The 71,926-nt window shown below is 43.6% G+C and overlaps 5 protein-coding genes across 5 annotated transcripts in view; 4 read left to right on the top strand and 1 right to left on the bottom strand.

Annotated features, from left to right (window-relative positions):
• The first annotated feature begins 1,102 nt into the window (after positions 1-1,102).
• Positions 1,103-33,143, top strand: LOC101549413 (putative adhesion G protein-coupled receptor E4P). Its single transcript, XM_004619465.2, has 17 exons — positions 1,103-1,133; positions 3,371-3,394; positions 5,692-5,751; positions 6,575-6,673; positions 8,566-8,606; positions 9,446-9,581; positions 10,406-10,513; positions 11,490-11,671; positions 14,349-14,516; positions 15,903-16,097; positions 17,351-17,586; positions 19,603-19,669; positions 20,681-20,772; positions 23,277-23,457; positions 24,179-24,274; positions 29,651-29,712; positions 33,122-33,143. The coding sequence occupies exons 1-17, from the start codon at positions 1,103-1,105 to the stop codon at positions 33,141-33,143; spliced, it is 1,800 nt and encodes a 599-aa protein (XP_004619522.2).
• A 2,649-nt stretch (positions 33,144-35,792) lies between these two features.
• Positions 35,793-36,740, top strand: LOC101549140 (olfactory receptor 7A17-like). The gene has a single exon (XM_004619464.1). The coding sequence runs from the start codon at positions 35,793-35,795 to the stop codon at positions 36,738-36,740; it is 948 nt and encodes a 315-aa protein (XP_004619521.1).
• An 11,199-nt stretch (positions 36,741-47,939) lies between these two features.
• On the top strand, positions 47,940-48,896 carry LOC101548876 (olfactory receptor 19-like). The gene has a single exon (XM_004619463.1). The coding sequence runs from the start codon at positions 47,940-47,942 to the stop codon at positions 48,894-48,896; it is 957 nt and encodes a 318-aa protein (XP_004619520.1).
• Positions 48,897-55,703: 6,807 nt separating this feature from the next.
• On the bottom strand, positions 55,704-56,633 carry LOC101548619 (olfactory receptor 7A10-like). Its single transcript, XM_004619462.1, has one exon. It carries the CDS (start codon positions 56,631-56,633, stop codon positions 55,704-55,706), a length of 930 nt encoding a protein of 309 aa, XP_004619519.1.
• Positions 56,634-71,749: 15,116 nt separating this feature from the next.
• Positions 71,750-71,926, top strand: part of LOC101548350 (olfactory receptor 7A10-like) — a 951-nt gene continuing 774 nt past the window's right edge. The window contains exon 1 of the mRNA XM_004619461.1: positions 71,750-71,926. This exon is cut by the window's right edge and continues 774 nt beyond it. Coding sequence (XP_004619518.1) covers positions 71,750-71,926 — 177 coding nt within the window.

Consider the following 71,926-nt stretch of genomic DNA (forward strand, 5'->3'; position numbering starts at 1 on the left):
GAGAGCTTTGTCTTAGGTAGTTTAAGGTTAACTAACAAAGGATAGTTTAATACATTGAGTCTGAAAAAAATGTGAAAAGCTAATTTCTTGTGAAAGTAAACATGATCTAAAATGATTAGTAGTTTATTTAGCACCCTTAATAATTTCATAAATCTTGTCCTAGGGCTGGAGTGATAGTACAGCAGGTAGGGCATTTTCCTTGCACATGGCCAACATGTGTTCAATCCCTGGCATCCCATATGGTCCCCTAAGCACCACCAGGAGTAATTCCTAAGTGCAGAGACAGGAGTAACCCCTGCGTATTGCTGGGTGTGACCCAAAAGGCAAAATAAAGTCATAAGTCATGTTCTAATGAAAGAAATTTTAAACTTTTTAGACCAGAGAGATAGTTCAGTGGGGAAGGTAACCTGCCTTGCATGCAGCCGACCTACGTTCAATCCCCGGCATCCCATTAGGTCCTCAAAACCCACCAGGAGTGATCCTTGAGTGTAGAGCTAGGAGTAAGCCCTTTACACCACTTGGTGTGCCTTCACCCCAAAATTCCTGAGTTTAGATGTAGAGTGTCTTTAAATACATGTGACATGTGTGTGCATGATCCATCATAGAAATTTTACAGAGGTTTTCTGGAAGGGTTACTAAAAGAGATAAGAGAAGTATTCCACAGCAACATTTGGTTTACATGCAAAATGCCCAAAAATTAATAAATAAATAAAAGTGAAGGAGAGAGGGACAAATACTGAATGAGAATACTTATCTGTGGAATACAGAAAGACAGAAAAGAATGATGACACACCCTTAACTTTTAATTGCAAAACCTAGATTAAGAAGCACTGGAAAAGTGTTAGGGGAGTGAAGGTGGGACTAGAAGCGATATTGAAACAGTGTTGGAGGTTCTTGGGCATTTTGGTGGTGGCAAGGTGCAGTAACTTTGATATTACTACATAAACCTTAATAGTATTGTAACCATGTAACCATGTTTCTTAATCTACATTAAAAAGTTTGAAAGAAAGAAATGAATATTCATGAGGCTTATTCATTCCAGGAACCTGAGCCATATCAGTGAGAGAGTTTCTCAGATTGTTGCTTCTGGTGTCTTAGGAAAATGGGGAGCTGGTGCCTGTCCTGGCTCTCAGGTATGTAGAGCAAAGAATCCCCCTACCCTTGTCCCTGGATTACTGGGAATCCTATCTTTGTCTGTTGACCCAGTTTTGTCTTTCTTTCTCTCGAAATGACTGTGTGTATACGTGTCCTATTAGAAGCCTTCACAGTGAATTTTTTTGTTCTCCCTAAAGCACGACTGAGACCAAAATTTGGATAAATTGGTTTGTTTAGGTAGGAGGCACTGTAGGGAGAAGGTAATGTCATCAATGGAAGTGTGAAAGAGGTCTTCCCACAGTGGATGACTGGGATTCTAGCTAATATGAACCAGAACGACAAGGAGGCGAGTCTTCATTTTCTGGTATTTATAGGTTTTTCACTCCAAACTCACTCTTTGCAAGAAGATTTATCCTTTTGCAAATCCAATTCACTCTTTTGCCAATCAAATTCACCCATCTGCAAATCAGATTCCTTGTGGGCAATAGAGTGAAGTAACTCAATAGTGTCATTTTGGAGGGCCATTTTTTTAATGCTACTCCTAGGCTGCAAGGTATGGTAAGGTAAATCTTACCTTGCACACAGCCGACCCGGGTTCGATTCCTCCGTCCCTCTCAGAGAGCCCGGCAAGCTACCGAAAGTATCCCGCCTGCACAGCAGAGCTTAGCAAGCTACCCATGGTGTATTTGATATGCCAAAAACAGTAACAACAAGTCTCACAATGGAGATGTTACTGGTGCCCGCTCGAGCAAATTGATGAACAACGGGAAGACAGTGCTACAGTGCTACTCCTGTGGTCAGGTGATCTGTACTGACTAACACTAAGGAGACAATCATTTGATACACATATACATTAATTTTATAGATATATCATAAAAAGATTGCTGTCAATTGATGAACTACCATAACTCTAAACCAATAAAAAATTTTACCTTCATGCACTTTGTTCAAATTCTAGATGAGCTATATGGAACATTCTAGAGATGCTCTCGAGAGTATCTATTAAGGAAGAAGTGTCGAATTGCTCCAATTTTACTGCACACTTTGTTACTGCATCTACATTCGACACATAAAGAGAAAATTACTGCATCACATCAGCATATGTATTTTCTTTTTTTTTTTTTGGCTTTTTGGGTCACACCCGGCGATGCACAGGGGTCACTCCTGGCTCATGCACTGAGAAATCACCCCTGGTGGTGCTCAGGGGACCATATGGGATGCTGGGATTCGAACCCGGGTCGGCCGCGTGCAAGGCAAATGCCCTACCCACTGTGCTATCACTCCAGCCCCAGCATATGTATTTTCATTCCATCCCGATTCTAATGCAACCTTGTCCTTAACAGTAAGCATTTTACACATTTTGATCCCATTGAGATATTTTCAAGCCAGTGAGGTCCTGAAAATGGATACCTATTATAAAGCTTAAGAAAACAATATTGTAGTAACAGAATGCGAGACTTACACCCAAGAATAGCAGAGATGTGTACCAGGAGGATTGCTCCACAGCTTGGAAGCCAGCCTCATATGCAGGGGGAAAAGGCAGCTCAGATAGAGAAGGGACCACCAAGTAAAAGGTGTTTGGAGGGCCTGCTCGGGATGGGAGATGCGAGCTGAAAGTAGACTATAGAACGAACATGATGGCCACTCAATACTATATCACAAACCACAACACCCAAAAGGAGAGAGAGAACAAAAGGGAATGCCCTGTCACAGAAGTGGTTGGGGTGGGGGGAAGGGGAGGGGGTGGTGGGAAAGATACTGGGATCATTGGTGGTAGAGAATGGGCATTGGTGGAGGGATGGGTACTCAGTCATTGTATGACTTAAACATAAGCACAAAAGTTTCTGAGTGTAACTGTACCTCATGGTGTTTCATGTAAAAATATTTTTTTTAAAAAAGAACAACAACAAAAAACCCAATGTTGTGTGCATGTGGGGGGTGGTGCTGGAGAGATAGTGCAGTTGGAGAGGCAAGTAGGAAGGATGGGGAGGGGCATGTATCTCAGCATAGGGAGGTATGAAGGACAGTGTCATGGCTGGACCCTCAAAGGAGTATGGACATGGGTGTTAAACTCTCACTTGTGAGATTGGAAGGCCAATCTGGGAATTCCTTTGCCAGGAATTAATGTATGTGATACCATTGAACTGCTCATGGCTGTAGTTTGGCACACACCTAACAGGGGTTGGCTGTGCCACATGGCTCGATGGGAAGCAGAATGCTGCAAAAATCTTTCCTCTGTCTCTACCAGGTCTCAGTACCCTGTTGATTCTCTTAGGATCCAAAGTGGAGAATTCGGAAGGTGAGTCTACTTGATGCTAAAGTCCAAGGGAGAGAAAGTTGGGATCAAGACCTGGCTCCAGGAGAGGGAAGGGCTCCCTTCCTCAAGAGCTTCCCCTTCATCATTCTCATAGCCACCTGGATCTGTTTTGCTCTTGCATTGCCCCATGGCTCGGTGCCGAGAAAATTGCACACCCCATCATCTCCCTTAGTGCTGAGAATATTGTTCAGAGAAGGATTCAGACTTATCTGATAGGACCAATGGGTCTTGGGAGAGGCAGCCAGCTCAAGGTCACCCAGAGTAACTCTGCTCTTACTTTTGCAAACTTTGGTGTCTTGTCCCAAGTCGTATAGGAGATATGCTTTTTTGATTTTGTTTGATTTTTGGACCACACAGGGCTTACTCCTGGTTCTACACTCATAGGGTCTACAAGCCCCACTTCTAGTGGGGCTTGGGGACCCTATGGGGTGCCGGGGATTAAACCCAGGTTGGATGTGTGCAAGGCAAGTGTAAATGTCCTACCTGCTGTACTCCCACTCCAGCTTTCCTACCTTCCTCTTGCTTTTTTTCTTGCATTTTTTTGGGTTACACCTGGTGATGCACAGGGGTTACTCCTGGATTTACACTCAGGAATTATACCTGGTGGTGCTAGGGGTACCATATTGGATGCTGGGAATCAAACCCCAGTTGGCCTCGCGCAAGGCAAATGCTCTACCCACTGTACTATCGCTCCAGCCCCTTCCTTTTACTTTTTTTTAAAATAAAATGTTTTTAATTGAATCACCCTGAGATACAGAGTTACAAAGCTGTTCATAGTCAGGTTTCTGTCAAACAATGTTCCATCACCCGTCCAGTGTACATTTTCCACCACCAATAATAGCAGTTTTCCTTCCACCATACCTCCCCCCAGCCTGTTTCTATGGCAGGCACTTTCCTTCTCTCTCTCTTTCTCTCTCTCTCTCTCACTCTCTCTTTCTCTTTCTCTCTCCCCTCCCCTCTCTCCTTTTGGGGATTGTGGTTTCCAATACAGATACTGAGAAGTTATCATATTTGTTCCTTTATCTATTTTCATCACGCAGTTCTTATCCAGAGCCTTTTTGGAAAACAATATGGACATTCCTCAAAAAGCTAGAAATTTTTTAATATTTTCTTTTTTTAAAATTTTTATTGAATCACCGTGAGATAGTTACAAGCTTTCATGTTTGGGTTACAATTTCACAATGATCAAACACCCATCCTTCCACCAGTGCACATTCCCCACCACCATTATCCCGGGTAGAAATTGAGCTTCCACACAACCCAGTAATGCCACTTCTGGCAAGATAGCCCGGAAGTCCCAAAACACACAGCAGAAAATGCTATCTGCACTTCTATGTTCATTGCAGCTTTATTCACAACAGCCAGAATCCAGAAACTACCCGAGTACCTGAGAACAGATGACTGGGTAAAGAAACTATGGCACATCTACACGATGGAATACTATGCAACAGTTAGGGAAAATGAGGTTATGAAATTCGCTTATAAATGGATGGGCATGGAGAGTATCATGCTGAGTAAAATGAGTCAGAAGGAGAGGAACAGACATATAATGATTGGAATCATTTGTAGAATATAAAAAAATGTACTTTCCTTTTTAAAAGATAAATATAGTTGCTCTTAAAGCCTGTGTTCTCCCTCAAACATGTATCTTGCTGACTTATATCTGTCTCCTTGTTTGCTATTCCATTCTGGAGAGACCTGTGTTCTCTCATGAACAATATGTATCTCTTTCTGTCCTCTCACATCTTTATGAGTAAGTTTTCTTTCAAAAAAAGAAGCTTGCTTCACTAAAAAGAAAAAGAAGATGATGAATATATGTTTGACGGCAAGTTCTTTTTATATGCTCTGTGTATCCATTCATCCATCAACGGATGCTTGTGCTGAATCTAGCCTGTCACTGATTACCTGTTCCTGGGTTGGGAGAAGACATTGATCCCTTGTTATATGGTGACTCAGGGGTCCCTGTTGGCGACCCGAGAAAGCCCTCAGGCAAAGAAACACAAGTGCTGAGAGTTGCAAGTTCTACTCGCATATAAAATGGGTACTGGCCGGATGACTAGGGCCCTTTGTTCAGAGGTGGGAGAGGCTGCCAAAAACAAAATGTGCCAATATCACTCATCTCAGTGAGCTCCTTCCTGTGGTATACTGTAGATGCTCCATGAATATTTTTGTGATGAATGGCTGAGTAATTGAATGAAAACTTATGTGCCCTGCAGCCTCCAAACTTTCATGTCCAAGATATGCTGAAATTGTCAACACCGCCTGTGCTTGTCTGCCAGGATTTTGGTCGTCTATGACTAGGAAGACAGTCATCACCATGGAGAAGGAGAAATGCGAAGGTAATGACATAATCTACACTCAGACTGGATTTTTGGAAGGGTGTGGGCTCATTTTGTTGGGGCTGCTAGGGTTGCCACTGGATTTTGGAGGGGGTGCTAGGATTGCCAAACTACAGTGATATTACAAGAAAGAGTGTTTATGGTATCAATCCTTTAAGAGGCTCCTACTCCCTCTCCCTTCCCCACTGTCCTATCACTCCAGCCCAGTATTATTTTATCTCACTTTATGACTTACATGTAGATATTTTATTTGGATTGTATTATAATTATTAAAAGGTTAATTTGTCAGGGCTGGAGAAATAGTATCATAGGCATAGGGTGTTTTCCTTGTATGTGGCCCACATGGGCATCTCATATGATCCCCTGAGGATTTCCAGGAATAAGTCCTGAGTGCAGAGCCCTGAATATCTCCGGGTATGCCCCTTCCCCCAAATCATCAAGGTTAATATATCAATTAATTTTAGGAGACTATCATCCTTAGATTATTGAGTTTCTCTTATCTAAGAATAAGAGATATTGTTTTGGGTACATATATGAATGATGTGTAGTAGCAATTCTGTGGGATAAAGGAAAATGAGAATAAAATTCTCATGAGAATAAAAACCAACACATACACACATATCTGTTTGGAGACCACACCGACGGTGCTCAGGGCTTACTCCTGGCTCTACACTCAGAAATCACACCTAGAAGGGCTCAAGATACCCTATGGCATGCCAAGGATCAAACCCAGGTTGGCCACATGCAAGGCAAACACCCTATTTGGTATTCTATCTCTCCAACCCTCATCCCCACCAACCACTACTTTTGTCTTTATTTATAGATATTGATGAGTGCCAGACTGGGAAGGCAAAGTGCAAAGAGAAATCATATTGCAGAAACAAAATCGGAAGCTACTACTGCAGCTGTTTTCCCCAAAATCGTTTTTTAAACGTTTTGGCTCCTTTTTTTAAGTGGGATTTTCCAGAATGTTATGGTAGGAAGCTCCAAATACTCTTTTCTCCATGCAAAGGGAAGAGGGCAGTAAGCGGAAGTAAGCAATTAGAGATAATAGTCTGTTTGGCTATTATTCTTATCCTAGTATTGTTCTGGGCAAGCTTTCCCCAGATTTCATTCCTCTTTGTCAATGGCTTACTAATTTTAGTCTCCTGTCTTCCTTTATTTCAGCGCTTCCCAAATAATTGTAAGAAATCTTACAATTTCTCACACTTTAGGAATAGAATTTGCTTTCATAGTATATTTGTCCATGTCTGTTATTCTATGAAGAAAATGATAAGCATAAACATAACAAGACTTATTTTCAACAGAGCTTCTTTGTTTATCCTTCACTGTAATGTACTTTTTAGTTTCTTATAAAATTTATTTTTAAAAATTAAAACACCATGATTTACAAAGCTGTTCATAATAGAGTTGCCAATACCAGTCACACCACCAGTGTGGCCTTGCCTCCATCAATGTCCCCAGTTTCCTTCCCACCATCTTACTCACTTTAAATTTAATATTTCTATCAATCCGCCTGCCTATATATTGTCAGGTGATACTTAATGGACTATTAGTCAATGGTGGACTGCATGCCAAATGTGGTTCTAACAGGTTATGCCGTGTAACTAAATGTGCAGTAGTCTCTACATAGCCCTTTGTAATTGAGCAATCACATTCTATGGCTTTCACACAATGCTGAAATTACCCAGTGACTCGTTTCTCACCACATAGCTTTGTCATTAAGCAATGCTGAACTGTACTAAACTTTGGAGGTCATACAGGAGCCTCTGATTCTAATCTAACATCAAATTATGTTCTGGTCTTTGCCTCTTGCTTTGCTTTTCCTTCCCTTCCCTCCCCTCCCCTCCCCTCCCTTCTCCTCTCCTTTCCTTTCCTTTCCTTTTCTTTTTTTTCTTTTTCTGAAAAAAAAAATACAGTGATTTTATTGCTCTTTCCTTTTTTCCTTCTTATTTTTTTTATTAAAGCACCATGGTTTGCAGAGTCATTCATTGTTGAACTTTAGACATACAATATTGCAGCACCTCTCTGGCCACCAGCATCAACTTCCCTCCACCAATGTTTCCAGGTTCCCTCCCTTATTGCCCCCTCCATTCCTCCAAGTGTGAAATAAAGCAATCGCTAGATGAGAAATTCAATCACCTCAATGAAGAACTATTACTCGTCTCCTCCCCTCTCCTCCCCTCTCCTCCCCTCCCCTCCCCTCCCCTCCCCTCCCCTCCCCTCCCCTCTCCTCCCCTCCCCTCCCCTCTCCTCCCCTCCCCTCCTGGGTTTCTCCTGACTCTGCACTGTCTCCCCAGTCCCTTATTTTTCATGGCTGCTTGATGATGGCAAATCACAGAATGATTGTCATGCAACTGGAATCCCCATCCTAATTCACTGTTATTATCTATTGCTTTCTTTTAGTAGCGCTAGGATGGAACCCAGGGCCTCATGCAAGACCATTGCTATACCATTGATTTACATCTCTAGCTCTCAACAGTAGTTGCTCCCCAACCCCACACTCCACCTTCACTTCTGGGAATCACATTCTTTTCTCTGTGCAACGAATACATTTTACCACTAAGTTACTTTCTTGGAGCCTTTTTTTTTTGCAGTGCAAGAGATGAAACCTGAGACTTTACACATGAAAGGCAAGCACTATACTACTGAGCCACATCCCCTCCCTTTGAAAATTATAGCCTAGAAAGAATTCGGGGGAATAAGATAGACTGGGGGAAGCTAAACAAGAAACTGAGGGTGATTCTGAAAAAGGGACGTGAGCCAGAGGGAATAATGAACCCTGTTCCCTTAATGACTACCTTTCTTTCCTAGAGAACTTTAACGAGAAGGTGCACTCATCACAGAACTTTTGGGTGAGTCAGGTGAAACTTGTTTTGGGGAAACGAAGGTCTTTCTGCCATGCTGTTTTCTTGTTCATGGGTTCCCATATTAGTTTCTTGCTCAGATCTTTATAGGCTACAACAGTTCTCTCCCTGAAGTGATTTAGACTGTTGTATAAGTCTGGAAATGGCTGAAGACGATGTTGGTGTCAGAATTGGGACTAGTGGTATCGAAATGGCAAATAACAGAGATGCTGATAAACATTCATTCTACAATGCCTAGAATAGCTTACCACAACCAAATATTATCTGGTCTCAAGTACTAATGAAGATGGATACATTCAGGGGAAAGGACTTAATTTTTTTTTTTTGCTTTTTGGGTCACAACGGCGATGCAAAGAGGTTACTCCTGGCTCTGCACTCAGAAATTACTCCTGGCGGAGCTTGAGGGCCATATGGGATGCTGGGAATCAAACCCGGGTTGGCCACCTGCAAGGCAAACGCCCTACCCTCTGTGCTATCACTTTAGCCCCGGGAAAAGGACTTTAATGCTTCATCTAACTCCAAGAAAGATTGGATCAAGCATTGGGTGTCTCAATTGTGCCATCAATTCCTAGTTATTAACATTTTGCACAGGGCACTTTGTAGATTCTGCATATCTTATTCCTTAAGCCATAAGAGGCTCTAGCTACATGGGGGTTTGTGAGAGACCTTTCACAGAGCTGAGTGATAACAAAAAAATACAAAGGGATGATAACACAAAATTCGGTAGCTCTGACTCAGACTTAGTGCTCATCTAACCACACATAGGCAGAATTCTGCCATCCTAAGTATAAGTATCCTAATCCCAATTGCCTTTATCTGTTTGAAAGGATGAGCTGAAGAACAATAGCAGCAAAAAGGACGTTGCTTTAAAGGCAACTGAATACCTTCAGAACATAGAAATGATCATATGGAACAACAGCGTTGCTTCTCCGGGAAAAGGGAAAATTGCTGACTTCAATGTAGGTAAGAAATAGTGAACATTTTTCTAATGACCCAAAAGTCTTATGTGAGTCACATCTGGCCAGATCTTGTACATATATGTATATATATATTTACAATTGTATCAAGAAACGCACCGCAAATATAGGGTATCTATTCTTAGGAGAGTTAATTTCTTAAGTCCATGTTTGAATGCTTAGCTTAAAAATTTCAATTCCAGGGTTGGAGTGATAGCACAGTGGATAGGTCATTTGCCTCGCACGTGGCAGACCCAGGTTCGATCCCCGGCATTCCATATGGTCCCCCAGCACTGCCAGGAGTAATTCCTGAGTGCAGAGCTAGGAGTAACCCCTGAGCATCGCTGGGTGTGACAAAAAAAGCAAAAAAAAAAAATTCAATTCCAGGGGCCAGAGCAATAGTGCAGAAGGTAGGGTGCTTGTCTTGCACGTGACTGACCTGAGTTTGATCTCCAGCATCCCATCTGGACCCCTGTGTCCACTAGAATGATTCCTGGATGCAGAACCAGAAGTAATCCCTGAGAACAGCCAGGTGTAGTGCCCACCCCCCAAAAATAAATTCAATTCCAAGGGGCCAGGAGATAGGGTTGGTCTAATAGAAATTAGGGCTAACAGACCCTAACTTGGAAAGCACCTGACCCCAGCCACAAGGAAGCACTACTTAATTCATTTTGACCATTTCATTTCTTAAGTCAGAGAGATGTGAAAAGGGGAGCTCTCTGGTCTACCTTGCACATATAATTCATGAATGGTGGGGAATGTCTTTCAAAGAAGGGGATTCTCTAGCAAGTTTCTTAGGCATAAGAAGTCTCGCTTTCTTAATGTTTCCAGTCTATGAAACCAAGAAGTGCAATAAAGCACAGGAAAGGACTCTTGTAGAAGCTGGAAATAATACCATGAGTATCAACTGTAGCGACGTTTTCCAAGGAACCGAAAGAGGTACTATGTGTATGATGGATTCTCTTGGCTTCCAAACACTCTAGGCATGGCTGTCTCATTTCTAGGTAATGAGTAAAAAAATTGGGGACTCGCAAAATTTTCTGCATAACAAGTCTCTAGATACCAAACTCCAAATTCCAAAAGATTTCAAATTCCACATGAAATTTAGAGATCCTACAGAGAAAGTACTGGCTTCAGGTTTATCTTGAATTCTACTCTGAGTTTTGGAATAGAGCTGAGGGATACAGAAGACAGCAACATGAGTCTATGTTTAGAGTCAAGTAAATAATAATAGTGGAGGTAGTAAATAGATTTCCTTAAAAGTAATTGGTGGTACATACACAAATGATGCTTAAAAAATATGATCATGCGAGGGATCATTATATGCACCTATCTTCTGGGAGGTAGATTGTCCTTGCATGAGAAAGGGAGGAAAGGGAAGGGAGAGAAAGGGAGAAAGAGAGGAAGGGGGAATGAGGGAAAGAGAGGGAGAAAGAGAGAGGGACAGAGAAAATAGGGAAAAGGAGAGGGAGTGGGGAAAAAGAGAGGGAAAGAGGAGGGGAGAGGCAGAGCAAAGAAGATGAAGGAAGGGAAGATTGGGGAATGAGAGCATGAATTAAATAGAACTGGTCATCCTGCACACTTTCCACTAATCAGACAATCAAAACTGAAGATAAATGAAGACAACTTGTCTTATGACTCAAATTGTGATGTCTAAGGGTGCGTTATATCTTTATAACACATTTAAGGAATATTTTGCATATAGATCCCTTCTATGGTTTGGTGTACTCTGACATGTATTCCTATACCAAACATGGCCCTTTAAACACAAGGAATATATTGGTTGGGTGATTTAAGGGATTTCTGAGTGCGGTTCTGATGACACCTGATGTTTGCTTCTCAGTTCACACTGCAAGATGCTTATGAGCTGATTCCCCAAGAACCAGGCACTCTAGAAAACAATTTCTCTTGATAGGTATCCATGCTGTGTCACTGATCACTTATGGATCTTTTGAGAAGATTCTGGATGGATCCTTTTTCCATAACAGAAGAGGAATCCCAGAAGTGAGATTAAATTCCCGAGTCGTGAGTGGTACTGTTGGTGTGAAGAAAAAAGTTCTGTCGGACCCTGTGTTCCTGACCTTCCAAAATACTCAGGTGAGTCAAGCCCAGGGCTGGATATCTTTGAGGGATGTGTTATCAAAGTTCCTAGGAGGGGACTGAATTCAAATTTGAGTTACAGAACCAATAATAAATGTGTAGGCACCCAGAGCCTGCTGCTACGGAAGAGCTGTGGTTATGATTAAGCTCAATAAAGCAAAAAGGGGTGAGAAATTTTTCTTTGCTTTGGGGTCACACCTATCAATGCTCAAGGATTATTCCTGACTCTGAGCTGAGGAGTCACTCTTTGTGGGCTCAGGGGATCCTATGGAGTGCCAGGTATCAAACTCAGGTTGGCCACGTGCAAGGCAAGCACCTTGCCTGCTGTACTATCTCTCCAGCCCCATGGAGTGAGCATTTTTGAGTGCAGAGAGGACTGGAGGACTGGAGGTGTGGAAGACAGATTACTCTGCTGGAAATGGAGACTGTGTATTTTGGTTTTGAAGTTTTTGTTTTGTTTTGCTTTTTGGTCACACCTGGAGATGCCAGGGGTTCCTCCTGGCTCTGTACTCAGGAATTACTCCTGGTGGTGATCAGGGAACCATTATGGGATGCCAGGGATTGAACCCGGGTTGGCTGCATGCAAGACGAGTGCCATACCCACTATACTATCACCCCACCCTATGTATTTGGTTTTGTTTTCTTCCCCCCCCCATTTGTTATTATTTTTTATTAGTGAATCACCATGAGGATACAGTTACAGATTTACACATTTTCGTGCTTCTGTCATCCAATGCTTGAGTACCCATCCCTCCACCAGTGCCCATTCTCTACACCGATGATCCCAGTATCCCTCCCACACTCCCACTCCACACCCTCACTTCCCCTGCCCCTGCCTCTGTGACAGGGCATTCCCTTTTGTTCTCTCTCTCCTTTTGGAGTGGCCATTGTGTTCAATCTATCGTCTACTTTCAGCATGCATCTCCCATTCCAAGAGGGTCCTCTAACCACACTTTACTTGGTGTTCCCTTCTCTACCTGAGCTGCCTTTCCCACCAGCATATGAGGCCGGATTCCAAGCCGTGGAGCAAACTTCTTGGTACTTATTTCTACTATTCTTTGGTGTTAGTCTCCCATTCTGTTATATTATATTCCACAGATGAGTGCAATTTTTCCATGTATCTCTCTTTCTGTCTCATTTCACTTAGCATGATACTTTCCATGTTGATCCACTTATATGCAAAGTTCATGACTTCATCTTTTCTAACAGCTGCATAGTATTCCATTGTGTAGATATGCCAAAGTTTCTTTAACCAGTCATCTGTTTTCAGGCACTCATTTTTGTCCCCAGATTCTGGCTATTGTAAACAGTGCTGCGATGAACATACAAGTGCAGATGTCATTTAGACTATCCTTTTTTGCCTCTGCGGGATATATTCCCAAAAGTGGTATTGCTGGGTCAAATGGGAGCTCAATTTCTAATTTTTTTTCTTTTTGGATCATACCTGGTGACGCACAGGGGTTACTCCTGGCTCAAGCACTCAGGAATTACTCCTGGCTGTGCTTGGGGGGCCCTATGGGATGCTGGGAATCGAACCTGGGTTGGCTGCGTGCAAGGCAAACGCCCTACCCGCTGTGCTATCACTCCAGCCCCATCAATTTCTAATTTTTTGAGAAGCGTCCATATCGTTTTCCAAAAGGGCTGAACCAGTCGGCATTCCCACCAGCAGTGTAGGAGGGTCCCTTTCTCCCCACATCCACGCCAACAGTGGTTGCTTTTGTTCTTTTGTATGTGTGCCAGTCTCTGTGGTGTGAGGTGGTATCTCATAGTGTTTTCATCTGCCTTTTGGTCATTAGTATTTCTTCCTTGAGAAAGTTTCTGTTCATTTCATCATCCCATTTTCTGGTGGGGTTGGATGTTTTCTTCTTGTAGAGTTCAACCAGTGCCTTATATACCCTTGATATCAACCCCTTATCAGATGGGTATTGGGTGAATATCCTTTCCCATTCTGTAGATTGTCTTTGTATTCTGGTCACTGTATCTTTTGGTGTGCAGAAGCTTCTTAGTTTAATCTAGTCCTCTTTGATTATCTCTGTTTCCACTTGGTTGGTCAGTTGCATGTCATCTTTGAAGATACCTTTAGCTGAAGCTAAATATTGTGGAGGGTTTTGCCGACCTTGTCTTCAATGTTCCTTATGGATTGTGGTCTGATGTTGAGGTCTTTAGTCCATTTTGATCTGACTTTTGTGCATGATGTTAGGCCAAGGTTTGTTTTCTGAGCCACACCCAGCGGTGCTCAGAGTTTACTTCTGGCCCTGCAGTCAGGAATCACTCCCGGTGGGGTTCAGGATGCCATATATGGTGCTGGGGATTGAAGCGGGATCAGTTGCACAAAAATGTATGCACCCTACCTGCTATATTACCTCTCCCGCCTGAAAGAATCTGGATGGAATTGTGACCTCTCTTCCCTCTGTCCAATGACCTCACCCAAATTGTTCTTCCTGGTTCTCTCCATCTCAGGGAGCCTGGTTGGAGCAGTGCATTAGGGCCAATCTTCAGCCTCTGAGACGACCAGAAACATGCATAATAAATGAACACGTTCCATTGTGAACATGGCGTTGTAAATGAATTTTCCCATTCTGCTTTTTACCCGGGTGAAGTTTCTGTGACTAACTGAAAATCAGTTAAATAATCGTACAAAGGGAGACCTAATTTCTTGCTTTTTCCCTTTCAGCCTGGTGGTGCCAGAGCCAAGTATTTATGTGTGTACTGGGATGACTCGGAAAAAGACGCAGGCTGGTCGACAGAGGGCTGCTTTCATGTGAACAGCAATGATTCTTACACCACCTGCAAGTGCTTGCATCTTTCCAGCTTTGCTGTCCTCCTGGCTCTTACTCCTCAGGTATCCTAAATCCAATGACATTCAGGAGAATGTGAGGCCAACCCCTGCATCCTACTTAGAAAAGGCCTCTAAGTAGGATAAGACAAGGTAGAATAAGATAGGATAAGATCAGATAGGATAAGATAAGAAGTCAAGGGGCTGGAGCAATAGCACAGCGGGTAGGGTGTTTGCCTTGCACGTGGCAGACCCGGGTTCAACTCCCAGCATCCCATATGGTCCCCTGAACACCGGCAGGGGTAATTCCTGAGTGCAGAACCAGGAGTGATCCCTGTGCATCGCTAGGTGTGACCCAAAAGGAAAAAAAAAAGATAAGAAGTCAAGTGTTTGGAGCTCACCGAACCAGAAGCACACGAGGGGAAGTCCAGAAGCACCAGGAAGGGAAGTTAATGGGGACAGAACGGAAATCAATGCAGAGCATTTTTGTGATGGTGCAGATGATGGTGGTGGTGGTGGTGGGGTGTCTACAGGGTTTACTCCTGTAGAATTGAGGTCTACAGCCAGGAGTATTTGGTGGTGTAGGATCTCAAAGTTTCTTATACATGCAAAACACACTTGTATCCTATGGAGCCCCCATCCCTTTGGTTCCACAAGGATGTTATTAAACCAGTTATCAGTGCCTGCATGTGAAAATTTATTCCTTCTGAGTGACTCCGGCCATTGGGTTAGAAGGTGTACCAATTGAATCACCCCAATTGAACAACGGAGAACAGAATTATTGATCTACCAACTCCACTTGTTGAAAAATCCACCCAGGGATTATTAGGTTGCTGTCACAGCTGTGGCTATGGATGCAGTGAATAGCATTTGGCAAAGACTATCTCTAGCTGAGGGAAATTGGGTTATCAGCTCTCAGTGAAAAATCATTTAGTGAAAATCAGATAGTGAAAAATTTTGAGGACCAAAACCATCTGTGACTCTGCAGAAACAAGTAACAGTTTAATTTCCTTGGTCAGACCAGAAAAAAAAGCGACCATTTCCCATGAAAAAGAAGCGTCCCCTTAACTATGAGCACCACTAGGAGTGATTCCTGAGTACAGATCCAGAAGTAAGCCCTGAACGTCACCAGATGTGAACAAAAAACTATAATAAGAATAAGAATAATTGCTAATTTGGGCCAGAAGAATAGTACAGCAGGTAGTGCACTCGCTTTGCACACAGACAACCTGGGTTTGTTCCCCAGCGTCCTATAAAGCCCCTGAACACCACCAGAAATGACCCCTGAGTGCAGATCCAGGAGTAAACCCTGTAGACAGCTGAGAATGTTTACAAAACAAAACAAAAAATTCCACTTATTTGGAGAATTAAAGTGGGAAGACAGGTGACTTTATTTACGGATTGTAACTGCAGGTTTGGAAACTCATGAATTCCTCCTTTGGTGGTTCCCAGGTAGACCGTGTTCTGGTTGTGATCACCTACGTGGGAATGAGCCTGTCCCTGTTCTGCCTCTTCCTGGCAGCTCTCACCTTCTTCCTGTGCCAGTCTATCCAAAACACGGGCACCACCCTCCATCTGCAGCTCTCCATCTGCCTCTTCCTGGCCCACCTCCTCTTCCTCGTAGGAATGGATCAAACTGAGCCTGAGGTAAGTGACTGCACACAGTTGTCAGCACCACCAACGCCATCACATGAAGAAAAATGGGGAGAAAAGAAGTTCATGACCCATAACAGCAATTGCGGTGACGGTGAGGGGGGAAATCAAAGGCTTCCATTTGGATTCTCTTACTGTACAGCTTTGAAGAGGGGCAGGATTGCCTCCCTCCATCCCTCTCTCCCTCCCTTCTTTTTCTCCTTCCTTCCTTCTTTCCTTTTCTCTTTATCTCCTTTCTTTCTTTCTTTCTCTCTTTTCTTCCTTTCTCTTTCTCTTTATTTCTTTATCTCTACCTTTCTGTTTCTTTCTCTTTATCTGATTCCATTTCTCTTTGTCTCTTCTTTCTTTCTCTTTTTTCTGCTTCTCTCTCTTTTTTCCTCTTTCCTTTCTCTCTTTTTATTTCTCTCTTCCTTTCTCTGTTTCTTTCTCTTTATCCCTTCCCTTTCCCTCTTTGTTTCTTCTTTCCTTCTTTCTTTCTCTTTTACTTTTCTGCTTCTCACTCTCTCCCTTTTTCCCTGGCAGGGTTTACTCTTGTTCTGTGTTCAGGAGACTGAATCTGGGTCATCCATATGCAAGGCAAGCACTTTTTGCACTCTGCTATTTTGCTACAGCCCCCAAACTGTGTCGCGCGCCGCTTCGTCCAGCGAAGAAACACGCAACTCGGAGATCCTTTTGGCTGCGATTTATTTAGGAACTTTCTCATGCGTTAGAGAAGAAATCAGGAAAGGGGACGTGGAGTAAGGCGGAAAAAGGGACGCATGAGGGAGAACCGACTAGCTAGGTGACCTCCTCCCTTATATACCTCTCGCTGCCTGCTTACGCCCATGTGTCTGTATCTGATAGGTTAGTTACACCTTGTGGGCGTGACAGGACATCCTGTTTTCTTACACCTTGTGGGCGCGACAGGACATCCTGTTTTTCAAAGCACGGTGAAATTAACAAGAACAGGTGTTGTTTATGAAGCACGTCCTGTGGAGGCTCTCCACAAAACTGTAACAAAATAAAGAAACTCTCATGGAATTAGTTCCTCAGTATTTCTGGTTAGACCCAGGCATGGGCCAAGTAGTCTTTAATGGCCAGTGAAAATCTCTGATTAAAAAATAAACAAATCCTGTTTCATTGGGTCCCGAGGTTCAATGCCACAAATGTAGAACTAGAAATCCTAGGTTGGTATTCAGGCCATGGTTAGAGTGCCAGCTACAGGCCACTTGGCTTCCACGTTGCCGATTCTTTTTTTTCTCCCCCAGGTCTTATGCTCCATCATTGCAGGAGCATTGCATTACCTGTACCTGGCTGCCTTCCTATGGATGTTTCTCGAAGGCCTGCATCTCTTCCTCACTGTGAGAAACCTCAAAGTGGCCAACTACACCAGCGCAGGCCAATTCAAGAAGAGGTTCATGTACCCTTTGGGATATGGTGTTCCTGCTGTGATTGTGGGTGTGTCTGCGGCAGTAGGACACAAAAATTATGGAACCTATACTCAGTAAGCATGACGCACGTATTGTTGAGGGATGTGGAATTCATGATCCCAAAACAAAAATTGTATTGTAGGGACAGAGCGATAGTACAGCTGGTAGGGCATTTGACTTTCATGTGGCTGACCCAGGTTTGATTCCCAGCACCCCATATGGTTTCCCCAAGCACTTCCAGGAATATTTCATGAGCCAGAGCCATGAGTAATATTTGAGCACTACCAGGTATGACCCCAAAACAAAGAACCAAACAATGATGTTGGGAACAAGACTCTTTAATCACCAGGGTTCTTTACTTTCCACTTGGAAGCATTTAGTTCAGAGTATTAGTATAAAAGCTTATTACTTGGGGAGGGGGGTGATACCAGATCATGTTTGGGAGTTACTCCTGGCTCTGTGCTCAATGGTTGCACCTGCAAGTGATTGGGGGACCATGCTATGCCAGGGAGTGGATTGGGGTCAGCCACCTGCAAGGCTGAACATACAAACTTGTGTTAGATAAAGACTCACAACCAATGCCATTTGATAACTTATATTTGAAGTGGATCATGAAGATGTGGTATATATACACAATGGAATGCTACACAGCTGTATGTAATGATGGAATTACACAATTCATGGCATATACACAATAAAAAACCACAGCTGTTAGGAATGATGAAATTTTGTAACTCATGACATATACACAATGGAATACTGCACAGCTGTTAGGAATGATGAAATTTCAATAATTCATGCATATACACAATGGAATACTACACAGCTGTTAGGAATGATGAAACCATGCAATTAATGTCAACAAGGATGGAACTGGAAGACATCATGTTAAATAAAGTAAGCCAGAAGAAGAATGAATGAACACAGGATGATACCACTTATATGTGGTATTTAGAATAACTGGATGAGGGAATGTAATGTTTTAAGGGGGGATTCCAAGATCAACCTTGGTCCCAGAGTATAGGGAGGAGAAGGAAAGAAAGAGTGGGGGGGGGGGCAGAAAAGAGACAGAGGAGAAGCAATAGGGGCCAGGACAGGGGACTCAAGGTACAAAGGTGGTGTTAAGGAGTGATAGGTCCAAGCATCCTAACCACAGCGTCTACAACACTGAATTAAAAAGACCCAACTTTAACAATCAAACTTAGAAAGGTGCCTGTTAAGAGGGCAGGTTGGCCATAGTTGTAAGACTGTCTCATAATCTGGAGGAGAAGGCTTCTGGAATAGAGAAAGGATCATGATGTCACTGATGGTTGGAGGAATCATTAGGGATAGGAAATGTGTGCTGAAAGTAGATAAAGGACCAAACGTGATAGCCTCCGAGTATCTATATTGCAAACCACAATGTCCAAAAGTAGAGAGAGAGTATGGGTAAAATTGTCTGCCATAGAGGCAGGGGGAGGGTTGGAAAGGGGTTGGGTATACTGGGGACATTGGTGGTGGAGAGTGTGCACTGGTGGAGTGGAGAGATGGGTGTTCGATCATTGTATGACTGAAACTCAAACACGAAAGTTTTGTAACTTTATCTCACGGTGATTCAATAAAAAAAAAAAAGAGAGGACAGGCTGGGCGGGGAGGTGGCAGGGCAGGCATCAAATATGGGACGGAAACTGGGAACATTGATGGAAGGAAGTTGCCGCCAGTGGTGGGATCCGTGCTGCAATATTGTATGTCTAAAACTCAACAATAAATAACTTTGTGAGTCACAGTGCTTTAATTAAAAATATGGAAAGATGGGGCCGGAGCGATAGCACAGCGGGTAGGGCATTTGCCTTGCACGCGGCCGACCCGGGTTCGATCCCCGGCATCCCATATGGTCCCCCAAGCACTGCCAGGAGTAATTCCTGAGTGCAAAGCCAGGAGTAACCCCTGAGCATCGCTGGGTGTGACCCAAAAAGCAAAAAAAAAAAAATATGGAAAGAAAAAATCTTATTTTTGAAACATGCAGCTCCTGGCACTGTCAAATCTTGCTTCAGGTGCTTAGATTCAAATCCTTAGAACAGGAAGCTAAGGCTTATTCTTTCTCTCAATAGCTGCTGGCTCAAGTTTGATAAAGGCTTCATCTGGAGTTTTATGGGGCCAGTGGCAGTCATTGTCATGGTAAGTCAACAGTGATGGTTATTATTGTGTGTTCCACCCTCATGGGCTGGTTAGTTTCTTATCTGTCAAAGTGGAAATGAGGGATTGGAGAGATAGTACAGTGGGTAGGGAGCTTGCCTTGCACGCAGCCCCCAGATTTTATCCCTAGCATCCCATGTAGTCCCTGGAGTCCACCAGGAGTGATTCCTAAGTGCAAAGCTAGACGTAAACTGGGCTGGAGTGATAGCACAGTTGGGTAGGGCATTTGCTTTGCACGTGGCCAACCCAGGTTCGATTCCCAGCATGCCACATGGTCCCCCAGCACCGCCAGAAGTAATTTCTGATTGTATGAGCCAAGAGTAACCCTGTGCATCGCCGGGTGTGACCCAAAAAAGCAAAAATAAATAAGTAAATAAAAGCTAGATGTAACCCACCGTGGGGTGTGGCCCCAACATACATACACACAAAGAACAAAATGAAAATAAAATCAAGATAAGAAATATAATCTAATGTCATCAACTTCTACTAGAAATATAGTCTTTCTATTTATTTCCTTATTTTTCCCTTACCTTCTTGTTTACTTTGATAAGATAGTCTCCTTTGGACATAATTTTTAAAAATATATATATTCATTCAACAAATATTTATTGAGTATCTGCATGCATGATAGAGTACTGTGGATGTGCATGTGGGTGTTTATCAGGAGTTTCCTGATCACATTCATTTTCTTAGTATAGATATTAGAAGTTATTGAAAGGTGCCTGTTGTCTGTATTTCCTTACAGACATGGAAGCACACTTCCAATGTGCTCTGGTATGAATTATAACATTTGAATGATTATATACTAGCCCTATTCAAGTGCCAACTGTCACATGTGGCATAGCCATGCTACCTAAAAACACAAAACATTTGACTACACTGGCTTTAGGAAACTGGTATCTTTTGGAAAAAATGTTCAGGTTCAGCTCAAGTTTGATTCTTTGGCAAGTTTCAGAGAAAATTCCAAGTTAATCTTCCATGCTGTCTCCATAGATAAACTTGCTGTTCTACTTTCAAATTCTGTGGATTTTGAGAAGCAAAATTTCTTCCCTCAATAAAGAAGTTTCCACCATTCAAAACACCAGGTAAGAAGGAGCTAGAATCACTGGTGACCACTGTTTCTACTTTTGGGGATCCATGTCCAAATGTGCTAAAGGCTGACTCCAGGCTCTATACTCAAGGTTCATGTCTGGAGGGCTCCAGCGACCTTCTGGGCTGCCATGAATTGAACCTGGGTCTGCTGTATGCAAGGCACATGTCCTCCCTGCTGTACTCTCTGGCTGCCTTGTCATAGAGATTCTTTTTAAGTCTACTCCATACAATGTGAGAAAAACATTTATAAAATATGATATAAAGTATTCTGTTACCAGATAACAAGTTTCTGCATATTTGTAAATACTCAGAGAGTATTTGAGAATTTGCATGCCCAACTATATCTTTCTTAAATTTAAAAAATTTTTAAATTTAAACAGTATTATTTACAAAGTTGTTCACAAAACAGTTGTTATGGGGTTTTCAATGTTCTAACAACCACCCTCCCAGAAGAGTGAACTTCCCTCCCCATTAAAGTATATCTCAACGAGACCCTAACACCCAAGAGTAGTAGAGATTAGAACTAGGAGGTCTGCCCCACAGATTGGAAACTGGCCTCACATGCTGGGGGAAAAGGCAGCAGAGACAGAGAAGGGAAGACCTATAGAGAATATTGGGAAGACCCACTCGGGTTGAAAGCCACGTACCAAAAGTGGACTATAGACCGAACATTATGGCCACTCAATACCTCTATTGCAAACTACAACATCCAACAGGAGAGAAAACAAAAGGGAATGCCCTGCCACAGAGGCAGGGTGGGGTGGTGGGGGTTTGGGCGGGGGTGGTGGGAGGGATACTGGGAAAATTGATAGAGGAGAATGGGCATTGGTGGAGGGATGTAAACCAAATACAAACATGAAAGCTTATAAGATTGTAACTGTACCCCAAGTTATTAACTAATAAAATTAAAAAAAAGTTTAACACAGGCCATATGCAGATAACTTGAAAAAATATCTCAACAATGCAAAATATCATTTTTATTTAACAATTCACATCTTCATTTAAGATCATTAAAATGCCAGGAAGTATAAGGTGCATTATAAAACTAAGCAACTCGTGTCCCTGAAAACTCTTGGTTTTATTTATTTATTTATTTTCGGCTTTTTGTGTCACACCTGGTGATGCTCAGGGGTTATTCCTGGCTTTGCACTCAGGCATTATTCCTGGTGGTGCTCAGGGGACACTATGGGATGCCGGAGATCGAACCCGGGTTGACCATGTGCAAGGAGGGAGATTTGCAAAAACCTTATTATCTGTACTATTACTCTGGCCCCTCCAGTAGTTTAAAAAGTTGATGGTATTTATGTATAAAGTTATTGCACCCACCAGAGAAAAGAACTTGTGGGAGAATGATTTTTTCTGTCTATAATATTCAGAATGGGCTTTGGATAGAGTTAAAGGTGGGTAAAGTCTTTGTAAGTCAGATAATGGGGCAAATAGAGTTGAGAAAATGATTGCGTATGTACACACACAACCTGGGTTATCTTTATGCTATATAGTGGACTCTAATATTGTGAGATCAAGATTGTACATCGAATTACTTTACACTGTTCCTTAAAAAGAGAAAAAAATGGGAAGGGAAAAAATAAAACAAAACAAAAAAAGAGAAAAAATGTGCGATTATGTATTAAAATGATAAAAAACTGTTGTTATTAACTAGGAGCTTGAGAGATGATAGAAATAGACCACTGCTATTTAATTTGTTGCCCATATTTTACCTTGATGGGATTACTAGTTATCAATTAAAATGAACCATTAATATGCCATTGGTAAGATAACACAGAGTTCTGTAATAGGTAAGAAAAATAGGTAAGAATAGAATAGGTAAGAATTCTGTACTGGTGACTTCTCTGGAATTTCTGTCCTACTTCACAATCCTGGCTTTGATCAGACCTACCTAACATCTCTTAGACTCATTTTCTACAATCCTGATGGGTGCAAGGTCACTCGGGTGCAAGGTCACTGCTTGGTGTTTCTCTGTTTCTCTTCGATTATGTACATGAATGTAAGCTCACATGTATACCTGTGCACGCAAATATGCACACACACGCAAAATCACATTCAACAAGTCTCCCAGTCTGTTGCCTTCCCAAACCCTTCTCCTCTCTCCCAGACACACTTTTGTTTGAGGAAACTCAGCATTGCCAGGTTCCAAAGTCATAGAGCATCATCACATCATCATCATCATCATCATCATCCATGAGTTTCTCTGCAAATTTTTAAGAAGACACTTTTCACACATCTTACAATAAGTCCAGGCAAGAAACTCTATGAATCTTGCAAAAATAATTACCCCCCAAAAAACCAAAACCATTATTCTCAGAAACAGTGACTGAAGGGGTTCTGCCTCCTCCTTTACCTGCAATACCGTGTAACTGTGAGGTTGTCAGAAAGTTCCATGGGGGGCCTGAAAAGTGTTTCACAGAGTGTACCCCATGTGGAGTACGCCCTGTGAAACTCCAGGCTGATATTCATGATGACTTATTTTCTTTTTCAGGATCATAACATTGAAAGCTATTGCTCAACTGTTCATCTTGGGCTGTTCTTGGGGTCTTGGTTTTTTTATGGTTGAAGCGGTGGGAAAGACAGTAGGGCTGGTTTTCGCCTATATCTTCACCATCATCAATGTCCTGCAAGGGGTCGTGCTCTTCGTGGTACATTGCCTCCTTAATCGCCAGGTGAGGCTACCTCCTTTGTATCTTACCAGTTGAATTCCAAAGGATAATGGACTAATTTTCAGATTCTTTTGTCAAAGAAGGAGGGTTGGGCCACACTCAGTGCTACAAGGGGTGATTGCTCCTGACTCCAGCAGCATCTAAGCCTTCTTCACACAATCGAGGCCATCCCAAAATACCAGGGAAGGGATCAGAGAAGGAATTTGGAAACCATGCTGGAGACATAGCACAGGGGTGGAGATATTTGCTTTGCATGATGCCGGCTTTGATTCCCCAGACATCACACATGGTCCCCCGAGCACCACCAGGTGGATCTCTGAGCACAAAGCCATTATTCTCATCATTACTGTCAGGGCTATCATCATTTCATTGATCGCTACTATCATTTATATCACTGTTGGCATTCTCGCCCCACAACGTTCTCATTTTCATGTCCACCATCTCCTTCATCAGCATCATGACATTACCTTTGTCTGCATCATCAGTATGTTCACCTTACATAGACTCCTTATGTCATCTGACATGGGTCAATCAATGCCCTTTCTGCAACAGAGGCAGCAGAATGCAAATACAATGCACCATTGTGAGTGCAACCAAGGTCATAGAGAAAACCAGATAAAGCACAGTAAAGAAGGGTGCGGGTCCAATGATTGGGAGCCTTCTATTTTAGACTCCTCTCTCCCCAACTAATCCCGGGGTGTCACACAAATGTCTTGTTTCTCAGGTGCGCATGGAATATAAGAAATGGTTGAGTGGTGTGAGGAAAGGGTCGAAGATGGAAAGTACTGACATCTCGAGGTCTACTATTCACACCAAGATGGTAAGATGAGATCTGCTTGCTGCATAAATACTTATTGGAACCCACTTCCGGTGCTCCTAGAAACTTCTTAGTTCCCTGACCAAGATCAAATAGATTTAAAAAAATATTTTTTTAAGGGCTGGAGTGATAGTACACTGGGTAAGGCCTTGCAAGCCACTTGCAAGGTAAACACCATACCTGCTGTACTATTGCTCTGGCTCCTATTTATTTTTTAAGTCTTTTTGAAAAAAAAAAACTTTGATTGTTGAGTTACACCTAGTAGTGCTCCATTTGTGGGCTCATTTGTGGTGATACTGGGGAACCACATAGAATGCCAGGGAGTTGAACCCAGGGCAGCCACATGCAAATCAAACACCCTACCTGCTTAGTATCTCCCAACACCCCCCCAACTTTTTTTGAGGAAGATGCTTATTATTTATTATAGCATGCACAGCTTTCTAAGGGTCTATCTCACAATAAAAAATCTATTAAAAAACAAACCAAAGGGCCAGAGCGATAGTACAATGGGTAGGGCATTTGCCTTGTAACCGGCCGACCTGGATTCGATTCTCAGCATCCTATATGGTCCTCCAAGCACCATCAGGAGTGATGCCTGAGTGCAGAGCCAGGAATAACCACTGAGCATCACTGGGTGTAACCCAAAAAGCCAAAAAAGAAAGCTTAAAAAAAAAGCCCAAAAGCTGGGGCTGGAACGATAGCACAGCAGGTAGGGCATTTGCCTTGCATGCGACCGACCTGGGTTCGATTCCCAGCATCCCATATGGTCCCCTGAGCACCGTCAGGAGTGGTTCCTGAGTACAGAGCCAAGAGTAACCCCTGTATACCGCCAGGTGTCACCCAAAAAGCAAAAAAAAAAGCATATAAAACCCCAAAATGCTGGGGCTGGAGCGATAGCACAGCGGGTAGGGTGTTTGCCTTGCACACAGCTGAACTGGGTTCGATTCCCAGCATTCTATATGGTCCCCTGAGCACCGCCAATAGTGGTTCCTGAGTGCAGAGCCAGGAGTAACCCCTGTACATCGCCAGGTGCGACCCAAAAAGAAAAGAAAAAAAACCCAAAAGCAATTAAAAATCAGTTCCTACAGAAAAATTTCTAACCCCTTTAAAATACTTTTTCTCGGGGGCTGGAGCAATAATCCAAAGGGCAGGGCATTTGCGACGGACCTGGGTTCGATTCCCAGCATCCCATATGGTCCCCCGAGCACCGCCAGGAGTAATTCCTGAGTGCAGAACCAGGAGTAACCCCTGTGCATCACTGGTTGTGACCCAAAAAGAAAAAAAACCCTTTTTCTCTAGCCCTTTCAAAATTTCTTTCAAAAATTTTAAATTTATTTTATTCTAAAAATTATTGTTGTATATTGTGATATGTTTATAATCACTTGATCACTTGTCTTCCCATGATCTTTGATTTGCTTCAGTGGGCACCAGTAATGTCTCCATTTATCCCTGTCATGTGCTAGTGTAGCCCAATAATATCTGCTTGCTCCAGGAACAGGAAGAGCCTCAAACCGTTCATTCAGGGTTTTGATGAAGAAGTCTGACCATCTCATTGGTGGGCAGCCATGCGGTCTTTTGACATCCCGTGGATCCAGTCAGTAACAGCTCTAGTCCAGTGGTCATCTCTGAATTGCATTGCATGTCCGGCCCATCTGATTTTTGATATCTTGGCAAATGAGACAGTGTCCCTGATTCTTGACCGTCGATGGAGGTCGAAACTCCGGATTCCTTCTCTCACTTGAGTGAGACTATCTACTCCTAGCATGGCTCTTTTGATTCCTCTTTGGGATACCTGAATAGCATTCTCATCCTATTTGCAAAGGGCCCAGGTCTCTGAGGCGTACGTTAGTGCAGGAAGAATGGTGGAATCGAAAAGATGTGCCTGGAATCGGAGGTCTGTTATCCTCTTAACCACTTCTTTGACACTCTTGAAGGCATTCCATGCTGCTCTCTTCCTCCTGTGAAGTTCTGGCACCAAGTCATTCCTCGTGTTGAGTTCTTGACCCAGCTGCTGCATTCGGATATGTTTGTTCCATTGAGAGCAAATGAAGCATCAGGGACTAGTTCATTTTTCATGAGCATCGTCTTATTGAGGTTCAGCTGCAGTCTGACCTTTCCACACTCACAGTTGAAGTTGGCCAGCATTTGTGCCACTTGGCTAATGTTTGGCATTATGAGAACGATGTCATCAGCGAAGCAGAGGTGATGTAATTGCCGACCGTCTATCTTCACTCCCATTCCTTCCCATTCCAGTCATCACATGATGTTCTTGAGGGTGGCACTGAAGAGTTTCGGTGAAATGGTATCACCCTGCTGCACCCCTCTCTTTACATCAATGATCACTTCCTTGTAGAATGGTGAGATCCTGGTGGTGAATCCATAATACAGCTATGGAGAATCTTGATGTACTGAGTTTGAACACCCTGTTTGGCTAGGGCTTCAAGGACCACTTCAGTCTCAACAGAATCGAAGGCCTTCTTTAAGTTGATGAACATTAGACAGAGCGCCATCTTGAACTCTCGTGAAACTTCAATGAGTTTGGTCACTGTGTGGATATGGTCAATCGTGCTGAATCCTTTTCAGAACCTGGCTTGCTTGCATGGTTGTCCTTCATCTAGTGTTCTGCCTATTCTATTCAGTATGACATGAGTGAACAACTTGTAGATGACAGACAGCAGGCAGATTGGGCAATAGTTGCCAATATCGTGGATGTCTCCTTTCTTGTACAAAGGAACGGTCCTGCTGGTTTTCCACTGGGATGGAAACTTGCATTCAGACAGGTAGCATGTGAAGAGCCAAGCCAATGTATTGATGAGTACCGGCGGCAGATTCTTCAGGTGTTCTTCAGGTGCTCTGAACTTGTCTGGACCAGGTACTGTACGCATCTTTACTGACAAAATGGCATGTCAGATTTCAGAAGGGAGGACATTGGGAACAACATATCCATCCTGAGGAATTTGGTATGTGGGCAGGTGTACATGGCTGTCGAAGAGATCCGAGTAGAAGTCATGAATAATCCTCTCCATTGCTTTTCTGGAAGATGTGATATATCCACCAGGATGTCGGAGAGCAGCCAACTTGGTCTAAGTTGGTGAAGGACAGGCGAGCATTGCGAATACTTTTCCCAGCTTCTGCTACATCGACCAACACTGCCGCTCTTCTCTCTTTGAGGTCTTCCTTTATCACTTCTCTGCACAGCTTTGCGAGCTTGGACGTTAGCTTGTGGTTGCCTGAGGCTTGCGCCAAACCACGTTGATGAATGAGCTCGAGAGTTCCCAAGGACAGGCATCTGTTTGTGACTTTCTCACTCTCGGAATTCTTTGTACAGTCATGGAAGTGCTGGACCAGTTGATTGTATTCCTCGTCGATGTTGTCAAGGATGGCATCTTCCCATGTTGCCGCAATAGTGCCAAAGAGCTCCCAGTTGGTGGTCATTCTGGGAGTTGCCTTCTTAAACTTAAACTTTACAGACCTTTCTCCCCTCTCTGTGAAGTAGAATTTTGCACGAAGGAGACTGTGGTCTGATCCTGTTTGGAATTTTGGGTCAACAGCGACATCGGTCAGGCAAAACCTTCGATTGAATATAATGTGGTCAATTTCATTGTGGAACTGTCCACCGGGAGACTCCCATGTTCAGCGTTTAGATTCGGCCTTCTGGAACTGTGAGTTACCATGGATGGTCTTGGTCAACATGATGAACTCAGACAGTCTCTCACCATGATTGTTCCATTCTAGGCCATGGGTCCTGATATGGAGTTCTTTGGGCAACCTCCTTGGTCATATCTTGGCATTGAAATCACCAACAATGATCTTGTAGAAGGTGTGGTCTTCTTTGTAGAACCTCTCCAGTTCCATGTAGAACTTCTCAATTTCTTCTTCATCGTAGTTGGATATTGGCACACAGACGACGAAGATAGAAACTGCCGGCAGTGAGCCCCATCTATTCAAGCATAATTGTCTGATTCAAGCTGTTAGGCGTTCGAATGAATCAATGCTCACGGCTAAGTTCATGTTGACAAGGACACCAACGCCACTGACACCTCTGTTGTCGAAAGTTCCAAGGAACAATTCTTCTCTAGTGTCAAAAATGGCGTGATGTGATCGATGACCTCCACTACCCAGCCACCACCATGCTCCAGGCCACTCTCTGGTCAGTTGGGCCGAACCTCACACACGAGTGAAGCCCCACAAAACCAGGTAAGCAGAACTTTGCAACCTTGGACTCTAGGCTCAACGAGACCTGGAAACAAGATCCTTTGTTTGCTTCCTCTAATCTCCAGCACTTAGGGAGGGGGTCAAACCCAGACGCCCCACCCTACCCAAGCCAGATAAATACCTCACCTGCCAACCCCCACTACCTCCACTACCCAGCCACCGCCACGCTCCAGGCCACTCTCCGGACCGTGTGGCCACTTTGCCACTGAGCGACACACCATAACACACTTAATACCCACTTTCCATAATTTCCGCACCATATTTGATAGGGGTCAAATATGGTGTGAACTATGGGAACACCTCTAAGGGTGGTTGGAGGCTGCCCTAAATGAGAGCCTGGCAAGCTACCGAGAGTACCTCGCCCGCACGACAGAGCCTGGCAAGCTACCCTTGGAGTATTGAATATGCCAAAAACAGTAACAACAATGGGCCTTATTCACCTGACCGAAAGAGCCCCCAGTATGGCATTGTTAAGAAAGATGAGCAAGGAGAGGCTGAAAAAATTTCACAGATGAACTAGACTGCCAAAACAAAGAAAGACTAAAATCACTGTCTGTACTTTCAAGGCATGTACGCTGGCATCGGAAGCATCCATTGAGGACCTGATGGTTCAAGTGCAGAAGATCAAGTATGATGTCATTGGTCTGATTGAAAATGTTTACAATAGCATTAATATTCATGGGCTTGATGTAGTAATTTCTCCATACTGTCATGAGAAGACCCAGTATCCTCAAATCCCTCATCTTATACCTAATCCAAGGAATTTATTTCTTATTTTTTCCCTTTGTTCAGTATTTCATTTTTGTTTATTTATTTTAATTGAATCATCATGAGCTACACAGTTACAAAGTTGTTCAAGATTTTCAGTCATAAAATGTCCCAACACCTGTTCCTCCATCAGTGCACATTTCCTGCCACCTATGTTCCCAGTAAGAGGTTCATTTTGGGGGGAGGGGGGGTCGCACCTGGCATTGCACAGGGGTTACTCTTGGCTCATGAACTCAGGAATTACTCCTGGCGGTGCTCAGGAGACTATATGGGATGCTGGGAATTGAACCCAGGTCGGCCACGTGCAAGGCAAACGCCCTACCCGCTGTGTTATGGCTCCAGCCCCAAGAGATTCATTTCTTTTCAACTTTTCTTCCTCTTCTCTCCCCCAATCAGGAGGAAGTGGGGAAATCATCAGAAATGATTCAACAATCACACATCGTGTCGGCCCAAAAACAGTCCCAGACTTGCACTACTGTCTCTGTTCCCTGGCAAGCAACAAAAAATTGATCAACTGACAGCATGCCTCTGTGACTAAGTGTGAAACAGACAAATGTCACCGTCCACATTTCCTGTGACAACTAATTATGACATACCCACATGCCCCCACATTTTAGCTTCTATATACAATGGAAAGACTGTGTGGGAAATGCCAAGACCCAGAAATCGGTAGAATATTTCCTGATGAAATGTTCAATGCTCCAATACTTTGATTTATTTTTTGGTCTATACCCACAGTAATTGGGTGACCAGGTGATGAAACCCATGACCCCTTCATTCAAAGCCTGAGCTTCAAACCTTTGAGTCCCCCTCCCCATTCCAAATAAAACATTTTTATGGTCATGGAAAGGGGATTTTTTTTTCTTTCAGCCACGATCAACCATGCCCAAGACTTATTGGCTGACAATGAGATTAAACATATGCTCTTTCCATCCTTCCTGCTACAACTTAAGCTTCTGAAGATTTACTTCACTGTCTGCATCATACAATGCCTCCCTGAATAATAAATGTTTCTTAAAAGTTGGTTGCATTTTTTTATGTCAATATGCATCACCATTCTCACATAGAGAATGTCATTGGGAAGCATTTGGGGTCAGATTTTGAGCATTTTACTCCCAGATTTTGTTGTTGTTGTTCTGGTGTCATGTGCAGCAATGCTCAGGGGTAACTCCTGGTGGTGTCTGGGAGACCATATGGGATGCTGGGATCAAACCAAGGCAAATTCCCTACCAACTGAACTATCACTCTGGCCCTGTTTTTCTCCTAAGATTTTTTTAATCACCTGATGAATTTTTAAAAGCTATTCTTTGCCCAGAGTAGCACTATAGCCCTGTCGTCCCGTTGTTCACTGATTTGCTCAAGCAGGCACTAGTAACGTCTCCATTGTGAGACTTGTTGCTACTGTTTTTGGCATATTGAATATGCCATGGCTAGCTTGCCAGGCTCTGCCGTGTGGGCGGGATACTCTCGGTAGCTTGCCGGGCTCTCTGAGAGGGATGGAGGAATTGAACTCGGGTTGGCCGCATGCAAGGCAAACACCCTAACTGCTGTAATTAATTTTTTCTCAGCATCTTCTTGAACTTGTTCCTGAATCAATGCTCTCCAATAAAGTATGCTCTTTTATGGTGTGGTCTGGCTTTACTTCTTTTGTCTTATGCTTTCTAATCCTGCCCTCCTACTAAAGTGTTAGATACTTTACAAATGTGTTTTGGCATTAGAATTGACTTTGTTAGCAGACATATTTTAGAACTATGGCCCTACAGTATCACCAGAACAACTCCCCTGTATGATCTCTCCAGCCCAGAAATGGATGCTTATAAAAATATAACCTACTGTCCATGAATCCAAAATCAGGTTATTTAATGGAAAACAAGCTAAATAAGAATATATATTCTCATAAATAACAAACTGGTTACATGAGGAAATAAACTACATATTTATTTATTTTTATTAGTGAATCACCATGAGGTACAGTTACAGGCTTACAAACTTTCATGCTTGCATTTCAGTCATACAATGATTGAGTCCCATCCCTCCACCAATGCCCATTTTCTACCACCAATGGTCCCGGCATCCCTCCTACCACCGCCACCCGATCCCCCACAACCCTGCCCCGCCTCTGTGGTGGGGCATTCCCTTTTGCTCCCTCTCTCCTTTTGGGTGTTGTGGTTTGCAATAGAGGTATTGAGTGGCCATCATATTCGGTGTATGGTCTACTTTTGGCACGCACCTTTCAACCTGAATGGGTCCTCCCAACATCCTTTACTTGGTGTTTCCTTCTCTATCTGAGCTGCCTTTTCCTCCAGCATGTGAGGTTGGTTTCCAAGCCATGGAGCAGACTTCCTGGTCCTTATTTCTACTACTCTTGGTTGTTAGTCTCCAATTCTGTTACTTTATATTCCACAGATGAGTGCAATCTTTCTGTGCCTGTCCCTCTCTTTCTGACTCATTTCACTTAACATGACACTTTCCATGTTGATCCACTTGTATGCAAAGTTCATGAATTCATTTTTTCTAACAGCTGCATAGCATTCCATAGTGTAGATGTACCAAAGTTTCTTTAACCAGTCATCTGTTCTCGGGCACTCATTTTTTTCCCCAGATTTTGGCTATTGTAAATAGTGCGGCAATGAACATACAAGTGCAGATATCATTTCGACTATACTTTTTTGCCTCTCTGGAATATATTCCCAGGAATGGTATTTCTGGGTCAAATGGGAGCTCAATTTCTAATTTTTTGAGAATCGACCATACTGTTTTCCAAAAGGGCTGAACCAGTCGGCATTCTGACCACCAGTGAAGGAGAGTCCCTTTCTCCCCACATGCCAACACTGGTTGCTTTTGTTCTTTTGGATGTGGACCAATCTCTGTGGTGTGAGATGATATCTCACTGTTGTTTTGATCTGCATCTTCCCGATGATTAGTGATGTAGAGCATTTTCTTTTTTTTTTTTTTTTTTTGCTTTTTTTGGGTCACACCTGGCGATGCACAGGGGTTACTCCTGGCTCTGCACTCAGGAATTACCCCTGGCCGTGCTCAGGGGACCATATGGGATGCTGGGATTTGAACCCGGGTCGGCCGCGTGCAAGGCAAACGCCCTACCCGCTATTTTCTCATGTGCCTTTTAGCCATTCGTATTTCTTCTTTGAGAAAGTTTCTGTTGATTTCATCACCCCATTTTTTTATGCGATTGGATGTTTTCTTCTTGTGGAGTTCAACCAGTGCTTTGTATATCCTTGATATCAACCCCTTATCGGATGGGTATTGGATGAATATCCTTTCCCATTCTGTAGACTGTCACTGTTTTGGTCACTGTATTTTTTGCGATGCAGAAGCTTTTTAGTTTAAGATAGTCCCATTTGTTTATCTCTGTGTTCACTTGCTTGGCCAGTGGTGTGTCATCTTTGAAGATACTGTTAGCTTCAACAAAATGACATATTTTAACTCATGGTGTAAGTATAGAATTCCTTATGGTTTCTGCCCACACACTCAGGCCAAGCCTCACGCATGAGGGAAGTCCAACAAAATCCAGGTAATGCAGAACTTTGTGACCTTGGACTCTGGGCTCAACGGGATTGGGAACGGAGATCCTCTGCTCATTTCCCCCAGTCTCCGGCGACCTCCTGCTGGCGCCAGATAATCTTGTCATAGGCCACCATCCAGTTCACATAACTTTTTCTCCTGAAAGGGAGCAACATGACGCCTGCCATAGCCTTGTCATCAGATTCCGCGCCTGGTTGTTTCACTCAGGATGCCCCAGAGAGGCCAGATAAGAGCCCTCCCCACCCCAAGGGACCCAGCCCTGGCAGCTGAAAACCTCCAGAACCCAAATCCCGCTATGCTCATGACTGCTCCCCTCATGCTCAGGCCAAGCCTCATGTACGAGTGAACATATTCCTGGAACATGTGGCCGCATTTGTGACTGCGCAAAACATCATAAGATATTTCCTACCTATTCTCCATAAGTACCACACACATTTAATGGGGTTCAAATAGTAGGCAACACATCATAGAGGAAAGAATATATATGCATATATGCATATTTTCAGATATATATATGAAAGCTCACATCACTCAACCTTTAACAACATGTTAGTGATATCCTAAAGAATGTCTTAATGGGGGGCTGGAGCGATAGCACAGCGGGGAGGGCGTTTGCCTTGCACGCGGCCAACCCGGGTTTGATTCCCAGCATCTCATATGGTCCCCCGAGCACTGCCAGGGGTGATTCCTGAGTGCAGAGCCAGGAGTAACCCCTGAGCATCGTCAGGTGTGACCCCCCCCAAAAAAAAAAAGCAAAAAAAAAAAAAGAATGTCTTAATGGCCTCACAAAATAGAAAACCTTCACACTGTTTCCTCCATGGATACCCTTTTGTAGCATTTTCAGTGGTTTTTCATAACAGACAAATAAAATATATTATTTCGGTTGTGCTTTGGGACAAAGATTGGGGCTTGGGATGGAAACATCGCAAATTTGGTCGTGGGATGGTGTAACGGTGGTGGGATTGGTGTTTGAGCATTAAGTGTAATCAAATACTGTGAACTACCTTATAAAATAAAATAAAAAGATTTTAAAAAAGAATTCCTAATGGTGGTTTCAGAACTCTGGAAGGGAAAAGAAATTTAAAAAAAAAAAAGATGGATTCACTTGAGCCCCAATGTCTTGGGAAAAGAGAATCATTAAGAAATACTTTCTGCATGTCCAGACCAGATTTCCATGGGGAATCCTGAGCTTAGAGGCAGGAGGAACAAGACACAGATGTACCTAATGAGCAGGTAAAGGGAGCTTTAAATATCTCCTTATCTCCTTTGTCTCACACCTGTGCACCAGGGTGGGAGGGCCAGTTTTATTTGTTGGTGTGTATTCCTCACTCTGGCTGAGACATTGATGTTTCACTTCTTCCTGCTCTCTTGGCTGGAGCCAGACCCTCCAATTCCATGATCAACTATTGGATGATGAATTCAGGCTTTCACTTAGAGAGATTCCACTCAGAGTTCCCATCCACCAGGTGAGTTCACCTGAACTTGGAAGAGAGAGAGAGAGAGAGAGAGAGAGAGAGAGAGAGAGAGAGAGAGAGAGAGTTAAGAACATGGAGCCCAGCCACCTGAATCCTACTTAGCCCAGAGGTAGGAAATTGCTATATTAGCTACTTGATTTATGAATGAATGTATTTAGTTCAATGGTATCATAACTTGAATGACTTGGAATGAGCTTTCCTTTTCTCTATCATTAAGTTGTTAGCATGATATCAAAGCTGGAACTGTGTTGAAATGGCTGAGTTCAAAGTATGCTTCTCAGTTGGGGAAAAATAAAGGGGTGATTTTGCCAAATGGGGGACTTGAGCAATGCCCAGAGACATATCTGAGTGTCCTTATGGAAAAAGCTGGGTTGCTCTGAATATCCTTTGATGGACAGGAGGAAAAACTAACCCAGAAAGTCAGCACAGTTAAACTACTGAGTACAGGCATAAACCTTTTGGAGAATTTATAGACTCTAATGCTCATGGTCTCCAGGCATTTTTAACCTTTCTACCAGGGAGTTTCTCTTTTCTGCCAGTAACAAAATTCCAACTCTAAGGCCAGAGCGATAGGACAGCGGGGAAAGTGTTCATCTTACACCCAGCTGACCCAGGTTCTATTCCCAGCATCCCATAAGGTCTCCCAAGCACTGCCAGGACTGATCCCTGAGTGCAGAGCCAGGAGTCAGCCCTAAGCACTACCAGCTGTGCCTCCCCAAACAAAACAAAACAGTAACAAAAATTCTAGCCCCACCATATTGACAGCTCTTGAAATAGGTCTCAGGTGAATGTGGGTGTGAAAGACACTGTTTGCATTCTCTTAAAAGAATGTATCAACCTTCATGCTCATATTCACCATTTGGACTTGCCTATTGTAGGTATTCAGATCATTTACCTTTTGGTCAGGGATAAGCCCCCACCCCATGTTCCTGGCATGTAAAAGATGTGCTCTAGCCCTGTGAGCTATCCTGGTGTTATCTTTTTAAATTATTTATTGCTCATCCCCCCAGGAGTACCCCCTGAGTATTGCTGGGTGTGGTTCAAAATTAAAAAACAAAACAAACAACCAAAATCTCAGTAATAATAAAATTATTCTCTTTTCTGGGTTTCTTGCTTCATCTGATTCTTAGTTTTACTCTATGTCACATTGCATATGCAATCGTCTAGCTGTTCATATAAAAGCTTACTCTTACAATAGGATTTTAAGCAATCCCTCTGAATTTTTGGAAGATGTCTGAAGGAAAGGAACAATTTCCTCTTTCTACAAGAAGGTAGACATTTTTTTAAAAACCTGATTTCATTTTATGGTGCAACATCTTACAACTCAATTGAAACAGTACATTTTCATATTCATGAGGTCCATTTTCTTACTTCATCAGAAATAAGGGTCCATCTAGAAAACATCAATTCTAATGTCTTCACGGGAAAAATAAGAACCAAATTTACATCTGTGGGACCTACAGATTTGTGGGAGGCTTCATGGTGCCATTTCCCTATTCCTTAGAAGCCCCTGCCACGACATGAAGCTAGAAAATGCTTCACAAGCATCAGACTTTCTCCTTCATGGCTTTTCATCTGAACCAGAATTACAGCCCATCATCTTCATGCTTTTCCTGTCCATGTACCTGATCACCATCTTTGGGAACCTGCTCATCATCCTGGCTGTCATTTCCGACCCCCACCTCCACACGCCCATGTACTTCTTCCTGTCCAACCTGTCCTTTGTGGACATCGGTTTCACCTCCACCACCATCCCCAAGATGCTGGCAAACATCCAGACGCACAGCAAAGCCATCACTTACAAAGCCTGCCTCACCCAGATGTACTTTGTCATACTCTTTGCAGTGTTGGACATCTTTCTCCTGACTGTTATGGCCTATGACCGCTTCGTGGCCATCTGCCATCCTCTGCACTACACAGTCATCATGAACCCTCAGCTCTGTAGACAGCTGGTTCTGGGCTCCTGGGTCACCAGTGCCTTAAATTCCTTGCTGCACTGTTTGATGACCTTGCGAATGTCCTTTTGCACAGACTTGGAAATCCCGAATTTTTTCTGTGAGCTGAAACCCATTGTCCAGCTTGCTTGCTCCGACACCTTGATCAATAACGTGGTGATGTATTCTGCGGCCGTGGTGGTGGCCGGTGGTTCCCTGGTGGGCATCCTTTACTCCTACTCGAAAATTGTCTCCTCAATCCTCAAGATCTCCTCAGCTCAGGGCAAGTACAAAGCCTTTTCCACTTGTGCCTCCCATCTCTCCGTGGTCTCTTTATTTTTCTGTACTGTCCTAGGAATATATCTTAGCTCTGCTGCAACCCACAGCTCACAATCAAGTTCGATCGCCTCCGTGATGTACGCTGTGGTCACCCCCATGCTGAACCCCTTCATCTACAGCCTCAGAAACAAGGACATCAAGAGGGCCCTCAGAACATTGCTGGCCAAGGGGTCCACAAAAGTGCAGGGGTCCTAGCTCTGCATCCCTGCCCACAATAGGTGAGATCGAAGTATTATGGTAGAAGTGGTGATTGTGTGGTTCTACTCCAGAAGAACTTGTTCTGTGTTTCCTGGAATTTCCATTTCTTGTTTGTTTGTTTGTTTGTTTTGTGTCGAGGCCACATTCAGCTGTGCTCAGAGCTAACTCTTAGCTCGACACTCAGGGATCACTCCTGGCGATGCTCAAGGGACCGTATGGGGTGCCATGGATTGAACCCGGGTCAGCAGTGCACAAGGCAAGCAGCTGCCCACTGTCCTATCTTTATGACCTGTAAGGAATTTTCTTTTCTTTCATCTCAGCACCAGTCACTTTGTCCAGAAATCACGTGGCTAAATTTTCTGCTGTCTCAGTTGTCGAATAGTTTTTCCCTTTCTCTCTCTTTTTTTTCTCATCTCCAAACACAAATGTGAATGATTTCAAGATCATTCTTTGCCTAATGTGGCACCTTGGGATTTTGGAAATTCCATTATATTTTAAACCAAAAGATTTACAACACAAAATGTTTTTTAAGTTTACTTCACATAGAATTATCATGAGTTTTACTAATGAAAATGCTAGTGGCAAAAAGCTCTACTTGATTAAATCTATGTAATTTGATCATAGGAAAAATCTGGACCATTTTCATCTTTTTGGCTAAAATTTCTGCATATGTCACTATCTAAATGGCTCTTCCCAATAAACTAAAATTTATTAAACTAGTGCATTTAGTAACTTGTGCCTAGATCTTATTACTTTCAGGATAATTTTTTATCTTTCTACTTATTTTCTACCATGCTGACTGTAGCCACTGACAAAATGATGATTAAAAGCATGCCTTCCAGGAGCTGGAGTGATAGTACAACAAGTAGGGAGTTTGCCTTGCATGTGGCCAACCTGGGTTCGATCCCTGGCATCCCATATGGTCCCCCTCCCCAGCACCGTGAGGGGTAATTCCTGAGTGCAGAGTCAGGAGTAACTCCTGAGCATCGCTGGGTGTTACCCGAAAAGCAAACAAAAACAAAAGCAAAACAAACACATGCCTTCCAGGGGGCCAGAGAGATACTACAAGATATTACAAGTCACTTGTCTTGCACGCACCTGATCTTGCCATCCCAGGGGTCCCCCAAGCAATTCCAGGAGAAATTCCTGAGTGCAGAGTCAGGAGAAACCCCTAAGCAAAGGCCAAACAAACAAAAATGGATGTCTTCATTGGAGTCCTTATTGCGAGAAAAAAATTACAAATTAATCTAATAGAAAACTAAGTTCATATGAACCCAAGGTAAAGCACTACTTAGCAGTAAGCACTTACTACATAGTAGTAAGCACTACTTAGCAACACTACGTGAAGGAGCTCTTGTGTGTTTTTGTGCAGCCTCTCAGCTGAGTATGGTGGATTGACATCTAAGCATCAAGGCATATTGATGTCTAAGCATCAAAATTTGCATATGCAATCAAAGTGAAAGTAAAGTGAAATTTATTAGTTACACAGGCGGGGGGGGCTTAGGGTGGGGGGGCTAGGGGCGTGGGGGGGTTTGGGGTGTGAGGGGGCGGGGTGGAGCTATACTGGGATTCTTGGTGGTGGAATATGAGCACTGGTGAAGGGATGGGTATTCGAGCATTGTATAACTGAGATTTAAACCTGAAAACTTTGTAACTTTCCACATGGTGACTCAATAAAAAATTAAAAAAAAATTTGCATATGGCTGAAATACAGATTGACACTTCAGGTTTTTCATGAACTATTTTCCTTTTCTCTGCTCAAAAAACTCCCTTGAGTCCTCTACTATCATCTATTTTGTCGCTCAAAATCATTACACTCCCTTCTACAATTTTGTAGCCATCACTAATTGATTGCGAATGAACACTCCCCATATCTCCACTGCAGATGTTCTTTAGTTCCTATAATCTTTGCATTTTCCTGGTCTAATAACATAAAACAAGTCTGATTTCCTATTCATGTATGTGGAATAAGTTCGGTTGTGTTTTTACACAAACATGTACATCCTAGCCTCCTCTCCCAGAGGTAACTAAATTTATTTAGTTACTTAAAAGGAATTCTAATAAGACTTATTGGTGCACTTGTCAAAAATAAACTGAAATAACGATGTAGGTATGAATGCTGTTTGAAAACATAATAACAAATGTCAAGAAGCAGCCGATTTTTGTTAAATGTCATTATTCTGTCCTTCATGAATATTCTACCAGTTAAAAAGTGGCTGCTTGGATAGTCATCCTAAGAGCAAGCAATTAAATATAATGGACCTTACATGCTGTTCTCCACCCCTGCCCACATGAGGTCATAGGAAATGAATGTATGGGTCATGAAAACTAGAGAGCAAAGAAGGTGCCACAATCAAAAATTAATCCACGGTCCAATGTGTTATGAGTATGAGATGTTTCTAGCTGCATTCACACCTGTTGTATTTCTCAGGGCAAAGTGGGAAAGCTTAAGAATACTTGATTGGGGGCCAGAGCGATAGCACAGTGTGTAGGGCGTTTGTCTTGCATGCGACCGACCCAGGTTCAATCCCCAGCATCCCATATGGTCCCCCAAGCACCGCCAGGAGTAATTCCTGAGTGCAAAGCCAGGAGTAACCCCTGAGCATCGCTGGGTGTGACCCAAAAAGCAAAAAAAAAAAAAAAAGAATACTTGGGGGACTGGTGTGATAGTACAGGAGGGAAGGCATTTGTCTTGCATTCGGCTGAAATATGTTTGAGCCCCAACACCCCACAGGGTCCCTCAAGCACCACCGGAGTGACCCCTGAGTGCAAAGCCAGGAGTAATCCCTGAGCCTCGCTGGGTGTGACCCAAACACAAACAAACAAACAAACAAAATAATAAAGTAGCTAAATAAATTAGCAATTGTGGAATGGCGGGGGCATAGTTTCAGTCAGTATCTCAACATTTGGATTGTCTTTTGCCCTCAAGACATGGAAACTTATGAGAAGATGCCAAACTCTTTTATGTCAAGTGTTCGTTTTGAGCACTGCGGTTTACAATACTGTTAATGAGAGGGTCTCATGCAAAGTTTAAAAGATGGGGTTGTGGGAGGATGTGGAGTGGGGGTAGGATTCTGCTTGGATTCAAAGGAGGCAGCACAACACAGTATCACGGCTAACTTTGGGAGAAAAATAAGAACAATAATTTTAAAGAAGCATGTGAAAGTGTGCATGTGTGCATGTGTGCATGCGTGCGTGTGTGTATGCTTGTGTTTACGTGGTTTACGTGGTTCCCTTCCATGTAAATGCTTCTTCATGGATAACTGATGGTCTGGTGAACCTAGAAAGAAACTGATGTTTATTTGTTATATACCTGTCAAGAGGGGCAGGTTGAAGGATCGTAGGGACCCTGGGACACTGGTGGTGGGACAGGAGTTGCAATATTGTATGCCTTAAACAACTCTATTATGAACAGCTTTGTAAATCACTGTGTCTTCATTAAAAATAAATATATGTATATGTTTTGTTTTATTTTGGGGGGCATTAGGGGGCGGTGGTAGCACAGCTGACACAGCCAGAGTTTTTAAAGGCTGAGTCCTAGCTCTGTGCTTAGGGATTACTCCTGGAGAGGATTGGGGAACCATATGTGGTGCCGGGGATCAAACTTAGGTTGGCTGTGTGCAAGGCAAGTGCTCTATCCACTGTACTGTTGTTCTGACCCCTCTGTATAGATTTTTAAAAGAAATTGGGAACATTCCCTAAAAATAGTTAGGTCATAAAATGATCTTGATAAATCTTTTCTTTAATAATTGATTTTTCAAGGTCATCATGAATTCAAAAATTATATTTCCTCATAGAATGCATGCCTATAGATCTTTTGTTTAGTTGATTTTTATTTTTGGGGGCACACCAACCATACTCAAGGTTTTCTCCTGGCTCTGCACTCAGGCATCACTCCTAAAGGTGCTCAGTGGACCCTATGGGATGTTGGGAATTAAACCTGGGTTGGCCACATGCAAGGCAAATGCCCTCCCCACTGTCCTATCGTTCTTACCCCCAAGTGCCTATAGGTTTTTAAATCAGAAAACCCCCAAAAGTAGTTAATTCAGATTTAAGGCAAAAAGCAATCAATGCATGTTCTGCATGTTCTGTATTTATGAAATAGTTTGGAATGAGGTACTAATCACTAGAAACTTGTGGCAACAGTAGGACATTCCTATTGGTTTTGTCAGAAGTGTCATGCTACCAGGAGGTTGGCTCCATGGCTTGGAAGCTGGCCTCACATGCTGGGGGAAAGGGCAGTTCAGATAGAGAAGGGAACATCAAGTAAGCTCTGGTTGGAGGACCCGCTCGGGAGGGGAGATGTGTGCTGAAAGTAGACTATAGATTGAACACGATGGCCACTCAATATCCCTATTACAGACCACAACATCCAAAAGGAGAGAGAGATATCAAAAGGGAATGCCCTGCCACAGAGGCGGGGGGGGGGGGAGGGGGGATGGGATTGGGAGGTGGGAGGGATACTGGGTTCACCGGTGGTGGAGAATGGACACTGGTAGAGGGAGGGGTGCCCGAACATTGTATGAGGGAAACACAAGTATGAAAATGTGTAAATCTGTTACTGTACCCTCATGGTGATTCACTAATTAAAAAATTAAAATTAAAAATTTAAAAAAATGTCATGCTACAGAGAATTATCATAGAGATTCAGTTCACCTTGTCAAGGTGGAAGAGAAAGCAAATTCTTAAAAGACCCCAACTCTTGCTATAAATAACTCAGGGACCTCCCCAAGACAGGCATATTCATCAAAGATATGGAGGAAAGATGGGATTACTGGTTTAGGGATCAGGAGTGGAGTAATTCATGGGGGAAAATGTTTTAAAATTTGAATTTATTTGAGCTCCTAATGAAGAGAAATCATAAGGAAATTTCTTTTTCCCTGTCCACATGAGTTCTTCACAGGGGAATTGCATGTTTAGAGAATAAGATGGCGGGAAATGCACCCTAAGGGAGGTAGAGGGAGCTGTAAATATCTCTGCAGTTCCTTTGTCAAGCCTGTGTCTCAGGAAGGAACGTGGCTTTGCATTTTGTTGTTTGGAGTTCTAACTTCCACTGTGAGACTTATGTATCACTCCTTCCTTCCGTCTTCTCTGGGAACTGAGCACCCCTCTCCAGCATCTCCCAGCTGAGACGAATCCAGGCTTCCCATCCAGGTGAGTCCCATAACTGAGTTGACTGTCCATCAGAAGGTAGAGAAAATGAAAGGGAATAGCAATGGCCTATGGTCAATTGCAGTTTGCTAACTGCACTTACAGAGACACTTGTGCTTGAGTGCTTGGTGGATGAATGGAGTTAGTTACCTCCTTTCCTGAAGAGTGTGATTGCACTGATGATTATTTTTAATTTAATTTAATTTTGTATGTCTTACCTATGATTAATCAATTTTTAGGTATGTGGTCTACTAATTTTTTAATTTTTTAAATTTATTTATTTTTTAAATTAAATCAGTGAGATACACAGTTACAAGGTTGTTCATGATTGGGTTTTAGTCATATAATGTTCCAACACCTGACCCTTCACCAGTGTACATCTCCCACCACTAATGTCCCCAGTTTCCCTCCTGCCCCTCCCCTCTGTGGCAGACATCTCTCTCTGTCTCTCTGTTTCTGTCTCTGTATCTCTCTTTCCTTTTGGGTATTATGTTTGCAACATAGATACTGAAAAGTTATCATATATGTCTCTTTATCTACTTTCAACACTTAGTTCTTGTCCAGAGTGATCATTTTCAGCAATTATGGTCATACTGGTCCCTTCTTTATCCTAACTGGTCCCTTCTTTATCCTAACTGATCCTTTTTTAATGAACAATCATCTTCTGGATCATATAATTGTGACCACATCAAGGCTAGGTGGTGCCAAGGCAGTGGAATTCAAAGGAAGGAGGAAAATTAGGGACATCGGTGGTGGGAAATCTACACTGGTGAAGGGATGGGTGTTGGAACATTGTAGGACTGAAACTCAATCACGTTCATCTCATAGTTATTTAATAAATAATATTTTTTCAAAGTGTAGTTCTACCTGGGGGAGATTCTGCCAACATGAGCACATGAGTCTAGAAATGTTTCTGGCTGCCACATTGGAGAGGATTTAGTGGTGGTCTGGATTTTCTGTTGGACACAGAATGGAGTTTTGCCTGTGAGACTTTAGTGCCAGATTAATAATCCCTGATTAGAGCAAACCATTAATTGTAGAATTTATAGCTGCCTCTCAGTTGTTTTTAAATGACCTAATTCTTCCACCTTACAGAACAATTCTATTGCTACCAACTAAACACTACCAAATCCTCAGTATGATCACTCTTTAACCTACTTTTCAACTCACTAGATGCAAAATAGATGTCTTGTTGTTTTATATACTACCATTTGTTTAGAACATCTTTGCTCACCATTTTGATTTGCCTGTCAGGACCCATTTCTGTTCAGTTAGATTTTCCAATAAATTACTTCAACAGATTATTGGTCTTCATTGACTTCTGGAGAAAAATTATTGCTGAAAATGTAATACATTTTATTTCAATGCATCTGTCTCCTTATATTTATGTTTTTTATGATTGATTTAAGTTTTTAACAGTTTTTTCCTCTGAACACTTGCATGTCATTTTTTAAATAGATGTTTTTAAATAAATGTGTTGAGTTGTTTTGTGTAGGGGGCCTTGTAGGTCATACTCAGTGACCCTCAGGGGTTACTCCTGGATCTGCACTCAGAAATCATTCTTGTGGTGCTCAGAGGACCTTATGGAATGCTAGAAATTGAATCTGGATTGACAGCATGCAAGGCAAATGTCCTCCACACTCTACTATTGCTACAGCCCCAAGTGTTTTGATTATCATTACACTGACATTGTCATTTTGCAGTTTTTGCAAGATATTTGATAGCAGAGTCTAAGGTATTTTCACAGGTAGAGAGCAATTTCTGCTACATTTTATTTTACAACATAATTTTTCTCCCATCAATTAAGCACAAGTTTATTATATCATCTCCTGTAGGGCAGAACAGTCGAGAAGTTTTATATTTTATATTAACATATGTCAATTAAAATTTGACTGTTGAATTCTCAATCCAAATCAATAGCAATGAATTATTATGGGTTTATATACTTTGTTCAATTAGTGTCTGATTTTGGATGTAATTTTGCTTACAGTACTGAGAAATTACTTACTTAGAGGGGCCAGAGCAATAGTTCAGTGAGTCAGGTGCTTGGCTTGCACATGGCCAATCCCAGCACTCAGTATGGTCCCCTGAGCCTGCTAGACGTGACCCCTGAGCACAGAGCCAGAAGTAAGCCCTGAGCACTGCAGGATGTGGCCAAAAAAACTAAGACAAAGAAACAAAAAGGAAAGAAGTGGAAAAAAGGAAATTCTTAGAAGTACTTAAAAATTGCCAAGAAATTACTCATATTGATCTGCATTGATTTCTTTCATGTGCTTAAATTGCATCTAAAGATGTGCACAGGTCTTTTTCTTTGTTGAAATTTAAAATTTTCTAAAAGTTTCTTTTTAATAATGAAGGCTTTGCTGTCTTGGACCACACATTAATATAGCAGAGACAGGAGAATGAAATAAATATGTGTGTGGCTGACCTGAGTTTGATTCCTCTGTCCCTCTCAGAAAGCCCGGCAAGCTACTTGCCCACATGGCAGAGCCTGGAAAACTACCCGTGTAGACAGTAACAAGTCTCACAATGGAGACGTTACTGGTGCCCACTCGAGCAAATCGATGAACAATGGGACGAAAGGGCTACAGTGCAGTGCAGTGGCATTAAATATCCATTAGATATCACGATGTAAAGAAAGAGATTAGTGTGGAAGGAGGGAATTCACATGGAGGGGTCAACACTGAGAGAGTATGGTCTCAGTAGGATATTGCCTGTGACATGAAATCCAGAACCTGAACTAGAGTGTGCCTGTTGGAACAGGCAAAAGCAGATCAAAACCCAAAGTATAAGAATAACGAGGAAGAGATGCTGCACATGAAAAGAGAATGTGCTTGCTGATCTCCTAGGGGACCACAAAACAGATAACACGTTAATTAGTGATAGACTAGCTTTAGAAAAACCAAGTCTCCCAAGCCATAGAAAAACACCCAACTTTTGTGTGAAGGGTATTGTTCATTCCGTGACGATGTGATATATCTCACTACTCCTTTTTCTTTTGCATATGCAGTACCTAAGATGTTTCACACATAGACATAACACTTCTCAGTCATCTGGATAAGTTTATTTTTGTTCTTCTATTGTATTAGCTGGGTATCAAGGGAACGTAACAGGAGTTGGATCACAGCCAACAATAAATTTTTCACCCTCAAGGTATTCTGGAGAACATGTTACTAGAGCTTTACTTCCTCTTCATTAATTTGATTCTGTTCCCTTTGTTCCTCATTGTTTATTTGTTTACTCCCTCATTGCAAACTTTTCAAGGGTTGCTTCCAAGACACAGCTGGATATGACTACCCCAAGAAGGAGTCCCCATTTTTTAAAAATCTAGTGGAATAATTAATAAAACTTCAGACAACCACTTCTATGTCAAGTAGGAGAAACAACATAGATTTGGCGAGTTTGAGTTTTATTCACCCCTTGAGTAGTTAGTATGATTGGAAGCAAGACAGAGATGGAATAACACGAGGTGGTTCTTTTGCTGCAGACACGTGTCTGAGTGTGATAGTGAAGTGAATGCAGGCTCAGACACGGGTTACCTGGATTCATATATTCCAAAGTGACCCCTCTCTTATAGGAGCCTGGAAGACTCCCAAGAAGGTATTAGGAAGGATCTGTTTTCTTTAGTCCCTGGGTCACCTTTGCAATAAGATTCACAAAGGAGGAGGTAGAGGATGGGGAAGAAATTCCTGCATCTTGAGGTGTCAGAGAATCAGACAGAATAATTCACTCCTCTACCTCAGATACTCTTTTTCCATCCTCTTCCTCAGTCACCTTGTATCACTTCTTTGATTTGAATGACCCAAATACCTTTGTAATTGTTTGGTCTCTCTGACGGACACACAGCCACAGAAATCATCAAGTCTCTCTGTCTCTATCTCTGTCTCTTTCCCTCCCTCCCTCTTCCATCATCTCTGGAACACTGATGTACACACCTGAAAATTCTTGGGCATTGATCCCAATGTTGCTTAGGGGGACAGGAGAATGCTGGGGACGGCGCCCAGGGCTCTGCTAACAAGGTCTAGACTCAGCCCATTGACTGGCCATAAGATTGTCATGTAAACACCAGTATGTTTACAGGTCTTGCCTACAGATCCATGACAAATAAAACATGTTCATCACTCCCTATTTTACCACACCTCCACACTCGCATTTTCTTCACACAATCTCTCCCCACTACCACGGACAAACACTCTGCCTCGTTCTCTCTACAACATTAAATCATAGGACACTTTTGCTGTCACAGCCCTAGACTCATCTTGCCAAAAACATGGTCAGCAATGAATAGGCAGGCTTTAAATACAAAGCCATGTTCTCATTAAATATGCAATGAGCACAGGCACTTAGGGAAAAAAACACGCAGTAATAGAATAAGGTGTCTACACAAGAGATGACATACAAGATCTTACCCAAGAAAGAGGCCATGATCATACAGAGGGGGAGAAATGATACAGAGCTTCGGGGAAGAGAGCAGCTTCGAGAATTCAGTCTTGAAATAAATCTTGCAAGAAATATTAAAGGAGATTCTTTGGAAGGTAAGACAAGGAGATTTGAGTGATAGAATAGCAGGTAAGGCACTTGCTTTGCATGCAGTTGACCCGGGTTCGATCCCCGGTATCCCATATGGTCCCCCCCAACCTCACTAAGAGTGATTCCTGAGTGCAGAGCTAAGAGTGAGCTCTGAGAACAACTGATGTGGCCCCTAAACAAAAAAACAATACAAAAGAAAACCATAGTAATGGAACAACAAATAATCTGAAGTCATCAGAACGGAATCTTTTGCTCTAGAACTGAGGTGGAGGGTGGAGAACATGGTGGGGGGTGGTCTTTAGGACATGGGTGGAGGAAAGAAGGCACACTGGTGATGGGTGTAGGGTTGGAATGATGCATTCATGAAAAGTATCATTAACAGTGTTGTAAATGCCAGTACCTCAATTATTTTTTTAATGAATCGCTGTGAGATACAGTTACAGACTTATGAACTGTCATGATTGTGTTTGTCATATAATGATCGAGTACCCATCCCTCCACTAGTGCCCATTCTCTACCACCAATGTTCCCAGTATCCCTCCCGCCCCCCCAACCCCCCCACCACCTCTGTGGCAGGCACATTCCCTTTTACTCTCTCTCTCCTTTTGGGTATTATGATTTGCAATACAGGTACAAAGGGGCCATCATGTTCAGTACATAGTCTACTTTCAGGACACATCTCCCATCCCGAGCGAGCCTTCCAAGCATCATTTACTTAGTGGTCCCTTCTCTATCCCAGCCGCCTATTCCCCCAGCATGTGAGGTTGGTTCTCAAGCCATAAAGCGATCCTCCTGGCCCTTATTTTTTAAAAAGGAAATAATAAAATTCAATTTTGGTATGCAAGACCAAATGGAAGTCATCAAACAGGTGAGGAACATAGGGTTTTTTTGTGTGTTTTTTTTTTGTTTTTATTTTCTAAATTTTTATTTTATCACCATGTGGAAAGTTACAAAGTTCTCAGGTTTATGTCTCAGTTATACAATATTCAAACACCATCCTTTAACCAGTGCCCATATTCCACCACCAAAATCCCCAGTATACCCCCGCCCCTGTCCCTCACCCCCAACTATATAACTGATAAATTTCACTTCAATTTCTCTTTACCTTGATTACGTTCCATATTTCAACACAAAACTCACTATTGTTGTGGGAGTTTTACCCCCAAACAAGACAGCCCTACTAAGGAAGCATTTGATAATTAGTTTTCTATTAAAAGATTGTATGTTTACAGTTTTTAGAAAAGGTCGCGCAGCCGCATTAGTGGCCACGCAGTTTGGATGTGTCCCAGTCCTGCATCCCGGAGCCGTGTTAGTTGCTTCTCAGTGTCGCTAGGGCTCCATCTGGAGAAGGTGTGGTGGCTGTACCTCCTCCGTCCGGATCCCCGGTGTTGCTGGCCCCGATTCGGGTCCAGAGCATTCTCCGGGCCGCGTTGCTCACCAGAAAGGGGAGGAACATAGGTTTATGTGAAAATTTGTCATGCTATTTCCTTCTTTCTTAGAGGTGGCCTCTGCAACATGAAGTCAGAAAATGATTCACGCATTGCGGAATTTCTCCTTCTGGAATTTTCTGAAGACCTTGACCGTCAGTCCTTCATATTTGTGCTTTTTCTATTCATGTATCTGGTCGCTGTCCTTGGAAACTTGCTCATCATCCTAGCCACCATCTCCGACCCCCACCTCCACACCCCTATGTACTTCTTCCTCTCCAACCTGTCCTTGGTGGACATCGCCTTAGTCACCACCACTGTGCCCAGGATGCTGGTGAACATGCAGACACAAAGCAAAGTCATCACCTATAAAGAATGTCTCACACAGATGTACTTTGTCATGCTCTACGGGATGTTGGATGTATTTCTTCTGACTGTCATGGCCTATGACCGCTTCGTGGCTATCTGTCACCCCCTGCACTACATGGTCATCATGAACCCCCGGCTCTGTGGGCTGCTGGTTCTGGGCTCCTGGGTCACGAGTGTCCTGCATGCCTTCTTAGAAAACATCATGGCATTGCAACTCGCTTTCTGTGAAGATGTGGAAATCCTACACATATCCTGCGAACTCAAACAGTTGATTCAACTTGCCTGTTCTGACACCTTACCTAATAACATGGTGATGTATTTTTCAGCTGTTCTGGTGGGTGGTGGCCCCCTAGCCGGCATCCTTTACTCTTATTCCAAGATCATTTCCTCCATTTGTGGAATCTCCTCCACTCAGGGCAAGTATAAAGCCTTTTCCACCTGTGTGTCTCATCTGTCTGTCGTGTCCTTGTATTATTGCACAGGCCTCGTGGTCTATCTGAGCTCTGCTGCTGCCCGTGGCTCATGGCTGAGCTCAGTAGCCACAGTGATGTACAATGTGGTCACACCGATGCTGAACCCCTTCATCTATAGTCTGAGAAACAAGGACATCAAGCGGGCTTTGGAAGCTTTCTTTGTACACAATAAAGAATTCTCTAGAACTAAAGAGTTCCCATAACAGGTGGGATCAATGTCTCAGTGTCAAACGTTGTCATTATTGTCACTAATAGAATTTTTTAAAGTATGACAGATAACTGGAGCGATAGCACAGGGGGTGGGACATTTGCCTAGCATGCTGCTGACCCAGATTCAATTCCTCTGTCCCACTTGGAGAGCCTGGCAAGCTACTGAGAGTATCCCGCCTGCACAGCAGAGCCTGGCAAGCTCCCTGTGGTGTATTCAATATGCCAAAAACAGTAACAATAAGTCTCACAGTGGAGACGTTACTGGTGCCCGCTCGAGCAAATCGACGAACAACAGGATGACAGTGCTACAGTGCTATAACAGATAACATTTTATTTGGAAGTTCTGAGGAAGGGGGTGGGGAGAGAATGATGTGCATAAGAGAGACCATAGACTTCTTCAAAGTGAGAAGGAACCTCAGTACACATGCCCACATTAGATACAACTTTCACATCTCAAGAGGGCAGATGCAGGTGACACCTATGCTTGGGCACCATGTGTACTTGGGAGCAACACATAGGCACGGGCAGCACATAGGTTTGGGCAGCATCTGTGCACTTGGATACTGGAATTTTCTCTTTCTAGTTCTTTCTTGGGATTAAGATCTCCTTGACCTCAACTTCCAACTATATGGCATTCAATTCTTGTTGAAGACTATCTTCAGTAGTCTTTTTATTTTATTTTATTGTGCTTTTTGGGTTACTCCTGGTGATGCTGAGGAGCTACTCCTGGCTCTGCACACAAATTACTCCTGGAAGTGCTCAGGAGACTATCTGGGATGCCAGGAATCAAACCCATGTTGGCTGCATCAAGGTAAACGCCCTACCTGCTGCACTATTGCTCTGGTCCTTTGCTTCAATAGTCTTGTCCAATGGTTGTTCCTGTTTTTTTTTTTTTTTTGCTTTCCTCCTTGATTTTCAACCACAAACCAAGAAAAAAAAAAGGAAATTCCAATTTTCCAACAGAGACAGCATCTACTTAAAAGCATTTATGATGCCATTTTTTTATAGTCTTTTAAGATCACTGGGTCTTATTTTCCTTATTGAGAGCTTGTCTTTTGGTTTGTTTTCTAGAAACAAAACTAAGTGGCTGGAAAAAATAATACTCAAATATGTGTCTTAAAGGGAAACTTTCTTTGTATTAGAGGTGCTGAAATGACCTCGAAGACATAGATGACCTTAATTGTGAGGAAGTTAAATTTTAAATCATTTATTGCATTAATATGCAGGGAAGTTCTTTTTCACACTGTATTACCTACTCCTTGGAGAATTAAAGCCAACAATAAGGAAACTAAAATACATTGATAAAGTATTTATTAACACTTTTAATAATTGATGCTTTTAATAATTTGACACTTTCAATAACTTTTCTTGAATTTTCTTCATTTAAATTGCTATCCAAATTCTAGATTTCCTGTAATTTTGAGGTGATTTTTTGTTTGTTTTTTGCTTTTTGGGTCACACCCAGCATTGCTCAGTGTTTACTCCTGGCTCTTTATTCAGGAATTACTCCCAGCAGTGCTCCAGGGACCATATGGAATGTTAAGGATAGAAGTGCGAGTTCTCCTGGAGATCTCTCCTGCCTGCGGAGAGACAACAGTGGAAAGCGCTCCTAATTGGGTGGATTCTGTGAGGGTCCCGATCTGAAATAAGACTAGTGAGGTTAGTAAACAGGGGGCCCAAGACGACACATACCGATCAAGGGCAACTTTATTAACTGCCACGCTGGTTTTATACTTTTCTTAGCAGGGGGTTGGTACATAAGTTGTCAATCATCAGGGAAGTGTCTTCTCAGACCAAATAAGGAAAGGTTCGGGGTGTATTAGGTGGGCTTACAACATTCTTCAAGAGTAGATTGAGAAATAGTGGGGAGGGGAAGGCAAGGGTTTATCTGGCAGGAGCATCTGGCAGGAGGAATGCACAAGATATTTAGTGTAGAGGAAGGTATTCTACTTTAGGGCTTTATGGCATCTCTTAGTTAACTGCCCTGGGCTACTTTTACCTCTTGAGTTTGTCTATTTCCTTTGTCACAAGGGCACCTTTGCCTCAGGTCAAGCAAAGCTGGTAATGGAATTTTCCGGTTTGTCCAGGGTAAAGGTTTCGGGGTCCTCTTTTGTTCAGGGTCCTGAGCAGTCCCCAACATAGAAGCAGGGTTGGCCACATGCAATCCTCACTAGCCCCTAATTTTGTTCTTTCTATTGCTCTAATGAAACTATCTCCACTCTTTTTTTTAAAATTTTTCTCTTGATCAGCAATAGATTTTGAATAAACATCATACCATTGAAGTGTTTTGGATGAACATAATCCAGCTCACCTCTCATATTAGCTGTTTATATTCTGGAGTCTTTCATCTTTGGGTCAAAGAGAACTTGAGTTCTTATCCCATTTGATAAATCTTTGTCACTAGTTTTCCTACACAAACATGCATGTTCTTCTAATCTCTCCTGACCTGGTGAGGAATATGATGACACATTTTTTTAATAAAAATTTTATTTTATTAAATCACCATGTGGAAGATTACAATGCTTTCAGGCTTAGGTCTCAGTTATACAATGCTGAAACAACCATCCCTTCACCAGCACCCATATACCACCACCAAAAAAAAAAAAACCACACAGTACACCTCCCATCCCGCCCCCCACCCCCCGCCTTGTAACTGATAAGTTTCATTTTACTTTCTGTTTATTTTGGTTAAATTCAATATTTCAACACAAACCTCACTATTGTTGTTAGGAGTACCCCACTAGATTCAGACCTACTGTGAAGACAAATGAGGTCTCGCACTAGCGGCCACGCGGTTTTGAATTTCCGTACTTTAACAACTAAGTCCAGGGAGATTTCTTCCAGATATTGGATCATTGCAGGCTTGAAAATCCAATCTGTGGTCGTCATAATATGGCAGACACCGCGCCCTTCATCCCTGGAGAGAAAGAGGCGAGAGAGAGAGAGAGAGAGAGAGAGAGAGAGAGAGAGAGAGAGAGAGAAGAGAGAGAGAGAGAGAGAGAGAGAGAGAGAGAGAGAGAAATACCTTTCCCCTCCTGGGCGGGCATGGGGCCGAGGCTTAGTTCTCAGGTTGGAGACATTCTGCAAGGAGTTGCCCATGCCAAAAGAGGTTTTGCTGGGTCTGGATTCACACTCATGCAGCTGCGGAGAGGCCGCACATGCGTGTGGCCCCCGGGATCACATCTCGGCTGTTGATGACACATTTTTAAAGACAAGCAAACAAACAAAAATCCCCAAACAAACACTAAGACAGAAGAAATTACTGAACTGATGCGTGGAAGCCAAAGATGATTCTTAATGTTAAGAAGTACTAAACCTCAGAATAATGCTCAGGATCAGGGAAGCACTAGGACGGTCCACCTTCCGTTCATCCATCTACTATTTCTTGAGCCATCTCAACAGCAAATGTTTGGATCCCATTGGTGCCGATCAGATGAGATTGTGTAGCACAGAGTGCTCTGTGCTCTGTTGTTGCCCTCCAGGGTCTATACGTAGACCCTGCCTAGGAGTCTCTACAGAGAACTCATAGTGTTTATCCACATTGCAATGCTTGCCACAGTGCTCTCTCGAGCCTGCATGCGAACTGTTTACTTATTTATGAATTTTATCTTCTATTTTACATAAAACACATTAAAGGTGAATAGCTTCAATTCACTTATACTACTCCACCAACAATTTTTGACACACTTATACTTTCCTCCTATTCCAAGAATCCCTCCTGCTGCCAGGGAGATAGTACAGCAAGGAGGGCATTTGCCTTGCATGTGGCCAACCTGTGTTCGATCTCTGGCATCCCATAGGGTTTCAAGAGTACCACCAGGGGTGATCCCTGAATGCAGAGTCAGGAGTCCTGAGCATCACTGGGCATTCTCCCCACCAAAACAGCACCCCAGAGACCTTCCTATCACCTTCACTGAATAGTACCACTAGTTATTTTTGCCTTTCTAGTAATTCACTCAGAAGATTATCACTCAGAGATAACTCCCAAAGGATTGTATTTCAAAATATTACAAATTGATGAATTAGAGGAAAGTTTTAAAAACTGACAGCAGGGTTCATTAACGTATCATTCAAGGGGGAAGATGTGATGAATTAATTCCTTGTTTGGAGTGACTCTTAAATAGTGCTTGGGGATCATGGAGCAGAACTTGTGATTCTTAGTCTGGCTACATGAGACAGATGGTTTAATGTTCAGGCCTGGCTATGCATGCCCCTTTGGCTTAATAATGCTAGACACTGCCAGGTTCCACCCCAGGTTCTGGGGTGCCTGCGGTGCCAGGGATCATATTTAGGGTCTTGGGTATGCTGAGCATGGGTTACATCCCATTAACCTTTCTCCCAGGGTGACAGTTACTGTCTACTGTAAGTGACTGCTAAGATACTACTCCTGGAAATATCCCTAGGGGCCCCAAAACATAGCAGGATTACCATGTGCCCCCCTATGTTCATTGCAGCACTATTCACAATAGCCAGAATCTGGAAACAATCTGAGTGCCTAAGAACAGACGAATGGATAAAGACACTATGGCACATCCATACCATGGAATACTATGCAACTGTTAGGGGAAATTAAATCATGAAATTCACCTATAAATGGATGGACATAGAGAGTAATATGCTGAGTGAAATAAGTCAGATGGAGAGGGATAGATATAGAATGACTGCATTCATTTATGGCATATAAATATAATAGAAGGCTAATATTCAAGACCAGGGAAAACAGGGGCTAGGAGGATTGGTCCGTGATTGAAATCTCCCACAAGTGGGACAGAGGGTAGGTAAGATAGAGAAGGGACCAGTATGACAATAATAGTTGGAAATGATCACGCTGGACAAGACCTGAGTATCAAAAGTGGGTAAAGGGATATATATGATAATCTTTTAGTATCTGTATTGCAAACCACAATACCCCAAAGAAGAGAGAGAAAAAGAGAGACACAGAGATAGAGACAAAGAGAAGAAAAGAGCCTGCTCTAGTGTCAGTATGGGGAAGGAGGTGGGGGACAATGATGGGAGGGAAATTGGGGACACTGGTGCTGGGAAATGTACACTGGTGGAGGGGTGGGTGTTGGAACACTGTATGACTGAAATCAAATCATGAACAACTTCATAAGGGTCTATCTCACAGTGATTCAATACAAAAATCACTGTCACTGTCACTGTCATCCCGTTGCTCATCGATTTGTCCGAGCAGGCACCAGTAACGTCTCTCATTGTAAGACTTGTTACTGTTTTTGGTGTATTGAATACGCCACGCGTAGCCCGGCAAGCTACCGAGAGTATCTCGCCCACACGGCAGAACCTGGCAATACAAAAATATATTTTAAAAACGACTGGAGTGATAGCGCAGCATGTAGGGCATTTGCTTTGTGCTCACGGCTGGCCCAGGTTTGATTCCTCCATCCCTCTTGGAGAGCCCGGCAAGCTACCCAGAGTATCTCGCCCGCATAGTAGAGCCTGGCAAGCACCCGTGGTGTATTCGGTATGCCAAAAACAATAACAAGTCTCACAATGGAGATGTTACTGGTGCCCTCTCAAGCAAATCGATGAACAACGGGATGACAGTGCTACAGTGCTAATGCAATCTGGGGGGGCGGTCTAGAATGATTTTATAAGACAATATTTAAAGTCATGCTAGTTGCTGCTCCCTGGAGGAATCTGAGGTACTATGTTGAGTAAAGGAGAGGGACAGGTACAGACTGATTTCCCTTATTCATGGGATATAAAGAAGCATAGGAAGGGGATAAATGGGGGGATGGGGGAGGGAGGTAGGGAGAGAAAGGGAAGGGAACAGACAGGCTGGTGGGGGAAGTGGTGGTACAAGGTTGTATGCATTAAACTCTGTCATTGACAGAATCGTAAATCATGGTGAATAAAATTCACTGTCACTGTCACTGTCATCCTGTTGCTCATCGATTTGTTTGAGCGGGCACCAAGAAGAGTCTGGGCTGGAGCGAAAGCACAGCTGGGAGGGTACTTGCCCTGCACTCTGCCAACCCGGGTTCGATTCCCAGCATCCTATAGGGTCCCCAGGCACCACCAGGAGTACTTCTGAGGGCAGAGCCAGGACTAACCACTGAGCATTGTGAGGCATGAATCGCCCCCAAAATATTTCTTTATGAAAGAGCATTAAACATAAAACGATAAACTTTTGTCAAAATTTGATTTTATAAAATGATATATAATTAGTTTGGTTGGTGAGCAAGAGTGCCTTTTTCTGAGACAAATGTTACAAACTATAGTTATTTTATAAAACAATTTTTATTTGTTGCTACCAACAAAACTGTCATCACCTAATATTTTCAGGTCGTACATGAAAGTCGGTAAAGTAAAGCTTCCAAATATTGGTCATCCGTGTTGGGGTCAGGGGAATGAGAGATTTTAAAGCGAACAGACAAAATAACTCCTGAGTCCAGAAAGCTTCATAAAGAGAATAGAAATATAAATTACTAGAGTTGAAATAAAAAAATTTTATTTGAAAATTTAAAGAAACTATAGGGCCAGAGTGATAGCATGGAGACCTTGGATATGGCCCCAGGTTCAATCCCCAGCACCTCATTTGGTCAGTCCTCTGAGCCTGAGGATTGATACCTGAGCACAGAGCCATGAGTAAGCCCTGACAACTGCTAGGCGTTTCTTCCCCCCACCCCCTCCAACCCCCCCCCAGGAGATTCTAGAAATAAAGTCACATCATAGGTACATTTATCCAGCTCTGGAGTGGGCAGAACTTGTGTATTCTGGATCTCATGATCTGTTAACCTGGAATCCAAGAATCTTCACCTCCAAGGACAACTCAACTTTCATTGTTTCTTCCCAAAGAATGTCTTCAGGGCCCTCTTCAAGTCTTTGTTCCTGAGGCTGTAGATGAAGGGGTTCAGCATGGGGGTGACCACGGTGTACATCACCGAGGCGGTAGCACTGGAGTGTGAATTGTGGGACCCGGCAGAGCTCAGGTACACGCCAAGGCTGGTGCAATAAAACAAGGAGACCACTAAGAGGTGAGACACGCAGGTGGAAAAGGCTTTATACTTGCCCTGAGCTGATGTGATACGGCGGATGGAAGAGATGATCCTCGAGTAAGAGTAAAGGATGTAAATCACAGGACCTCCCCCCAGAAACACCGCCTCCAGATACATGACCAGGTTGTTCAAAAACGTGTCCGAACAGGACAGCTGAACCATCTGGTTGAGTTCACAGAAAAAGTGGGGGATTTCTGTGTCTGCGAGGTATGACAGCCGAAACACCATCAAACACTCTAATAATGAATGCAGGGCACTGGTGACCAAGCACATGAGAACCAGCAGCCCACAGAGACGAGGGTTCATGATGACCATGTAGTGCAGAGGATGGCAGATGGCCACCAAGCGGTCATAGGCCATCACAGTCACAAGAAAGTCATCCATTGCTGAAAACAGCATGAAAAAATACAGCTGAGTGAGGCAACCCTTATAGGAGATGGCTTTGCTGTTCGTCTGGATATTCACCAGCATCTTGGGGATGGTGGTGGAGGTGAAACATATGTCCATCAAGGACAGATTGGAGAGGAAGAAGTACATTGGCGTGTGGAGATGGGGGTCGGAGATGGTGGCCAAGATGATGAGCAGGTTCCCCAGCACTGTGACCATGTACATAGAGAGGAAAATCCCAAAAATAATGGGCTGTAATTCAGGCTCCTTTGAAATGCCCAGAAGTAAAAATTCCAGAATTTCAGTCAAGTTTTCTGATTCCATTGTGACATGTGGGGTCTAGGAGAAATGAGAAGATATTGGGACTGAACTTCTGGTGGTGTCACAGCCCAAATATTGAAAAGATGGGGTGGCAATTCTAAACTATGTGAATAATCTCAAAATTAATAAAAATAGACATGTGTGAGAAAAGATGAACAGGTTTCTCATAGGCATGTATAAAACACGTAACAATCCTATACTTCACAATCTGTTGTCAAGAAATTAATTTCAGGGGCTAGAGAGATTGTACAGGGGATAAGAAGCTTGCCTTGCTTGAGCTGATCCAGGATGAATCGCTCACCTTCCATAAAACTGTTGAGCATCAACAGTAGTAATTCCTGAGCACAGAGCCAGGAGTAAACCCTGAGCATTGCATTATGTGTCTCCCTTTTCTCAAAATAAAATAAATAGGGGGCCAAAGCAATAGTCCAGTGAGTAGGGTATTTGCCTTGCAAATGGCCAAACCAGCTTCTATAAGGTCCCCCAAGAACCACAAAAAGTGCTTCCTGAGTGCAGTCAGGAGTAAGCCCTGAGCATCACTGGGTATGACCCAGAAAATGAAACAAAACAAAAAACCTAAATAGATTAAAAATCAATTCTAAAAGATTAATTAATTTTATTATTTGACTGTGGATATGGTCTTCCCTTTTAAGTCACTGACACCATCTCTACTATTTCGGTCTCTCTTCTTTTCAAAGGACTTATTTATACCACCAGTTTTATCTGAAGTTGAGTGTCTGGGCTATTCAAGACTTGTGAAGGTGCTAGAGAAGAATGAAGGCCATGGGGCTAAGATGATCAATGATGATGATCAACAATCTAACCAAGGGGTATCAGGTTCACAAATAAAATGCACATCGAACAGTTCAGATCATCGAACAGTTCAAAGATATAGGATGAGAATGGGAGAAGCTTAAAAGAGGAGGAGAGGGGACTGGAGTGATAGTACAGTGGGAAGGGCACTTGACTTGAATATGGTTGACCTGAGTTCACTCCCTGGCACCTTATAAGGTCTCCTGAGTCCCACCAAGAGTAATTATTGAGTACAATCCAGAAGTCATATGGAAAAAAATGCTTGGCATAGTCCCCCAAAAAGAGAATGAGTGAGAGAGAGTGAGAGAGAAATAGAACATTTTTCTAAGTAGAGTTTAGGTAATAGCAGCAAAGGGGGACTTTTCACCAATAGCCACAGGGAGTTCTGGGTGGCCTGGGGAAGTTGCCTGCAGAAATGTCTGAACACAGTTGGGAAAGCTCTGAGCCTGTTGCAGGAGTCACATGCCCCGCAGACCCAGGATGGGAGAGAGAGAGAGAGACTGTCAGAGAAGGAGAGAGGAGAAGGTCTCCCTGCTGCGGGGTTGCCCCTGGAACACGGGGCAGAGGAGAGTGCAATGGCTTGGACATCTGCAGGCACCTAAACTGGGTTTGGTTCCTAGAACCACACAAGCCCCTGAGCATCATCTGGTGCAGCCCTGGGGACCCCCCATCATGGCTGGGTTGATATGGGTATCCCCAACGCTGCAGGACCAAAGCAGCAGCCTCTCTTCCTCCAGTCCTGGCACCAAACTCCTAGCCAAGTGGGTCACCTCGGGCTCCCCAGACATCCTCAGAACCACTTTAGAGCCTCTCTCTCTCTCTCTCTCTCTCTCTCTCTCTCTCTCTCTCTCTCTCTCTCTCACCCCTTAAAATCAAACACAGGAACACTGAGTTCCTCTGGCGCAGCACTAATTTGCTTGCAGGGTCTCTAGATGAGACCACCTACATCCTGATTCCATCTGCTGGATAATGCCTCACTCTCTGCTACGTTTGATACTTTTTAGGATGTTCTTCATTTTAGGAACGTTCTGCCTCAGTGGGGTGTGTATGCACAACCCATACATACTCTGAAATATCTACACATGCCAAATATCAATCGATGAGCAAACTAGGGTAAGGAGGGTCATCCTAAAACATAAATCGAGGGGCTGGAGCGATAGCACAGCGGGTAGGGCGTTTGCCTTGCACGCGGCCGACCCGGGTCGAATCCCAGCATCCCATATGGTCCCCTGAGCATGGCCAGGGGTAATTCCTGAGTGCAGAGCCAGGAGTAACCCCTGTGCATCGCCAGGTGTGACCCAAAAAGAAAAACAAACAAACAAACATAAATCGAAGTGCTATATCCTTGAGATCAGGATATTTCAGAGAGATACTACAGCAGGGAAAACACCAGTCTTGCATATACCCAACCCGGGGTGGAACCCTATAACTCCATAGGGTACCCCAGCTAACCCAGAGGTGATCCCTGAGCACAGAATCAGAGTCAGCCCTGAGTACTGTCAGGTGTGGCCCCCGGACACCTTTGCTGATAAACAAAAATTTCATTCATGCATCTTCACTCGCAACAGTCAAAATGGGAACACGCTTAGTATAAACAGAAAACATTGAAGAACGTGGAAAGAAATGATAAGAAGAATACAAACGCATCTATGCATAAAACAACAGAATTCTCTCGGCTGATCAAGATTGGCGGGATCCAGGTGGCACCAGGTAACCATTCTTACCTTTCATTCTCTCTAGCCTCTTCCTAAGTGTCTAAACCACAGATGTCATCTACACCCTGGGTAAGAATGCTGAGTGGAAGACTTCAGAATAAAAGTGAAAACGCCACCTGGGTTTGATGATGGTCAAAAGAGCCCAAATGAACCAGCTGGATAGAATGGGCAAGGGATCCCCCAGCCAGACTTAGACTCCCCCAAAAATAGCTACCGGCCTCACCAGCTCTCCAGGTGGAACAAGGGGAGGGACGGAGCTGAGAAGATATTTACAGCGCTCAGAGTCCCTTCATTAGGCAGATGGCATCTAATTGCTTGGTCACTAACTATGTGGTGTCCCTATGGGTCACTGATCTGGACTAGTGGAAACTCCCCCTCCTTCCTGATTCTCTGATCCCAGGAGAGCAGTTAGGACTCAGGAACCAGCTGTTCTTAGTATTCCTACTTAATGAACTCTCCCAGCTTCTCCCCAACACCTTTTCCCCACCATTAGCGTTGGGTTTGGTCAAGAATCTAACACTGGGGCGGGAGCAACAGCGGGTAGGACGTTTGCCTTGCACGCAGCCGACCCAGATTCGATTCCCAGCTTTCCATATGGTCCTGAGCACTGCCAGGAGTAATTTCTGAGCACAGAGCCAGGAGTAACCCCCTGTGCATTGCCCGGTGTTACTCAAAAAGCAAAAAAGAAAAGAATCTAACACTGAAGGGACTGGAGAGACACAGTGGGGAGGACAATTCCCTTGCTCATGGCTGACCTGGGTTAAATCTCTGGAATCCCATAGGGTTGCCATGAGCACTACCATGAGTGATGCCTGAGAACAGAGCCATCCCTGAGCACTGTCAGGTGCCACCCCCCCCCAACAAAACTAACACTAAATCTGGATGGATTTACACATCCCTCGCCTCAGAAAGAGTATGCTGCTTTGAAGATACAGTCCCCGATTTCTAGAAACTGTTCTTCTCTTTGATGAAGAAGAGAATCATGTTCATTCATTAGCCACCCACCAGTTGGAATTTCATCTTTATTTTTTATATTTATATATTTTTGTTTGGGAATCACATTCAATGATGCTCAGGAGTTACACCCGCACTGGCGGGTGTGGCACAAAAACCACTGAGTGCAGTGGTCCCTGCACTCAGGGACCACTCCTGGCAGGCTCAGGGGGCCCTAGGGGCATGGGGATGGAATCCAGATTGCCAGCATGTAAGACAAGCTCCCTTCCCGCTGTCTTGTTGGTGGGTTTCTTATGTTATTTTTAACGTGATTTTCATCATTCACTTAGACGGTTTACACATGTTAAATTAGAAGGTATTGGGCTATGGATGTAGCTCTATGGCAGAGCACTGGCTTTGCATGTGTGAGGACCTGAATTCAGTACACAAGAGTGAAATACATTTATATATATGTAAGTCACTGTCACTGTCATCCCGTTGCTCATCGATTTGTTCGAGTGGGCAACAGTAACGTCTCTCATTAAGAGACCTATTGTTACTGTTTTTGGCATATCCAATATGCATGGGTAGCTTGCCAGGCTCTGCCACATGAGCTTGATACTCTCAGTAGCTTGCCAGGCTCTCTGAGAGGGGCGGAGGAATCGAACTCGGGTCAGCTGCGTGAAAGGCGAAAGCCCAACCGCTGTGCTATCGCTCCAGCCCTTATATATATGTATATATATAAGTATATACATACTATATATGTATATACATATATATGTATATACATATACATATATAGTGTGTATATACACATATACATATATTTACATAAATATACATATATAGCACTGTAGCACTGTTGTCCCTTTGTTCATCGATATGCTCGAGCGGGCACCAGTAACATCTCCATTGTGAGACTTGTTGTTACTGTTTTTGGCATATTGAATACACCACGGGTAGCTTGCCAGGCTCTGCCGTGTGGGCGGATACTCTCGGTAGCTTGCCGGGTTCTCCGAAGGGATGGAGGAATCGAACCTGGGTCGGCCTCATGCAAGGCAAACGCCCTACCCGCTGTGCCCCAAAACTGACTCTAAGAACCACAGAGATGGTTCAAAGGGCAGAGTGCAGGCTTTGTATGAATGAGGCCAGGACTGAACCCCTGGGACTACATGGTCATTTAAGCACCCCCCAGAGTCACAGACAAGCACTGTCAGGTGTGGCTCCAAAACCAAGAAAATGGTTAATAACAATGAGTTAAATGGTACTTGAGCATAACCCTGAGAAGGGTTAATAAATGCTGAGATCAGGAATTGTGATGAAGCTCCGTTGGTCTCTTTTTGTGCGTGATTGTTTTGGCTTCTGGGATTCTGGACAAATTTTGGATCCTGATGTGTCTTACTTTGAAAACTGTCCTTGGTAAGAATTCAGACACTAGAGAGAACTTGGGTACTAGATCTATTTTTAAAACATTTAGCCATCCTTGGGTCAGAGCAACGGGACAGAGAATCGGGCACTGGCCATGCACACAGCTGACTCAGATTCAATCCCTGATACCCCATAGGGTCTCTCAACCCTGCCAGGAGTGATCCCTGAGTGTAGGGTCAGGAGTCTGCCCTGAGCACTGATGGGTGTGGCACAAAAAAACCAAACAGAAAGAGTCAAGACATTTTAGGGACTGGAGAGATAGTAAAGTAGGTAGGGTGCTTGTCTTGCACACAGCGTATGAGATCCCCGCATCCTATATGGTTCCCCAAGCACCAGCAGGACTAATTGCTAAGTGTAGAACCAGGAATACCCCCTGAACATTGTCGGGCTGGCCGGCAAAAAAAAATAAAACACTTCATTCATCCAGGTTGCAGTGACTGCAAAATTTTATTATTGGTTACAGCTGCATAATATTCCAGTGTGTAGTTAAGCTACATCTTTATTCAATCCTTGACCATTGGGTTGTTTTCATATTCTGGTTATGGTACTTAGAAGTGCAATGAACACATGCATGCTTGTTTTTCAAAAATTTTTATTATATTTTAGAGAGTCTCTTGCCCGCATGCCTGGCTGTCTTCCGCGGGACCCCTCGGAGGGGATGGGATCCAGCTTCCCTCCCTGCCCCGAGCAGAGCTCCCGGCGGCCAAAGACCTCTGGAACCTAGCCACAGCCATGCTCAAGGCCCCTCTCCACACGTTCGGACGAGCCCCACGCATGAAGATACTGAAGGTACCGGCAGAGGAACCCAGGTGTGTGTAATCTCATCAACAGCCAATACCCAGAGACTTAAAAGCAAGCTCCCAGAAGCGCTTGGCCACTTCGCAGCCACGCGATATCTTATAACCGACCGACTTCTCCCTCTGGGAGAAACTAGCAAGCTACTGAGAGTTTCCTGCCCACATGGGAGAGCCTCGCAAAGCTTCCCATAGTGTATTCATTTGCCAAAGCCGGTAACAAGCTGGGTCTCATTTCCCTGACCCTGAAAGAGCCTCGATGCAGCATCATTGAGAAGGCCGAGTACAAAGAGGCTTCTAAAATCTCAGGGATAGGACAAATGGAGAGGTTATTGAGACCGCTCGAGAAATTCGATGATCAACAGGATTTCGTGATTCGTGATTCATGATATTTTAGGTAATAGGGCTACAATGGATGCTCTTGTGTTTTGGTGAATAGATGTTGAGAAGTGGAATGGCTGAGTTGTGTGGGAGTTCCATTATTTTTTGTTTTTGTTCTGTGGGCCACACCCAGCAATGCTCAGGGCTTACTCGTGGCTCTCATTCAGAAATCATTCCTGGTGGTGCTCAGGGGACCCTAGTGGATGCCTGGGATTGAACTTGGGTTGGCATGCTGTACTATCACTCCAGTCTGATACTTTTTGTGTTTTTTTTTTATAAACAATACTGTTTTTCATAGAGGCAGAATCAAGAGACATTTACAACAAACATAAATGAAGGTCCCCTTTTCCCCCACACCCCCATTAACACTGGCTTTGAAGCTTATAAAAATAGTTATCTTCACCTCATTGGCACCATTATTCACAACAGTTCTTGCAAACTGCCCTTCCCCCTACCCCAAGAGTCAGGCCCCCTCTTCCTATATGCCCTTCCACCTCCTCTGGTGCCTCTCCTTTGAGCCTCACCACCCATGATCTCATACACACACATACACACACAAACACAAACTGGCACCAAGATCCCCTGCCTCATGTATAGGAGACTCAAGTAACTGGAATTTCCTATTATTTGTTTGTTTGTTTATACCTACACCCGGTGATGCTCAAGGATCACTCATGTCTCTGCACTCAAGAATCACTCCTCGCCTTCTCCAGATGGTGTCCCGGCAACACTGAGCTTCTACTAACATGGCTCCGGTATGTGGGACTGGGACTATTTCTCCAAATGGCATGGGGGCATGGAACTGGGAGGCTTCATCCCAACTTAAAGCCCGCCCTTCCACCGGAAGTCACGCCCTCAACCCGCCCCCGGCGCCATCTTGCTGCAGCAGCCAGCAGTGAAGAATCCGGGTCAGTGGGCACCACAAGCCAGAGAATGCTCTGGACCCCAGACCAGGCCAACAACACCGGGGTGCCAGACAGAGAAGGTGCAGCCACCCTGCCTTCTCCAGATGGAGTCCCAGCGACACTCAGCTTCTACTAACATGGCTTCGGTATGTGGAACTGGGACTATTTCTGCAAACCACGCAGCCGCTTATGCAGCTGCGTGACCTTTTCTGATATACAAAAAGCCACTCAGAAATGGCTCCGCCACTCCTGATCTGCCTTTATCCCGGAGGCACAGAAACCAATCTTGGAACGCAGAGGCTGCTGGCAGATATACTCCTGGACTGTGAACTAAGGTACGGCCCCATGCAGCCCCGGGAGGGGGAAGGGTTTTTGTCTCTCGGCCTTTTCCCCTTTGCAGCAGCATGGTGACCACCACTTTTCAGAACAAATTGGACAGAGATGTAAGAACTTGCAGTGGTGGGACGCACGGGGAATCTCGCGATGGGTGGGGGGGTGGGCAGAACCGGCCATGCTCCCCACCCAAATGAGACCCCGAGTGGCCGCCCATGAACAGCTCCACCGCTTCTGAACAGCCATGATTCCAGAGGCACACATATGCTCTTTGTTATCAACAATAGAAAACATATGATTTAATGATGCCATTTCGAGAGGTTGGGGGGGAAACTCCAAATAATAATAGTGGGTTTTCTGTTGAAAATTGATGTAATCAGAGTAAAGAGAGAGTAAAGTGAAAATCATCTGCCACACAGGCAGGGGTGAGTGGGAAGGGGGGTATGCTGGGGTTCTTGGTGGTGGAACATGTGCACTGGTTAAGGGATAGGTGTTTGATCATTGTATGACTGAGACTTGTAAGACTTGACTAAGACTGAGAAAGCCCCGTAACTGTTCTCACGGTGATTCAATTTTAAAAAAAAGAGAGAGGGAAAAAAAGAGAAAAAGAAAGAATCACTCCTGACAGTGCTCAGGAAGCCCTATGAGATCAAGGGGGCCCTATGCTGGGGATCAAACCCAGGTCAACTGTGTGCAAAGTAAGTGCCCAATTCTCTGTACTATCTCTCTGTCTCCTCTATTTAAGAAGCATGCCATAATCAACAGTTATACACAGGACTGACATTTTACAGAAAAAAATAAAAGAAGTACACCAACTAATCATTCATTTCATGTTTACCTCCCCACTTCACACACTGACCATTCTTCTTACTGCTAAAATGAGATGAACAGGGGCCGGAGCGATAGCACAGCGAGTAGGGCATTTGCCTTGCACGCGGCCGACCCGGGTTCGATCCCCGGCAACCCATATGGTCCCCCAAGCACCGCCAGGAGTAATTCCTGAGTGCATAGCCAGGAGTAACCCCTGAGCATCGCTGGGTGTGACCCAAAAAGAAAAAAAATAAAATAAAATGAGATGAACATCATGGAAAAGAAATATTTGGCATAATCATAAAACATGATCATATTTTTGTCTCTTCAGATCATGTCCATTCAATCTATGTAATTAAATTTGCCTTGTCCCATAGATTCCATTGGAGAGAAATTTGATCATCAAACTGCTTCCTCTTTCTTTAAAAAAACTGTTCATCATTGACTCACAAACTATAGAATTTCCCTTATAGCTAGCTTTATAGCTTTATAATCAAGCATTATAGCTCTGTGACTGGAAGACTCAGTTTTTGCTTGTGACTCATGCACACACTATATAGATCAAGATGAAGAAAAGAAACCGAGGAGGGGCAGGGCAGTAGGAAAGTGGGGAGGGTGATGGTCTTGCACACGACTGACCAGAATTTGATCCCCAGCATCCCATATGGTCCCCTGAGCATCGCCAGAAGTTACCCCAGAGCATCACTGAGTATGCCCTCCAAATATAGAATAAAATCAGAAAACCAACCATGAAACAAAGGCAGCATTGTCCATACAATCAATGTATAATAATAAACAGAAAGTAGGAAAATGTGGAATCAGAAGTTCTCTTTGTGGGGCTGGAGTGATAATACAGCAGGTAGGTCATTTGCCTTGCACACAGCTGACCCAGATTTGATCCCTATCATCCCATATGGTCCCCCAAGCACTACCAGGATTAATTCCTGAGTGCAGAACTAGTAACCTCTGAGCATTCCTGGGTGGACCCAAAAAGAAAAGCAAGTTCCTCTTCGATGCAATGATCTCAGTTGCAAGATTAGGTTTATTTTCCAGGCAAGTGATGAGCAGCTTGTGAATCTTTTATAAAAATAATAATAAAGGAGAGGGACTGGAGCTATAGCACAGCGGGTAGGGCGTTTGCCTTGCACGCGGCCGACCCGGGTTTGATTCCCAACATCCTATAGGGTCACCTAAGCACCACCAGAGGTGATTCCTGAGTACAGAGCCAGGAGTAACCCCCGTGCATTGCCCGGTGTGACCCAAAGAAAAGCAAACAAATAAAAATAAAATAAAATAAATGATAATAATAATAAAGAAGAAGAAATGTCTGGTAATAATATATCATTCAAGAAGAAATCCTTTTATGGACTGGAGTGATAGTATGATGGGAAAGGTACTTACCTTGCACACGGCTGACCCAGGTTCAATCCCCAGCACCTCAAAGGGTCACCTGAATCCATCAGGAATTATCCCTGAGTGGAGAGTCAAGAATAAGTCCTGATAAGTGTGACACCCACTGTATCACTGTATCACCGTCATCCAGTTGTTTGTCGATTTACTCGAGTGAGCACCAGTAATGTCTCTATTCCTCTCAGTCCTGAGATTTTAACAGCCTATCCTTACTTGTCTTTCCCAACAATTGGAGGCTTTTTCAGGGTCAGGGTAATGAGACCTATCATTACTGTTTTTGGCATATTGAATACGCCACGGGTAGCTTGCCAGGCTCTGCCCATGCGGGCTGGATTCTAGCAGTAGCTTGCCGGACTCTCCGAGAGGTATGTATATAACTGTCATCCCATTGATCATCGAATTGCTCAAGTGGGCCCAGTAATGTCTCCATTCATCCTAGCCCTGAAATTTTATCAGCCTCTCTTAACTCTTCCTTCCCAACGGTGCCACATTAGAGGCTCTTCAGGGTCAGGGGAATGAGACCCATCATGGTTACTGTGTTTGGCATATGAATACTCCACGGGGAGCTTGTGAGGCTATCCCGTGTGGGCAATAAACTCTCGGTAGCTTTCCAGGTTCTCAAAGAGGGAGAATTAGGATATCAGATATCCGGGACCTTGGTTTTATAGTCTCTGGATGTTGGCTGTTGATGGGATTACACGGGCGCCGGGGGCATTTTCTGGGTGTGATACCTAGCTACTGGAAAATGGGGAATCTGGCTGGAAGAGGCCCAGTTCCGATCCAAGCAGCCTTGGAGATCTCGGCCCTGGGTTCCATTTACCTAGGTTCCTCCACCGTTTCCTTCATGCATGAGGCTCGTCTGAACGTGTGACACCCAAATCAAAAACATATATTTAAATAAAATTATGATTCAATCACCAATCTTTTATTTCTGCTCATTTTAAAATGCAGGGGTGGGGTGATAGCACAGTAGATAGGGCACTTGCCTTGCACGCGGCTGACCCAGGTTCGATTCCTCTATCCCTCTCGGAGAGCCCGGCAAGCTACGGAGAGTATCCCGCCCACACGGCAGAGCCAGGCAAGCTACCCATGGCGTATATGCCAAAAACAGTAACAACTATCACAAGGGAGACGCTACTAGTACCAGCTTGAGAAAATTGATGAACAATGGGATGACAGTGATACAGTGATTTAAAATCAGAAATGTTTACCCTCTGTCATTATATGCATTTGTGCATAGTTTCTTCTGATATCTCAATCATCTCATACCATACTTAATCTTTGAAAGAGGGAACTAAGTAGATAGGATTAAATATAATTTTCCTAAATAATGCCAATCATTAATTATATTTAAAATTTCATATGACTAATAATAATCTCAGACTGGAGCGATAGCACAGTGGGTAGGTTATTTGCTTTGCATGCAGCTGACCTGGGTTTGATTCCTGCATCCCTCTCGGAGAGAGCCCAGCAAGCTACCGAGAGTATCCCGCCAGCATGGCAGCGCCTGACAAGCTACCCGTGGCGTATTCAATATGCCAAAAACAGTAATAAGTCTCACAATGTATACATTACTGGTGCCCGCTCAAGCAAATCAATGAACAACAGGACGATAGTGCTACAGTGCTATATAATCTCTCTTAAAATACAGACTTCCTGCTCCCTACAGACCACATCTAAGGGAGGAAGGCTGGCATTGGTTAGGGTTAGACACTGGATTCCATTGTTACTCAAGGGGCAACACCGCAAAATCAAGTCCACTTTCTTTGAACTTCTTGATTACCAAGGAATAACATTCTTCAGAGATTTGAATAACAATAGAATCATTTCTTTAATGAGGCACAGTGAGAATTAGGTCCCTGGAGCCCTAACTCAAATGAGGGCTGTTTTATATGATACAGTTTCCCCTTTTTGGCTCAACCCATAGCAGAAGAAAGACAGCTGCATCATTCAGAGGCTCATGAGGGTTTCTGCCCACCTGCTCAGCCTGGTGGCAGAGCCGCCATCCATAAAAACTGTCCATGGAAGAAACAAGACAAGAAGCAGTGAACGCAAACTCCTCAGTGATCAGAGAATTCTTGTAAGTGCAAGAGAAAAAAAAAGAGATCTGGAGAGAGAGAGAGTCCCCTTGCTATATTGTAAAATTGCTTTTTGAGGATGGATGAAAGCTCCAAAGTATGCTTTCTTCTGATTCGGATAACTTTGACTTGGGAAATGCCTTTAGCATCAACTGTAGCCTACTGGGTGTTGGAACGTCTGCTTTTGCATTTCAGCACAAATGCAGCCTCTGCCTTTTTTGATCTTTGCTTTGTTGTTGTTTGGGGAGTAGGTCTCCACACCTAATTGTTCTCAGGGACCACTCCTGGTGGTCTTAGGGGGCCATGTGTAATGCTGGGGATCAAACCCAGGTCAGCTGGAAACAAGGCAAGCGCCCTACCCACTGCACTATCACTTTGGTCCTATGCAACTGCCTTTTGGGTTCTATTTCCCTCCTTTCTAACATCCACATCTACTTCTGTGGCTCTTTCCTGGCACACCATTTTTCCTCTCCCACGTACTTAACCAATTCTGTCAATATTCATTCTTTCATACGGCCAGGAAACAGCTCTCATAAAATAATTCTTCTTTTTTTCCTTTTTTTTGGGTGGGGCACAGCTGATAATACCCAGGTGTTACTCCTGCCTCTGTCCTCAGGAATCACTCCTGGTATGGCTCAGTGGGGGATTGAACCTGGGTTGGTCATGTGCAAGGCAACCTCCCTTCCTGCTTTACTGTCTCTCCGACCTCTCATGAAATCTGCATTCTGGATGAAAGAGGGGCTGAGAAGTGACTCTGTCCCTCTTCAAAGAGTGAATCACTGCAACATGGAAAATGCAGCTCCCCAAGGCAGGCAACTCCTTATAGACACAACATAGTCAAAATTGTCCAGTTTCATGGTCAGAGAGACAGACCCAGGGTTAATAAGCACCATGCTCGTGGCTGGCCCTGGTTCCATCCTTGGCAACAGCATTCGGTTCTTTAAGGACAGCCAGGATTGACCCCTGAGCTCCAACCCAGGAGTAAGTCCTGAGCACCACCCAGTATGGATTAAGAAATACACATGCATATATGTTTTCCAGTTATACTGGGGTGGAGAACTCTACAATAGTGTTTTTCAGTCACCAGCTTGTGTTTTTCAGACCAATGTTGGCTTCTAAGCGTAAAAGTGTTTAAATCTATTCATCTACAGGAGAGACAAACACAGAGCAGACAAGATAAGAAAAGATCTGGGGCTGGAGCAATAGCACAGCGGGTAGGGCATTTGTCTTGTACGCGACCGACCCGGGTTCAATTCCCAGCATTCCATATGGTCCTCCAAGCACCACCAGGAGTAATTCCTGAGTGCAGAGCCAGGAATAACCCCTGAGCATTGCAGGGTAAGACACAAAAAAAAGAAAGAAAGAAAAGATCTGGAACAAGGGCTGGAGAGATAGCACAACAGGTAAGGCCATAGTTTTGCATGTGGCTGGACCGGGTTCATTTCCCTGAATCCCATTATGTTCCTCCAAGCACCACCTGGAGTAATTGCTGAGTGCAGAGCCAGGAGTATTCCCTGGGCACCGCCGGGTGTGCCCTCAAAACAAACAAAAAATAGAAAACACTCTGCAGGATCAAATCACCAAGTTTCCTAGATTTTGCAGCTTTGCCATTTTCATGGTTCTAGAAATTTCATGTACGCTAGTCCAGGGTTATTTGATTGCTGCTGTTGGGGTTTTAATGTTGGTGTTTTTTTTTGCATTTTGGATCACATCCAGCAATTTTCAGGGATTACTCCTGGCTCTATACTCAGAAATTACTCCCGTGGTGCTCGGGAGACCATATGGGATCCTAGGAATTGAACCCAGGTTGGCTGTGTACAAGGCAAAAGCCTTACCTGCTGTGCTATCGCCCCAGTCCCACTTGAGGAATCTTACGGGATTCCAGTATTTGGACCCGGGTTGGCCACATGCAAAGCAAACACCTACCCACTGTACTATCTCTTTTTTTTTTTGTACTATCTCTTTGGCCCCCCAACATAAAGCTTTTTGCTCCTCTCTCCCTTCATATGTCACTCCACAGTCACTCTCTCTAATTCTGCCTCCAGTCCAGGGTTTGAAGAAAAAAAAACAATATAGGAGGAGTTTTGTATTGTAGGAAAAAGACCTCTATAGGGCTAGTGAGGTGCCTGTGCTTGCAGGGAATCTCCTGACATTACAGATGATGAGAATCATGGGGATGGGGCAGGTCATCAGGGAATAACGAGGAAATCTAAGAGAAAAAGTGCATCAGAGGAAAAAAATGCAGATATTTTTACTGCAAAGCCTAAAATATCTGCATTCATTTACAGCAGGTTTTCTCAACATTTTCCTGGTGTTTTCGTTTGGGGGTTTTGTTGTTATCATGTTTGTTGTTTAGTTTTTGAGCTCTATCCAACTGGGCTTCTTCCTGGCTCTGGGCTCAGGGATCCGTCCTGGCAGTGCTGAGGGTGGGGATGGATTCTAGAAAACCTAGGTTGGCTGCATGCAAGGATTCAAGACAAGTGCCTTATCCACTATACTATCTCTCCGGCTCCTTCAAATTTCTTCTGAGTGGATTCCTTCCCCCTGCTCCCATATCCTATTTGTTGACCCTCTAGTCATGTGACTTTGACCCCCATTGATATATAATTTTTACCTGTGACCCTCTTTGAAATATCCTGGGCACCCACAGAAAGCCATATTGCTGCAGTCGAGAAGTGCTGATTTGTAGGCTAAGTATGAACCATCTAATTTATGTTATCAAGAGTAGTAATGTTGGGTGATATAGATCTATTTTTTGTTTGCTTGCTTTTTAGTGGGTGTTTGTTTGAAGGGGTGGAGTGATAGCACAGCGGATAGGGTGTTCGCCTTGCATGCGGCTGATCTGGGTTCGATTCCTCCGCCCCTCCCGGAGAGCCCGGCAAGCTACTGAGAGTACCTTGCCAGCACAGTAGAGCCTGTCAAGCTACCCGTGGCGTATCCGATATGCCAAAAACAGTAATAAGTTTCACATGCAGATGTTACTGGTGCCTGCTCTAGCAAATCAACAAGCAACGGGATGACAGTGATACAGTGATATACAAAGTTAATTTACTTTGGGCTGGAGTGATAGCACAGCGATAGGACGTTTACCTTGCACGCAGCTGACCCGGGTTCGATTCCTCCGCCCCCCTCAGAGAGCCCAGCAAGGTACCGAGAGTATCTCGCCCCCATGGCAGAGCCTGGCAAGCTATCCGTAGTGTATTTGATATGCCAAAAACAGTAATAAGTCTCAAAATGGAGTGGTTACTGGTGCCCACTCGAGCAAATCGATAACAACGGATGACAGTGACAGTGACAGTTTGTTTGGGGGTGGGGGTCCATATCCAGCAGTGCTCAGGAGTTCCTCCTTTCTCTGAACTTAGGAATTTCTCTTGGTAGTGCTCAGAAGACTCTATGGGATGCTGGGGCTAAAACCTGGGTTGGCCACATGCAAGACAAATATCCCCTCCCCAACTGTACTGTTGCTCTATTTCTTTGCATCTCTCTTATTGCCACTTTTCAGACCATGACACCTGAGATATGGAGCTAGAAAATAACACACAGTTCTCAGAATTCATCCTCCTGGGACTTTCAGATGAACCAGAGGTGCAACCCGTTCTGTTTGGGATTTTCCTCTCCATGTACTTGATCACAGTCTTGGGGAACCTGCTCATTATTCTGGCCACCATCTCCGACCCCCATCTCCACACACCCATG

This window comes from Sorex araneus, chromosome 2 (assembly GCF_027595985.1).
Source record: "Sorex araneus isolate mSorAra2 chromosome 2, mSorAra2.pri, whole genome shotgun sequence".
In the NCBI taxonomy this organism is placed as follows: domain Eukaryota; kingdom Metazoa; phylum Chordata; class Mammalia; order Eulipotyphla; family Soricidae; genus Sorex; species Sorex araneus.

Excerpts from the sequence above, each read along its gene's own strand:
- LOC101549413 (XM_004619465.2), top strand. The coding sequence starts at position 1,103 with ATGGGGAGCTGGTGCCTGTCCTGGCTCTCAG. Across the intron at positions 23,458-24,178 it reads ATTGCCTCCTTAATCGCCAG|GTGCGCATGGAATATAAGAA; the intron begins GTGAGGCTACCT and ends CTTGTTTCTCAG. Across the intron at positions 24,275-29,650 it reads CTACTATTCACACCAAGATG|GAGGAAGTGGGGAAATCATC; the intron begins GTAAGATGAGAT and ends TCCCCCAATCAG.
- LOC101549140 (XM_004619464.1), top strand. The coding sequence starts at position 35,793 with ATGAAGCTAGAAAATGCTTCACAAGCATCAGACTTTCTCCTTCATGGC.
- LOC101548876 (XM_004619463.1), top strand. The coding sequence starts at position 47,940 with ATGAAGTCAGAAAATGATTCACGCATTGCGGAATTTCTCCTTCTGGAA.
- LOC101548619 (XM_004619462.1), bottom strand. The coding sequence starts at position 56,633 with ATGGAATCAGAAAACTTGACTGAAATTCTGGAATTTTTACTTCTGGGC.